The sequence below is a fragment of the Schistocerca americana genome, chromosome 5 (genome assembly GCF_021461395.2).
Source record: "Schistocerca americana isolate TAMUIC-IGC-003095 chromosome 5, iqSchAmer2.1, whole genome shotgun sequence".
In the NCBI taxonomy this organism is placed as follows: Eukaryota; Metazoa; Arthropoda; class Insecta; order Orthoptera; family Acrididae; genus Schistocerca; species Schistocerca americana.
In genome coordinates, this window is record NC_060123.1 from 677861212 (window position 1) to 677933300 (window position 72089).

Consider the following 72089-nt stretch of genomic DNA (forward strand, 5'->3'; position numbering starts at 1 on the left):
TCATCCTTTAAACAACTGGCCGAAGAAAAGCATTTCTTTTGCTTGGTTGATGTGTACTGTGACAAGGCGTTCACTCACGTCAATTTGTTGTTAATATCTTCCCCGTCTCTTGGTAAATTGCTGTTTCTTGCCACAGATGCATCCCAGTAAGGACTTGGAGCAGTTTTGTCTCACAGGCAATCTGGTGGATCTGAACAACTGCTGCCATATGCCTCAAAGGCATTGACAGTTGCTCAACACAGTTATTCACAATTAGAAAAGGAAGCCTTGACAATCGTCTGTGCAGTCGGAAAGTTTCACACTTTCTTTCATGGAAACAAATTCCATCTTATCACCAACCATAACATGCTTGTGGTGCTTTTTGGCTCCCATTTCGGCTTCCTGGCGGGACCACACAAAGACTTCAGTGGTGGACTTTATTTTTGAGTGTGAATCAGTACGAGATTCATCATCATCCCACTGCTTGTCTGCCAACGCACACATACTGTCGCATTTACCCACTGATCCTGACCAAGAATTTGGTAAAACATAACTGTGTTTCCAAATCAATGATTATGTGCAGTATGCATTAGATAGGCTCCCAGTCACAGCAAAGTCCATAGGGAAAGCCAGTTGGCACTATCCAGAGCTCTGTCAGGTGTCTCACTTCTGTGTTGAAAGGTTGACCTGAACAGCTCCCACTAAGGAGTCACACCTACCCCATAATTTACGTAATTTATTCCTTCTTCGTAATCAGCTGGCAGAAGCTGATGGACCATTCCTCCTTAGTACAGATTTGGATGAAGTCCATGTTGTCATTCTGCTGGTCATGCAGTCCCGGGTTCTTCCACTTCTCCACTATGACCACTGGAGCATAACCAACATGAAAATGCTAACGAGGTGTTTTGTCTACTGACTCAGCACTGATTCCATGATTGAGAAGCTAGCCCAAAGGTGCAAACAGTGTGCTGAGCATCAGGCAGGTCTCCTATGTCATGTGTATGCACACCACCTCGGTGGGCTTTAAAGCAGATTTTTGTGATTGAAGGACTGCCGTGGACAAGTGTCTCCAATAACAGCCCACAGTTTGCCTCAGTTTTTTTCCATGATTTCTGCATCCGGAATTATATTACTCACTTCACGTCTGCACCATTTCACACCCAATCAAATGGCGTGGTGGAATGTATGATGTGTACATTTAAAACACAACTGGCAAAGCGCTTGACAGGCTTGCCTGCTGATATAGTGGAGCCTCTGATTCTAAGAACCTACAGGACCACCATGCTGAACGGCCAGCAGAGGTTCCCCATGGCAGACGATCCCATATGCTACCACACCTACTCCAACCTGTGCCACGGCTTGTGGCGTGGCCACACCCTTCACGATATGCTGTGAGTGATCCAGTCTGGGTGTGCATCTTCGGTCAGCAGATGGGATCGGCACCAGCTGTGTTTCAGCAGATGCGTGGCCAGTGAATGTTCGCCACAGATGCCAGTGGGGTGACACTCTCCCACCACCGGAATCACCTACAACCACAGTGAGACAAAAACCCACTGCAGTGGACACCATTGGAGGGACCTTCTCCAGGTGCCACCCCCCCCCCCCCTCCCCCCACCTGCCAGGGCCAGGCACCACATGAGTCTCCTTTCCTGGGTGTGCTAGTGGGCATCAACGACATTGAGATGGAGCCTCTGCCTGCCCGAGACCAACAACTGGTACTTGATTGCAGCTACCCAAACACTGCCCACTCACTGGAGCACCAGACAGATGTTACCTTGTTGTCGATGCCTCCATTTCTTGCTGCTGCAAGGTCCACAGAGCTCCCACATGCAGGGTTGGCTCCACAGACAGTACCCCACTGTCCAGGCCACTTCTGCCCATATACAGCACTGGGCCAGAGACAGCTTACAGCCAATCCTTGTTAGGGCAATGCCTCTTCGAATGCTGATGAGCCGATGGACACCAACCTTGTTACTGTGCAGCTGCCATTGCACCACTGCCATCACCACCACCGTAATCATCATCGAGTCATCTGAGTAGTCAGGTGGCTTCCTCACCCATGTTGGCTTTCTGCCAGCAGTGATCCAGTCAGCATGCTCCTCTGTTTTCGAGGGCTGCTGCCTGTGGCATCAGCTCTGCAGGAGGAGGGAGGGATTTGGTGCCCTGCCCATACAATCCACCACTATAGGGTTTTTGTCCAGCATCAGCAATGGGTAGATGGAACAAGCACAGCATAATCACCCACAGCCAGAGCCCCAGCCAGCAAATACGAACACACTGGGCCACAGCCAGTGGGGCCTCATCCATTTGCATCTTCACTACCATATGCAAACATTTTCTACTCAGATTAGTTCTGCGCCAGTGAACATTCTATTGTCAGTTATAGCACTCTGCACTTGGACAGTTAATGTTTCTCCAATCTTGTCGTTATTCAGCGTCCAGTTATCAGCCGATGTAATTTTTGTATACGTTGTTATTGTCAATAAAGAGTATAGATTTACTGTCCACTTTTAGACACCTAACATAAAAAAATCAGTATACAGGGAACAAATACGCATGTTTGGCTAATTGTGATAAGAGACCTATAAAGAAGTGATGATTTAGGAAAACCATGAATAGTAAGTTGCAGAAGCTACTTGTGGCATCTCTACAATACCTGATCTACACGAGTTACACCTATTTCATACCAGGCAAGAAAAGCAATTATTTCTTTCTCCTGATAATGCATGTGTTGTAATAAATTCTAACTATCAGAAAGTAATGGAAAAAACAGTAACTACATTGATTTCTTAATTCAATTGAGATGACACCTGAATCTCACTCAGGCACTGGCATTCCAGATCCATCTGCAGTGTCTTAAAATAATATTAACCCTTGCCTGTAAATGGCTGTCACTAAATTTTGGTACATCACAGGATACTCCCCGCTCAAAAATATCCTGAAAAAATAATTTCAGAAGTAATAAATTTCAGAAAAATACACTATTCACTGTCAAACTTTTGCTACAAAATTATATTCTATCTGGAAACACAAAGTTTACCTAAAACATCTGATGAATGAACCAATATTTAAATGATAATGTGTGTTAGAAATTCATGCATGTGCAATTACCTGTAAAGATGTGCCCAAACAATATCATACAGTGTTTAACACACCAAAATGAAGGACTTGTGTCGAAGGTATTTGTCTGGAGTGAAGCCTTGTATGGATTTGAAAGTAGGATAATAAGTAGTTCAGGCAAGAAGCAATAGAAATCTTTGAAAGGTCATGCTACAGAAGAATGCTGGAGATTGGTGGGTAGAGCTAACTACTGAGGAAGTAATGTATAGAAATTGGGAGAAAACATATTTGTGGCATAACTTGACTTGAAAGATGAGTGTTGTGGTGGAAGCACTTCTTGTGATTTGTTGATGTCATTCTGATATTTGGAGTGTCTATTTAATCTTATAGACTGAAACCTGAGAAGTGCTTTTCATATATTTGATGTGCAATTGCATTAACTGTAGTCTGTAAGTTTTGGTCACTTACAATCATTGCAGTCTCTCTACCTTTACTGATGTTATGTTACCATAGTTATTCAGAGGTGAAGAGGCAAACAAAGGATAGAGTAGCATGAAGAGCTGCATGAAACCAGTCTTCAGACTGAAGACCACAAAAACATGTCGGCATTGGTCAGTAAAAAGCACCAAAAGTAGAAACATTTATTCTAACAATGACGCAAGATAAACATAAGTTTTGTAGTACACTGGAAAATGAGCAACACAGACACACAACAATGTTGACAGAAATCTATGGAACACGTATCATAAGCACAAACGATGTTGATGGATTGTTCAGGCTATGTCCAGACAGAAAGTAAACTAAATATTAACGAGTGTAGTGTTAACATACCAGGAATGTTATTTGTGATGACTACAAGTCTACATTGGCTGCACAGAAGCCAAGCCAACTTTTACTCATAAAAAATGATGATTCTGAGTTGCGTGTGAAGTGCAGCGTGCCAGGTGTATAAAACATGTGAACATGACACATCCAAATATTTTGCAATCTTTTCATAGTAGGGATTAAGAGTTTATATTGCCAAATTATTCTAAAGTGGAAGCAACCATCACTGTTGCAGCACACAGCTGCCCGTGTCATATTTTGATGGATATCCAGAGATGTCTAAGAAAATGATAGTTTCCAATATCATTTCTAACTTTACAAAAAATCCCCTGGCCAGTTATATTAGTCTGGAGATAAATAAGTATATTTTGTTATTATCTTCCATTTTATTTGCTATTTGATACAAATCACCAAATGTTTGGAACACACATTGCATTACTAGCAAAGTACTGACCTAAGATTCTTAAGGAGGAGTCCAACTTAATACAAGACTTTTCAGATCATGTAAAGTGTTAAAAAAAAAGCTGAAAAACCTGAACTCTAAGAATGGAGGAGGGGAAACTCATATCTAGTGAAAAATTAAAAGTGAAATCTCAAGAGTTAGATAGAGAATTTTCATAACATTCAACACAAATCTATACATACATCCATCATATCTATTTCCCTGTTACTTCCTCTTCTGTTTGGTCTTTCCTATCTTACCTGTCATTATGATCTAGTGAAAGAGTCAGATTAAATTTAGACAACTAAAACATGTTATACTACTAAGTAGTCAGCACAACAGCAGTCTATCTGGGTATATAAAACACACGAAATTCAAAAACTAAGCACATCAATAAACCTGAGTGAGGCCTTTTAAAAGTAGAATTTATTTTTCACTCTGCGGCAAAGTGTCTGATGATATGAAAAAGTAGTTTTCAAGTCGTCATAAAATAGACTCGCAAATGTGTTCAGTTACATGTGGGAGACAATGTGAAGTTTAAAGAAAAGTTCAGAAAATTTCAAAATATATATATTTTAATGATACAAAATGACAAGAGAATTAACTACAATATTTTCACAAAACAGTGCATGAGTACCTAAATAATTCATAGAAATCTCAAGCTTCTGTGATAAATATATATAAGTGACTAGAAAAGAAGCATCATGCATCCTTCTTAAAGTTCTGTCGTGTCTTTTGATTTGAGTTTCTTTTTATATGCCCTCTGGACTTTCTTCATTGTAGTTATTATATTCGAAATATCAGAATAGAAATACTTATATGCTTCACTGCCTCCCTCATTATAAAACTCTGGCCTCACTTCACCATCTGGACCTGGCAAAATAATAACAATAACTATACAACACTATTTATGTTAAAACCAGTCAAAAATTACAAATTTAAGGATAATTTGCAGTACAGTTTTGTGGACAAATATCAATGTTATCACAACATATACATCAATTTCAGTCAGAGAGATGCAAGATATTTAATAAACTCACTCATGAAAATGATGCGTGGAATATATTCTCCATCTGGGGCAAATGAACTGCCTACCACTTTATCATCATCACCAACATTTACCATCACAAAATTGCTGCTCAATTCTTCTATTTCTTTGGACTCTGCAAACTGAGGTTTCAAAGCTGAAAACATAAAATATTGCTCACAAATGGACTTTGATTGCTTACATCAAAGCTAATACAATATTCAATACATTATTTACAACGTTAATTAATTGTTCATTTACTCACATATTATTTTACAATGACATTAGACTTATCAACTTTATACACTACTAGCAAACCAAACAATGCTTCGCAACTGCTAAATATGTATGGGACTGGGTATGCATCCTACTCTCCTTCTCCTTCTCTCCTCTCTTGCTGTCCATCACCTTCTCCACCCTCTCTCTGTCCAGCTCTTCCTCATCAACTACCCCCCACCACCACCTCATCCTCTCTCTGTCTATTCCCCCCCCCCCCCCTCCTCCTCTTTCCATCTCCTCTTCCCACCCCTCACAGACCTTGAGCCTTGTTTATCGTTATTCCCAACAAAGCCTTGACTAGGAACTGAAATAATTTACAATACATGGGTAAATCAGTTGGGAACATTGGTATATGGGGTACGAGAGACCTCTCCCGCAGCTGAGCTTGTGAGGCTAGAAGCTTCGATGAGTGTATTTCGCATAATTTTAATCTACAAATGGGCTGGATAACAAAGTTTTGGACTATTCAGACTCCATAGTAGTATTCTAATCATAAGTTGATAATCCAGAGATACAACTTTCCCATTCTCTATTAAAACTGACAGCAAGAAAGAAAACAAAACAGCACTTAGTTGTGTATTCAGTTTTTATTTATATGTAAGGAGAAAGTGTGTGTGTGTGTGTGTGTGTGTGTGTATGTGTACTTATACATATTTTAAATTAACTACTGTGCAAGAAAGAACACAAAAATGCACATTTTCAAAGCATAGTATGGCACAGCATTTTCTTTCTCATAATTGGTTTTAACAGAAAACCTGTACATTGTTGTTTAAAAATATATAGCCTAACGTTTTCCCTTTACACAATATACTGATATTTATATACCATACATATTTAAAACATATGTAGCCTCTGAAGCTATATCCAAATGAACGTAAAAATGTTAAGCAACAACTTGTCTTTATATAGTAGTATAGACTGAAACTTAATTAATAGTTAAACATGCACATGATCAACTAAAGGTCTGGATAATTCCAAAACTAATGTTATACTATTTATTCACATCTCATCATAACATGTTTATTCGCATCTCATAACATGTCACTGCACACACTGAACAAACAAAGCTGTTCAACTAACATTAGGACCGTTATTATACCCCTGCCTCATTTTAACAGAACCTTCCATCAGTTCTTGGTAGAACAACATTATAATAAATTAAAAGCACCAGTTTGCTTTTGTTCCTGCCTCATTCTTAGCACATTCATTTGTCTGTCTGCAATTCTGAGTCAGCATGCCTACACATTATAGGAGATACCAAGTTCATGACCATCACAGATCTAGGATACACAATTTTCCAATAACAGAGATTATACTCTAAAAGAGTGTTGCAGAATGACAGACACACATCATTTTTAAATTTTTATCAATCCTTATTATTTTTATTAATCACATATTTGTGACACTTAAGCAGTACTTTACAGTACGGTATCTCTTATTTAAAAGGCATGCATTTTTTAAAACACTGATGTTAGTTTTCTCTTTAAGCAATTTATTGTATAGTTTGATTACTTGGTAGAATTTATTGTTTTAATTTTTAAGTTTCATCAAAACACATTCATGAAAAAAGCTGTTAATATGATAAGTGCTAATGTTTTCTTACTGTGAATAACACTGGTTGTGTAGATGTACTCAGGATTTGCTGGTATAATCCCCAACTCTTTAAAGAGATTTTTACGAGTTCAATTATTGTTTTTATTTGACTGAGTAGCAATGAAAATTTAGATCCACAAGAAGAATAAAATACAGCTGTTCCACAAAATTTTGGGAGAACTGCCGGATGTTTGTAACTTCCTGCCACAATATTTCGGCGCAGTCTTCTGGGCATCTTCACATGACACTGGCAAAAACTCCCTGAGCTCTGGTATTTAAGGCCCCGCCAGCACATGCGTGGTGGATTCACTTGGCATTGCGCATGCGCTACTTTAGTGCATTCAATTCTGCTGCTCTGCGCGCCCTCCGTTGTGAAAACTCACTGCACCGATATCAATTCGATTATCTTCCTGCAGTTCCATCACAGAACTACGCCGCCTACAGAGGCCATGAAGTGTTTTGATGATTGGATTCCAGGCCAAATTCATTTGGAAACCACCGTCACGATTAATAAGAGACTGACTGTCAGACAGCCATATTTTCAAGGACTCATTAATAATAGAGCTCCAAAAGTTAGACATATGGGCAACAATTTTTCTCTCATTGTAATTCATGACACGACCAATGGAAATACAGTTTCGGCGATGGAAGACTTACAAGGCTGAAGAAGGTGAGTATGCCACTGATGTTCCACAATGCGATCCTGCACAGTACGCGTCGTTTGCATTATGTAAGATCTGCAGCATTCAAACAGAATCCTGTAAAAACCTGCCTTGCGCAGCTCTAGGTCATCTTTGACAGGTCTCAACAGTGACAAAATTTTTGCAAGAGGGCAAAAGATTGCTTTCACTTTATATTTTCTTAGTATTCTGCCTATTTGCGCTGAAATATTACCAATATATGGTAAATAGGCAGTCATTTTAGAGGCCTCTTTCTCTTCTTTGCTCCGTCATTTACAGGTCTGCAGTGCTCTCTCCACTTGCTGGGATGGAAATCCATTCTTCAGAAATACAGTCTGTAGGTGCTCCAGTTCTGTTTGGTGTCAGAGATGACGTGGCTCGGTGAAGCAATATCCTCAAAACACCCATTGTTTGTGCTGGATGGTGGAAACTAGCTGCTTGTAAGTAAAGGTCTGTGTGAGTGGGCTTTCTATATACCGAATGACCAAGTGTGCCATCGCTCTTACATCGCACCAAGACATCTAAAAATGGCAGGCAATCTTCCTTCTCCAACTCCATAGTAAATTTTATGTTTTTGTGTTTGGAGTTCAGATGTTGTAGACACTCTCGCAGACGATCCAAATCATGAGGCCAAACTATAAAAGTATCATCAACATATCGCCAAAATACTGTTGGTTTAAAGGGGTTGAGGCGAGTGCTTGCTCCTCAAAATCTTACATAAAAAGATTGGCCACCAGGGGAGGCAAATGACTCTCCATGGCGACATCGTCTGATTGCTCATAAAATTCGTTGTTAAATAAAAAATATGTAGAGGAGAGGGTGTGCTCAAATAGTGCTGTAATGCCAGTTGCAAATCTATTGCCTATGAGATGTAGTGAGTTCACAAGAGGTACATTTGTAAAAGTGAAACTATGTCAAAACTTATCAACAAGTCATAACTTTGCAGCTGCAATAACTTAAGTCTGCTGGTAAAATCACTAGAATTCTTTATGTGATGTGGACACTGCTCTACCATTGATTTGAGCAAAGACGCCAAATACTTTGCTAAGTCGTAAGTGGCTGCTCCAATATTACTCACAATTGGACGTAATGGCACATTATCCTTGTGGATCTTCGGCAATCCATATAGCCTAGGTGGAACTGAACTATTTGGTTTCAGTGTCTTAATTACCTCCTTTGGTAAGGAACTGTTAGTTAGAAGTTCTGCTGTTTTCCGCACAATGTGGGTAGTAGGATCCTTATCTATTTTGCAGTATGTTGAGTTGCTTAATAAAACATTGATCTTATTAATATATCCCTCCTGTAGCATTAAAACAGTAGCATTATCTTTGTCTGATTTAAGTACCACTGTATCCGGGGCTGCTCACAAGTTCCGGAGGGCTGCCCTCTTCATAGGCGAGGATAGATAAGGATCCTGCTACCCAAGTGGTGCAGAAAACAGAACTTCTAACTAACAGTTCCTTACCAAAGGAGGTAATTAAGACACTGAAACCAAATAGTTCAGTTCCACCTAGGCTATATGGATTGCTGAAGATCCACAAGGATAACGTGCCATTGCGTCCAATTGTGAGTAATACTGGAGCAGCCACTTACGACTTAGCAAAGTATTTGGCATCTTTGTTCAAACCAATGGTAGGAAAGTGTCCACATCACATAAAGAATTCTAGTGATTTTACCAGCAGACTTAAGTTATTGCAGCTGCAAAGTTATGACTTGTTGATCAGTTTTGACATAGTTTCACTTTTTACAAATGTACCTCTTGTGGACTCACTACATCTCATAGGCAATAGATTTGGAACTGACATTACAGCACTATTTGAGCACACCATCTCCTCTACATATTTTTTATTTAACAATGAGTTTTACGAGCAATCGGACAGTGATGCCAAGGGGAGTCCTTTGTCCCCACTGGTGGCCAATCTTTTGATGGAAGATTTTGAGGAGCAAGCACTCGCTTCAGCCGCTTTTAAACCAACAGTATTTTGGCGATATGTTGATGATAATTTAATAGTCTGGCCTCATGGTTTGGATAGTCTGCTAGAGTTCCTACAACATCTGAACTCCATACACGAAAACATAAAATTTACTTTGGAGATGGAGAATGAGGGTTGCCTGCCGTTTTTAGATGTCTTGGAGCGACGTAAGAGAAATAGCACACTTGGTCAACCAGTATACAGAAAGCCCACTCACACAGACCTTTACTTACAAGCAGCTAGTTTCCACCATCCAGCACAAACGAAGGGTGTTTTGAAGATATTGCTTCACCGAGCCCACATCATCTCTGACACCGATAGTTTGCAAACAGAACTGGAGCACCTGCAGACTGTATTTCTGAAGAATGGGTATTCATTCCAGGAAGTGGAGAGAGTGCTGCAGACCTGTAAATGACGGAGCAAAGAAGAGGAAGAGGCTTTTAAAACGATTGCCTATTTACCATACATTGGTAATATTTCAGTGCAAATAGGCAGAATACTAAGAAAATATAAAGTGAAAGCAATCTTTCATCCTCCTGCAAAAATGTTGTCACTGTTGGGATCTGTCAAAGATGACCTAGAGCTGTGCAAGGCTGATGTTTACAGGATTCTGTGTGAATGTGGCAAATCTTAGGTAGGGCAAATGATGCATACCTTGCAGGATCACATTGTGGAACATCAGCGGCATACTCACCTTCTTCAGCCTTGTAAGACTGTCATCGCCGAACACTGTATTTCCACTGGTCATGTCATGAATTACAATGAGACAAAAATTGTGGCCCATATGTCTAACTTTTGGAGTTCTATTATTAATGAGTCCTTGGAAATATGGCTGTCTGACAGTCTCTTATTAATCGTGACGGTGGTTTCCAAATGAATTTGGCCTGGAATCCAATCATCGAAAACTTCATGGCCTCTGTAGCCGGCGTAGTTCTGTGACGGAACTGCAGGAAGATAATCGAATTGATATCAGAACAGTGAGTTTTCACAACGGAGGGCGCGCAGCGCAGCAGAATTGAATGCGCTCAAGTAGCGCATGTGCATCGCCATGTGAATCCACCAAGCATGTGCCGGCGGGGCCTTAAATACCAGAGCTCAGGGAGTTTTTGCCAGTATCATCTGAAGATGGCCAGAAGATACTGCACCGAAATATTGTGGCAGGAAGTTACAAACATCCAGTAGTTCTTCCAAAATTTTGTGGAACAATATGTATGCTGTGAAAGTTTTAAATCTCACATAAAATACAGATGTTTACAAAGGTAGACACAATTCAATAAGTTTAATCATCTTCACTACTAACACTTATAAGATCAAATATCTACTGCATAAAAACTGATACCATAATAAATAAAATTATGAGCAGATACTCAAAGACTTTTTAGTCACTACTTGACTTAACATTGAGGTTAACTGAAATACGAGAGCCACTTATATGAAAACTTGAAATCTGCAATAACAATGCAATATATTACAACAGTACGATGACAGAAATTATGTGAATAATCCTACATGAGGCACCAAAATGAAAATGTACTGCCATAACAGTTGTACTGTAAAGTTGTACGTCTAACTGGGATTCGTGTGAAACAAGACCAATAACATTATTCCAAATATATATGGATGAAAGGACTTATTTGTGAGAATTATCACATGTGATGAAACCAGAGGCCACAATTAGGAAATGGAAGTAAAGTCAGTGCAAGCAATGAACGGCATCAACCATATTCACCAAAGTCAAGGAAGTTTAAGAGACAACTTGCAGCCAGGACTATAATCACTCTCCTTTACAATAATGAAAGCTTCACATTGGAGCAACACATGCACAGAGAGCTCACAGTCTCTGTGCATCATTTGCATATACCTGGAAAACAATCTTCATCCTCAAATCAAATAAAAGTGATTTGGATTACTGTCCAGTAGGGTCATCATATAGAAAAAAAACATTCAGGGCCTAGTATACTCATGCAGCAGTTGCAACAAAATATGATTCCAGCTTAAAGTAATTTCCTCACATACCTACCAAATTTTAAACAAATCAAATGTCTGGGGCCCTATAAGGGGTAGGTTCAGCACTACTTCTCGATGAAGGCATACTGTACAGTGAATGAGTGGTTCCACATATATCAAAATATTAATGCAGAATTCACGTACCTTTTAAATATCTGAGAATTTGATTTGTGTGTGTGTGTTGTGGTAAAGGGTGGGGAGGGGTCATTGAGAAATCTACCTCATCCCACACGACTCCATACACCTGCAACAGCCCTGCACGACACACAAGACAATGAAGATCTGGGACTCACTGCCAGCACCCACAAGAGTTAAGTTTCCCAGATGACTCCACTCCCAGTGGCCTTAGAGATCCAGCTGATTCTGGACATCTATCACCACTCCAATACCCTGACAGGGATGGCACAACATGTTACTTTCTGCCCTTGTGTTCTGCTACAGAATGCATCCCAATTAGAATATAATTTACACAAAGTAATGGGTAACAAGAAACTGCCCCATACCATAAGTTGTATATCTGTAACATACCAGTGGTAACATTCTCACATCTGAAGAATCATGTAAGTTAATTCTTTAGCCTATAGAGTGCCTTAAGGCAACAGCCAACTATCTCTGAACTTCACTTGTAGCTAAGCTGCACCAACGTCTACATTTTTCCACATGTATGCATGTTATTGGAAACTGGATATTATGTGGCTAAATGATAATTTCTTTTGCACATATTGGGACACTTTTGGGACTAGTTTTTGTTAACTGGCATCTAGCTTTCAGCCATTATATATTTTGTACATGTAATAAAGTGTATTTACACTGCAGATAACTGCTTTTCTCTTCTTTCCCTACTCCTGAGAAATTAACCCCATTTAGGAGCTAATGTTCAATATCCAACAGAAGCTCTTTCTGTTGTTAATAGCGATTCTGTTAAGTCACACCTCTATATTTCATTACAAAATTAAATAAAAACTAATGTAATTAAAAATACTGCACCAAGTCACAGTGCTATGAGAAAAAATAAAAATAGATATAACTGTCAGCATAGCATATACAGGGTGTGACAAAAAGGTACGGCCAAACTTTCAGGAAACATTCCTCACACACAAAGAATGAAAATATGTTATGTGGACATATGTCCGGAAATGCTTACTTTCCATGTTATAGCTCATTTTGTTACTTCTCTTCAAATCACATTAATCATGAAATGGAAACACACAGCAACAGAACGTACCAGCGTGACTTCAAACACTTTGTTACAGGAAATGTTCAAAGTGTCCTCCATTAGCGAGGATACTTGCATCCACCCTCCGTCGCATGGAATCCCTGATCCGCTGATGCAGCCCTGGAGAATGGCATATTGTATCACAGCCGTCCACAATACGAGCACGAAGAGTCTCTACATTTGGTACCGGGGTTGAGTAGACAAGAGCTTTCAAATGCCCCCATAAATGAAAGTCAAGAGGGTTGAGGTCAGGAGAGTGTGGAGGCCATGGAATTGGTCCACCTCTACCAACCCATCGGTCACCGAAGCGTACGAACACTTTGACTGAAATGTGCAGGAGCTCCATCGTGCATGAACCACATGTTGTGTTGTACTTGTAAAGGCACATGTTCTAGCACCACAGGTAGAGTATCCCGTACGAAATCACGATAACATGCTCCATTGAGCATAGGTGGACGAAACTAAAATGAGCTCTAACATGGAAATTAAGCATTTCCGGACACATGTCCACATAACATCTTTTCTTTATTTGTGTGTGAGGAATGTTTCCTGAAAGTTTGGCCATACCTTTTTGTAACACCCTGTATAATGACACACAAAAAATACTGTAACCATAAAGTTAACAACATTAACTTACAAACTGAACCCTTGCAATACGTATTATGCAACAAAAATAGTGTGCACAAAAAATTAATGTTATTAAAAGTTACATATACACGGTGTGCCATTTATCTTGCTCACCCAAAATAACTTTTTCTAATGTGTTGAATGAAAAATTGTTTCAACCAATGTTTTTTAGCAACACTGGGTAGTTCTTGCTGAGTTTTTATGTTTTATGCCTCTCCACAGGTGTAGAAGATTTAGGGTAGAGGTTAAATTTTTTAAATGGAACCATGTACATTTTATTCAAGAATACACTTATCCCCTCCAAGAGCTACTCAGAAATGTATCACATTGTATCATTTCTGTCAATAAAAGGTAATATGCAAACTATACAGAGCACACAGGTTGTGAAGAAACTGAGCTGTCTACTGCCTTGGTTGTACACATTACATACCTGTTGTAGTGCTGCAGTAGAGGTGTGGGTTCATGTCAGCACAGGTACTCTTCTCTCCCCCACGCACCTCATTTGTTGTTGGTTTAGTGTATAGTACACTGCAAACCAGTGTTGTCATGCATCAGAGTAACTTAGTAGCTGCTCTGGCGGTAGTACACATTGTGAATACAGTTTTTGTTGTGTAAAGGTGTATGATGCACACGCATACTGATAAGGTAGAAATGCTGCTCATCTACGGAGGAAATACGTTCATAAGAAATGATTTAGTAACTTGCATTTTTACGTTCACTACTGTTACAGAACATTGTGATTATTATGTTATTACGTCTATGTTGCACACTACTGTACATACCTGAACTGTAATTTGCTGTGGGCAGGCAAAATTCTTTTCAGGCACAAATACTATACAGCAGATGACTCCCTGACAACCCATCGCCTTCTTGCTGAACGTTCAATGATCTCATTTATCATCTACGTAAAACAGGAAGCTTAAATACAAGTTCTAAAAACTGTTTTAGAACTTGAACAGACAAAGCTGTTAAGTCGCTGTGCTCGCTGCTGCAGATGTGAATCCTCAAGTCAGCACATGATGAATTCAACATGAAGTAGTTGTTTTGAAAATAAGTGCACATCACATTCTTCAATGCCATAAGTTTCATCCTTACTATGTTCATTTACACCAAGAACTTCATGGAAATGACTTCAACAATAGGGATCAATTTTGTCAGTGGGCTCACAACAACTTCTGACTGATCCTACTTTCTTCTCAGATGTTCTTTTTAGTGACAAGGCATCATTCTCCATCACCACCCCGATAGCTGAATGGTCAGCATGACGAATTGCCGTCCTAAGGGCCTGGGTTCAATTCCTGGCTGGGTCGGGGATTTTCTCTACTCAGGGACTGAGTGTTGTGTAGTCTTCATCATCGTTTCACCCCATCCGGCGAGCAGGTCACCCATTGTGGCATTTAACGTAATAAGACCTGCACCAAGGCGGCCGGACCTGCACCGCAAGGGGCCTCCCGGCCAAACGCTCATTTCCATTTTCCATTCTCCAACAAAGGAATTTCCAATATGAGGATTTCCAATATGAGGAATTCCAACAAAGGAATTTCCAATATGAGGAATTCCAACAAAGGAATTGCCAACATGAGAAATGTGCATTATTGCTCCATCAAGAATCCATGACAGCTCTGACAGGTAGAGCTTCAATGTCCATGGAACATTAATGTTTGGTGCAGAATTAGTGGGTATACTGTTATTGGAACTTTCTTTGTGAATGACAACTAATATGGCAGACAATATGCCTGATTTTTTAAGACACATTTTTCCTGCTCTTTTAGACACCAAACCTCTAAATCAGAGTATGATCATGTGGTATCAGCACAATGGATGCCCTGCACATAATGCCTTATGAGCACAACAAATTCTGGACTGTACACACCCTCGTACGTGGATTGGACATATTGGGCCAATTAAATGGTTGCCCCATCTCTGGACCTTAAACCACTGGATTTTTTTTTCTGTGATTGGCAGTTAAGGATGCTGTCTACCTAAATGTTCCAACAACACCAGAAGACATGCAGCAACATAATACTGATGATTGTACAGCCACCACAGAAGAAGCAGTAGCACAATGTAGGGCATCCTTCATCTACAGAGTGACCCTGTGTATGAATGCCAATGGTCACTATTTTGAGCATGCACTGTAAACGCTGTTTTACATGTAATGATAGTATCACAGTAAAAGTTACTGAAAGGGCAATGTTACTTCCACATTGTTGTAAGTACTGTAATACAGTAATGTACAATATCAAGACCCAATTACTCTACAGTGCAGTACTGTTGCATTCATTGTTTATTGGTAATTTGTAAAATGTTCAAATGTCCCTTGAAAAGGTTAAGTGATTTAGTTAATGAAATGCACTGAAGTGATACTTAAATTAGAGAAGTTATGTATTGTTTACCATTTCCTTAATACTAGTTTTTTGGATAAAATGGTACAGTGTGATACATTTTTGAATAGCCTTGGAGAGGGAGAGTCGATTGTGAAATAAAATGTTCATGGTTGTACTAAAAAATTTAACCTCTACCCCATATCGCCTATATCTGTGGAGTTACATAAAATATATACCCTCAGCAAGAACTACCCAATGATGTTAAAAAACATTGGTTGAAACAATTTTTCATTCAACATATTAGAAAAAAGTTATTTTGGGTGAGCAAGATATATGTGATATTGCATAAGAATACATAACTTGCTCTGCACTATACACAACAATTAGATATGGGTGAGCAAGATATATGACACACCCCATATATGAATACAGAACACACAGTACACTTGGTCTGTGCTATACACAAAATTAGATCCAAATTTTTTTACAAGTCATATTCCTCATCTTCATTTATAATTTCAATCATCCATAATGAATACAGAATTTGTGAGGAGATGCGACCTATCTTGTATGCCTAAATGCCCACCTACCCCAGTTTGCACTAAAGGGATAGTCAACCATTTGGTTGACACTTAAATATTATACTAAAGAAAACTCTGTCCGAACAGGCCATGAAGGCCCAACAGTACCAACCAGCCACCGATTCATCGTTAGCCCACAAGCATCACTGGATGCATATATGGAAGGGCATATGGTCAGCACATCACTCTCCTGGCAATATGGCAGTTTACAAGATCAGAGCCGCTACTTCTTAATCAAGTAGCTCCTCAGTTTTCCTCACAAGAGATGAGTGCACCCTGCTTGCCAACAGTAGTCAGCAAACTGGATGGTCACCTATCCAAGTGCTAGCCCACCCCAACAGCACTTAACTTCACTGATCAGATGGGAACCGGTGTTACCACTGTGGCTAGACCGTTGCAAATATTATACTAGTATGGGGTAATTATTAGACTAGCATGTACGTGATGAATCAGATTGCAGTACTGCGACATTAAAAAGGAAGGGAAGGTTGGAGTTAGACATACTTTTCAAAATGAAGTCATGAGAACTGGAGCACTACCTAATTTGGCTAAAACCACAGAAAAATGGAATAAAGATGGTAGCATAGGAATAAGGGCAGTAATCGCATTGGGAATGATGTAGTTACTGTCACAATCAGTTCACTACAGATCTAGTAGATTAATAAATTTAAAAAAAGAGCAAGAAAAAAGCATAGAAAGTATCACATGAAAATATAAAAGGAAGGAAGCGGTTTTTTTTAATGTGTTTGTACAGAGAAGTGTGGCTCAGTGATTAAGTGAGACTCTGGATCCAAAATCTGTTGCTCAATACCCAGTTAGTTCAATGATTTTTATCAGTCATTAGTGTGAAAAGTACCAAACTGCACTGTGGTTCAGAATCCACATCAAACTGTACACCCCCCCCCATACTGGCTGGATAAGTCAGTTCAGAGATTGCAAGAAGGTAAGAAAAAGAGCATTGTCTAGTAACACACTGCAACACCTTCAGGTTTGTGATTTTAGATTGTCCTGGCATATAATTATTTTGTACCCCTCACTGCTATTCAACCATATGGCATCATTCAGATGGCGCAAAATTTCGACAAACTGACTTGTTCCACTCCCCGATTAATTCTGTTGAGCACCTTCTTAACATCCCCTCCTCCTTGCTGTCAATCATGGGCTGGCATTGTGTGGGCACAGCTCAAATGTAAGATTGAGGAGGGAAGTACATGGCGGGATTTGAACTGCATTCCTGAGTCCCTGTGTCGCTACTACCATGCCAGTGTGGGAAAATGTATGTAGGGCAGATGAACCATACTGCATAAGAAAGACGCACAGAGTATAAGCATCACAAGGATAAAGAACAATCAACAAAGTCAACTGTTACAGAATACTGTATCTCTAAAAGACATAGTGTGACTTATGATGACATCAACCTGTTACAACAAGCTACCACATTCTGTGATTACATCTAACAATAATCTTTATAGATTCAGGTAAACAATGAATTTGTAAACAAAGACAGTGATTCCCAACTATGTAAGGCTTTGGATCCAGCCTTGAGTATACTCAAAGCACAATTGCAATATATGGGAAAATCAATGCAAGTCCTGATAACTGAAGAGCTGATAATGCACCATCCAGTGAAAAGTATGCACCAAAGGTAAAATATAAAATGGAATGCTCAATCACCCTGTTATTCTCTCTCTCACTCATAATGACACTTCAGAAAATGAATCCCTCAAGGCAATTTGTGATTAAAGTACACAAACAACAACTATTAAATAATTTAAATAACATAATTACAAACTACGTAGGAAAATTAATCCAACAGCAATAGAGTGTTTTTTTAAAACTGTCAAGGGACAAGAGTGGCAGGATGTTTATAGTGCCAATAACATAGATGATAAATACAATGCTTTCTCATGGTCTTTGAGAGTTGTTTTCCATTAGAACATTCTAAATGGGGTACTAGCAGTAATGGGCAGCACGGGTAGCTGACTAGTGGGATAAGGGTATCATGTAGAACAAAGTGGGAATTATATCAAAATGTTAGAAGTAGTCACAATCAAGCTACAGTAGCCCATTACAAAAAGTATGTAACATGCTTAAAAATGTTATTAGGAAGGCAAAGAGTATGTGGTATGCAAATAGAATAGCTAATTCACAGGATAAAATTAAAACCATATAGTCAGTTGTGAAGGAAGTGTCTGGTCAGCAGCACAAGGTCGACGATATAAAGTTAGTTCGCAGTAAAAATATTTCTGTTACTGATAAATCAGATATATGTACAGTATTTAACAATCATTTTCTGAACATTGCTGGTGAATTAAATAAAAATTTGGCTTCTACAGGAAATCATACAAATTACTTGGCAAATGCCTTTCCGAAATTGATGTCTGAAATACTTCTCTGTGATACAGATGAGGGAGATTGAGTCAATACTTAAATCACTGAAGACTAAGGACTCTCATGGTTATGTACAGTATTTAACAATCACGATTATGATGGAGTGTCTAGCAGAATATTAAAGTCCTGTGCTGCACATGTTAGCCCTGTATTTAGGCATATTTGTAATTTTTCCTTTAGGAATGGTCAGTTTCCTGAGTGATTAAAGTACTCAGTAGTAAAGCCACATTATAAAAAGGGAGAAAGGGATAATGTAGATAATTTTAGACCTATTTCTATGCCATCAGCGTTTGCAAAAGTTATTGAAAATGCTGTGTATGTAAGGATAATTGATCATTTTATATCATACGATTTCCTATCAAATGTACAGTTCAGCTTTAGAAGTCGTTTCACAACTGAAAATGCTATATTCTCTTTTCTCTGTGAGGTACTGGATGTGCTAAACAAAAAGTTTCGAACTCTTGCCATATTTTTTGATTTAACTAAGGCATTTGATTGTGTTGATCACAAAATATTGCTACAGAAGTTGGACCATTATGGAATACGGGGAGTAGCTCACAATTGGTTCACCTCTTACTTTAGTAACAGGCAGCAAAAGGTCATTATTCGCAATGTTGATAACGGCTGTGATGTGGGATCTGAGTGGGGTACTGTCAAGTGAGCGGTTCCCCAGGGATCAGTGTTGGGGCCACTCCCGTTCCTTATTTATATAAATGATATGCCTTCTAGTATTACAGGTAACTGTAAAATATTTATGTTTGCTGATGACACTAACTTGGTAGTAAAGGATGTTGTGTGCAACATTGGCACGGTTTTAAATAGTGCAGCACATGGCCTCAGTTCATGGTTTGTAAAAAATAAACTAATGTTACATCACAGTAAGACTCAGTTTTTGCAGTTTCTAACACGCAATTCAACAAAACCTGACATTTTAGTTTCACAGAACGAGCATATGATTAGTGAAACTGAACAGTTCAAATTTCTAGGTGTTCAGATAGATAGTATGCTGTTGTGGAAAGCCCATGTTCAAGATTTTGTTCAAAGACTTAATACTGCCATTTTTACTATTCGAACAGTATCAGAAGTGAGTGATACTTTGACACAAAAATTAGTCTACTTTGCTTATTTTCATTTGCTTATGTCGTATGTTATTATATTTTGGGGTAACTCTTCCCATTCTTCAGGGATATTTACGGCTTAGAAATGGGCGGTTTGGGCAATAAGTGGCTTGAGTTCACGAACCTCTTGTCGACCTCTGTTCATGAGTCTAGGTATTTTGACATTTGCCTCTCAATATGTATATTCCTTATTGTCATTTCTTGTTACCAATATTAGTTTATTCCCAAGAATAAGCAGCTCGGTTAATACTCGGCAGGAATCAAACCTGCATTTGGATCGGACTTCCTTAACTCTAGTGCAAAAAGGTGTGCAGTATACTGCTGCATCCACTTTCAAGAAGCTGCCACTGGAATTCAAAAATATTAGCAGTAATCCACGCGCTTTCAAATCGAAACTGAAGAGTTTCCTCATGGGTCACTCCTATTCTGTCGTGGAGTTCCTGATTCTTATTGTATCGCTGATAGTGTTTACTTAAACTTATGGACTGACTTTTTTCAGGTTCATGAACATTTATTTTTATACTTTTATGTTGTAATTTCATGTTCCATGACCTTGGAGATTTACACTTGACATGTAAATAAAAAAAATAAAAAACAACATCTAAAATAATGTAACAGAGAACAGGACTTGGCACATAAATTGGAAAATGAAATGTGACTCAATTATCCTGGAAACATAATGAAATCTTCAACCTAAGAAATTATTGAGAATGTTGGACATCACACAGAATCTTCATCTATTTAAAAAAACAAACCTTCACATTTGATTCACCATTCACTGTCTCCTAAAATGGAGGGAAGAGGACAGATCAGTTTTCCACAGCCCTCGCAGCTTGGCACAAAACACATTCAGTTAAAATGGAGTGTACAGATATCTGTACACCATATGCACTGCATACTGGTGGATTCTCCAGTGAGAGAAGGAATCCATGTGTCTGAGGACAGCTCCCCACCCGAATGTGCGTTATGAGTACTTCCTCTCACCCCAGTGCCAGGAGGAGGAACTCCATTGCTATTGTCATTGGTTTCACTGACTGCAGGTTATTGTTTCTCAGTCATAAACTTAGACGCATTATCTTATGCTTCAACAGTGAGGTACTTGCATGTACACATGCAGTGCATTCGGAAACTGAGTTTTCTGAGCAGGCATTCTAAGCTCCTTCATTACCCTGAATTCCAAAATGCCCTGGTACTCAACAGAATAATTCCTTGTCCTGTCTCTGTAAGTGGAAAAAGGTGTTGTGGATCAGCTGAATATGCTTTTATGCTGTGTACATGTGATGTATAGCCTGAAGTGAACTTAGGGAGCCTATGCAGATGAGGAATTTTGTACCAGGAAGACACAGCATCTGCTTCTGCACCCTCAAGGTCACATGTAATTCAGCATCACACACTGTGAATGTATCAGGTAACCAAATCTTGAGAATGGAAATAATACAGTACAGCCAATGGAATTCCACTGTTTATACCATCAGAGTAAACTACAACACAGTCATTGTGCTCAGATAAAATTCTGTAAAACACTGATTAAGAATTATTATGTACACTGATAAATCTAAAATAATTGCAGATATCAGATATCATTAAACAGGACAGCAAATGATTCCAATCTCAATGAAGCACAGAAATACCGGACTAAGAGCCACTAGGTCTCCTACTCATGAATTCCAAATGGCCTCATTGCTCTCAGTCTACTTCCAAGTAGTCGCTCCATTGGAGGATGATGTCGATAACTGTGGGGTTGGGAGGAGGATGTGTACATGGTGCATCATGAGACTCTGCATCAGGTGAGGAGAGGTGGCTCACCAGCCTCAACAAAGAGACTAGGAATCAGACTTGTCCTGCATACTCCTGTTGCCAATCCAGTCCCCTCTGGGGAACAGCTTCGATGATTTTCAGTTAAGATGGCCTATCTGAGCCACAAACTGTGCATTCATAGTCACGGCAGTATCACACAAACACCCTGTAAAACTGGAGCAGATGTGTTCAGTCTAATCCCCATGACCTGTGGCTGAGTCATTTTAAAATATTCAATGCCTTTAGGCCTTTCGCCTTTATATGCTTCAGACATGGTAACCATGTCACCCACTCTTCAAATGTGTGAAACAGAAACCTCACAGAACTTGAGAACATTGTCCCTCATTTTAAGAACAGGCATGTTAAAAGGACAGGTATGTTAAAAGAACAAGACAATTAAAATAAACAAAACTACATTTCTCTGAGAAAAATTTAAAACTTGTGCTATCTGTCCACTGCTCAAAGTGTCTTATCATTAGCTGCACCTGGCGAGTGGTTGTTACAAGGTTGGAGAAGGAACAGAATATGGTAACACCACCCACAAACAATGAACACTGAACAGGAGACTTAACTGTGGATGTAATACTGCTGATGGCAATAGCAAACCGGATTACACTCCCTGAAGGACATCATTCTCTCACTCGAATCACTTGGAAAGAGCATCATCAATGTCATATCTAAAATATCGCCTTGAAAGGAAGAACTATATGAATATATGTAATCACCTAAGAATTTGATGTGTTTCCAAGTAGTGTCATAGGCACTCTCACGACTAAAGAAGATGATATCTATCAAGTGCTGTATGCATAGAAAAGACTGTTGTATTTCCACGTCCATCAGGGTGAGGTTGTCGAGGGTTGAATGATACCTCGCAAACCAAACTCAGATTGACCAAGTAGTTCCGACAATCCTATGATGTAAATCAGACAATGGTTGACCACCCATTCTATCACCTTTCCTATTCAGGTCATGAGGGCAATGGTATGATAACTACTGGGCAACGTGTGGTCCTCCCCTGGTTTCAGAAGGACACTTGCCTCTTTCCGAGAATCAGGAAAATCCTCCATCAACAAAATTTTATTTAAAATGGATAGGAGGATTTCCTTTGAATAATGTTTGAGGTACTGTAACATGCTGTACAGGATTTGATTGTTACCTAGTACAGGCTCCTTGATTGGAGACAATGCACACTCAAGCTCCCACACAGAAATGGGGCAATTTTAGTCCTTGGTGGTGTTGGAATGGAAATTCCAACCACCCCTCTACATTAGTGCCAGATGGCAGTGGAAAGCTGGATCCTGGTCTACAGTGGCAGTGATACTGAGTTACTCTGCCATTGCCTGTGTGATGTTCCCATGTGTACAATGGAGACAACAGTACAACAGTTATAAGTATCTGAAACATTTGTAAGATACGTTCCTTGCAGCATCCCATTTCTTTGAAAAGCTAGTGCCATGTCCTCTTCTTGCTCTCTTTAATTTCCCTTTGTTCCGTTGCCCTTGTGACCTGAAAGGCTGTGAGGATCGTAGCAGATGTTTGGTATTTGAACTGCTGCAAAGCCACATATCTAACCTCATCATTTCCACATGGGACATGTCGCCTCTACAGTTGGTTTGCAGACTTTGGGATACATGCACCTGCAGCAAGGTGGATCATGCTGGTAATGTGATCGACCCAGTACTGCCTGCTATCTCAGCGTTCAAGCACAGCTAGTTGGCTGTGCAGTATCAAGTTTGCTCTGCTGAGCATCCACTGTGGTGGCTACCTTTCAGGGATAGCTCTGTATGAAAGGTGGGATTGGAAAGTGGTCACTTGAATGAAAGACACCAGACTACCTGAGTTAACAAGACATAGCTCTTCTGACACAATGAGGCTTTTGGCAACTCATCCCCTGGGGCAGGCTGATTTAGATCCCTCTAGCACATTGTGTGCATTAAAATCTCCTTCTTGTAGGAATGGTTGGGGGAGCTGTGAAATCATGTAAAAGAAAAGCCACTCTAACAAAAATTTCATTGGTGACAGATACACATTATAAACTGTAATATCGAATGGGATGTGCATGTCAGTAGCAACTGAATTAATAGCTGTTCTGAAAGGGGCAGATGTTGAGGACAAGTGTCAGTGTACAAAGACAGCTACTACTTCTTTAACCCTGTCCTCACTCAGGTCGTCTTTTTGGTGCAGGCCACATCCTGAGCAAGGTGTATCACTATGTTTAAAGTGTGTTTCCTGTAGACAGTTTCACCTCCTCCACATGTGTTCTGAACCCACTCATGTTTATTGTGGGGTACACCTCCTTCAATTCAGCATGTGGTTTGCATTTAGTCACCTACAATTTGTGGATTTTTTTTTAACATCTTGCACTCCCTGCTCCACACTGGATGTTGACATGAGCAATTGAAATTGAAGTCAGGGGAGGTACATGTAGTTCCTTCAACAAGGGCAGCCAGGAGTTGGAAAGTATGGTCTGGCTTTTAGCCTTAAATATCCACCTTTAATATCATCTGGCAGAATTGGCAAACTGAATATCATGCAAGCGATCCCAATTTTTCCAGTGTTTCATTCACACAATGCATTACATTTTACACTTCAATGACCCATTCTTCAGCCCAGTCCTCCTCAAGCTCTGCAGTATCCACATGCATGACGTCAATGCAAGTTACTAGTCCTCGATTGTAGTTAAAGGTATGGTGCAGTTCAATGCAATAGCTTACTTACCCACATGTTTTGACTTCAGGAGCTGGGTGCCTTGCTGTGATGTTGCTGTTTTAACCAGTAATGTTCCAATAAGTAGTCGGTTAACAGTTTGTTGGATTCCACTCAATGCACGGAGCCCTTTCTGTATATACCCCCCTCTCTTAGCATCACAAGAAAGACATTTTGAGATGATGGGCATGCCCTGTTATGAATTATTGACTTAACCTTAGATGAAACCCACTCAGGAGGACTACCCTTCCACACTCTGTAGAATGGGTGTTGTTACTGCCCAATGGACTATCCAAGCCATCAGAATCTAGTGTTTAAGAAGTTGTAGTTGCTAGGGTGTTCCCATGACCAGCTAAGGAAACAAACAATCCACCCAAATAAAGCCACACTTGCTTTATACAACTGCGGCATAGCAGGATCCCAAAAGTCGCCCACTAGTGACTGTTCTGCCTCAACAGTAATCCAGAACATCCTAGCACATCTTGAGGTTGCCTTAAAAAAACAGAGGCTTGTACCACCATCATGATCTGGGTGGTTAAGACAAGATCCTTGTTCCATGTGACACTCAATATTCCATTGCCATGTGGTGGTCACTGAAGCATGTCAAGATCTTATGGTGACACACAACTGGCAACACTAGTCAGTCCACAGCTCAGGAAAGCCGGGTTCACCAAGCCCATAACCAGCAAACAAACACTGTGCTCCCTCATGTGCTCGCAATTTAGAATGGCCCTGGGGGGCACATGTGGCTTTATGAAACGTACCACAGACTTAATGAGTACTAACTAACTTGTGGGCAGCACTCTTGTTTCAATATGTTAGATGAAACAGGCATCAGTTTCTTTAGAACATACAAGTACAGTCACTTCATATCAGCAGAACATGAATCCTAATTTTGATGACAGTTCGTGGCAACCCAAACTGTTAATATATAGATTACTTTTGTAATAAGCTATTTGACATGTCGATCTGGAAAGGATAGAGGCTTTTCTAAATCAAAAGAACAGGCATACTAGGAGCTATTATAAGCAGACTTTTCAGTGGACTACCAAGTTTTTTTAGCCTTACATACATGTGATTCATGGTATCGTTGAAGTTGTGTCTTTTCTTTTCCATCTGTTGAATGCTTGAGTTTATTAGCAAAAATATAAAGTTGACTGAAATGCCAAATAGATTGTACAAAAGTAATCTATATGCCTACAAGTTGGGTTGCCAGAAACTGTCATCAGTGTTAAGATTCATGTTCTGTTGAGATGTAGTGACTGGATCTATAGGTTCTAAAGAAACTGGTGCCTGTTTTGTCAAACACATAGAAACAAGACTGTTGCCCACAAACATGCTGTAATGTACAGTGCTATTTGTACACTACAGAACAGAAATCTGTGGTTAATGCTTATTGAACCTGTGGTATTTTTAATAAAGCCACATGTGACCCCAACACGCCTGGAGTGCAGTCCGGACCTACCAGTCGGGGAGTTGCAATGTGGCACTAGTGCAGTCAGGTTGGAGCAGCAGTGAGGTCTGCGTTGACATGGTTCACCCGATCATTGCCGCCACGCATCATTTGCCCCTCACCCACCCCAGCCACTTACCGTATTTACTCGAATCTAAGCCGCACTCGAATCTAAGACTCGACATCAAGGAAAAAAAAATTTCCCGATCTAAGCCGCACGTGAAATTTGAGACTCGAAATTCAAGGGGAGAGAAAAGTTTTAGGCCGCACCTCCAAATCGAAACAATGTTGGTCCATTGTAATATGAGACACAATTTAGGTCGAATGAATTACGATACAGCTACAGTAGTTTGGTTTGAGTCGTAAGCTTAGCAGTTAAGCTGTACTAGGTAGCCATTGCTATGTGTCAGGCACTCCGTCCGTATTTATACGGGTACCCTTCCTTTTTCACGTGCTTTGTCTGGTTTGCATTGATTGCTTATTTTTCTTTGATATGATAAGTGCCATTCTCTTTGTTATAGGTGTTTACGTCACTCTAAGAAAAAAATGTATTACTATACTGTGTCATGCATTGTTTGTTGCATTCTGTGTTTACGGCCTGTTGCCGCTCGTGGCATGGCTTGCTTTTGTGACCGCCGCTTACAATTAAAAGAAACAAAAGAGAGAGGAATCATCTCATTAGCAAAACAATGGCAAGAGACTGCTATTTATTGTTACTTACACTGCTGCTTTGTTTGATAATGATCAACAAGAACCAAATAATAGAATGCGTATGATAGAAGATGTTCTGAACGAGAGTTTAGCGAAAATTTTTCTCCGTTTGAAAATCTTTGCAGACGCCTCTTTAGTACATTACATTCTGCACAGAAATTAGAGTCATCTTAGATTTAAAAATCTAGTCAATTGCCGTGCATCATTTCTGACTGTATCACTATTAGGCACAAGAATAATACGAGTATAAACATGACATGATATGTATATTCTTTCGCGTTTGCTGTTGTCTCATTCTAAGGCAGACAGGTTTTAAATGAGAAAGCAGCAAACACGAAAGAATACATGGCAAAATGTTTATATACGTATTATTCTTATGGTGAAGATAATATTGTATGTGATTCACAATTCATAAAAGTTCCTATTAGCAACCATCTCTTCTCACAGGTAAGAAAAAATTCAGAACATAGAGTTGGCCATATTGACAAACATCCCAAACAGTCTTGCCAGTCGGATTTTCGTAGTACATTGAAATGCTGCTAAATTCGAAGATGAACTATACTTAATTTGTATTTACTTCGTTGGATAATGTATGAAAATGCAGTGGTCGAAACTCGGAGCGGAGAAAAAAAGCTCGTCTTGCACCCTTTTTTTAATTTATTTACTGACGCAGACGTTTTGGCGCCAGTATTTCTCTTTGTGCCTGCAAAGCATGCCTGTGTAGCACTACATATATTCGATGGCAGAAGTTAGTTGTGGCGGCACCTACCAACATTTTTCAGAACTTCCACTTACTTTGCACTTGATTCTAAGCCGCAGGCGGTTTTTCGGATTACAAAAACCAGAAAAAAAGTGCGGCTTAGATTCGAGTTAATACGGTAAGCCCCAGGGCCATTCTAAATAGCGAGCACACCAGGAAGCTCAGTTTTTTTTGCTGGGTATGGGCTTTGCGAACCCGAGTTTCCTGGGCTGGGCCTGGTTAGTGCCATCCGTTCTCTGTCACCATAAGCTTTGGGCATGCTACAGCGAGCACCACATGGTGGTGGAACAATGTGTGTCACAGGGAACAAGGATCTTTTCTTAACCACTCTTATTACGACACTGTAACAAATCTCCGGAAAGAAAAAAAAAATCATCATAAAGAAACTGTGTGTTTAAAAACTTTGTTTTGCTTCTTATAGTCTCACTTTACAGCACGATAATGAAGTGGTTATTTTTCCTTTATTGGTCACAGTTATTATGATGTTTAAAAATTAAGAAACCTACAGCACTTCACTCAGAGAATTTGCAGTGAAAAACATGGTTGTTTGATCAATGGACTTTAGGTCATGTGTTACTATACAATAAATGACAGTCTGGGCAGAAACTGTGGGGGTATACTGCGAGGCAAATTAGGTAAAAAATTCAGTGTGCAAAGTATTATAAAACCTGGTGCACCAATTAAGGGAATTGTGAAATACATGGACAAATTAACTGATAACTTGTCCATTAACAATACATTAATCGTTATTGGTGGCACAAATGACACTGAAAAGCCTCTGGAAGAATTTCAGAAGAACATGATAAATTCTTTGGAATATATACTTAAACTCACATACAAAACGAATGTAATAAGTCATCCAATAAAGCTTAGACATGAAGCACAAGGTCTGAATGAAAAAATCAGATCTTTAAATCGTATTATGTTAGAAAAAATCGACACTGCCATAGGCACATGTAGGAAAAGGTTATCTGTGAAAGAAATGAATATACAAGAAGAAATGAATATACAAATCATGGCTTACATCTAAACAAACAAGGAAAGATTTGTAACAGGCTTGTTTCTTTCATACACGTGGCAAAAATTGAAAAAACCAAGTACCGGTACAGGGAAAAAGCATATGCAAATGGACAATCAGATAAAAAGTGCCAGTATCAAAGTTCTTGAAATTAAAGTGCAACCCACAAAAAACAGACAGTTATGGACAAGTATATAACAGAAAATAAGCTCAAAGAAAGTCACACTTACTAGGTTAAATTTCAAGCCATCAAATGTAGCAACAAGGCAGTCGTTAATGGACAGATGGGTGAAAAAGGATGAAAAAAAAGTGGAAATTGGGAATATTTCAACAGAAGGAAGGTGGGAACCCACATATGGTGCACCAGCAAGCCATACGTCAAGCACCATGAATACCGTCTCTGGAAAACATGAGATTTTTTCCCTACTAAATACACTAGGTCAAATAGTGAGGTAAATCAAATAAACTAAATGAAATATAAATAGTGTTAGATGGCATAAATGATATTTCTGTACTACGGTTTACAGAACACTGGCTCAAAACAAGATATGTTAAAGCAAACATACATTCCTCAGTTCAAACTTGCAAGCAAGTTTTGTAGGAAAATATTCGAGTCATGGGGGTACCTGCGTATATGTTAGAGAAAATATTGAATTCACCATAAACTGCCCTGCGAAAAAGATATGGTTGAACTACCAAGGCAAAATACAGTTATTATTTGGGTATACAGGTCACCAGTTGGAGACAAAAAAGTGTTTTACAATCGCATGGAGGAACTCTTGCAAGAAATTCACTCTCCCGAGAAAAATATAATTATATGTGGTGACTTTATCATTGATTTCTTGAAACCCAATAAATTCAAAGATGACATTATAAATCTACTACAATCGTTCAACATCAGTGCAACGGTAACTGAACCAACTCGAGAAACACCAACCTCTGCATCTATTTTGATCAGATCTTGATAAATATGTGTAAATATGCCTATAACATACAAGTTGTAAACGTGGGTTTTAGTGATCACAATGCTCAAATACTTGCATCAAATATTCCCAGTAGAATACGACAAACTGTAAGGAATTTCAGTACAAAAAATGTGGAATATTTTTGTTCTCTCCTAAAGGGTGAAAGCTGGAAAGATGTATATGACTGTAATGATACCTATGAGAAATATGGTAAGTTTATGGCTACATTCTAACTTTTTTTGAAATGGGTTTTTCCAAGAAAATAACTATGTTTAACTCTACTCAAGAACCAAACAAGTGGGTTACAAAAGGGATAAGGATATCATGTCAAAATAAAAGGACGTTGTATGAGTACTCCAAGCAAAATACTAATCCTGACTTTATTACATATTTCCAAGACACAAAAGAATACTAACACGGGTTATTTCAAAAGCAAAAAAACTAGAAAATGACAAAATATTGTGTAATTCCACGAATAAAATTAAAGCAACCTGGCAAATTATAAGGAAGGAAATGGGCACCAGCCCAGTTAATCACAGTAATATAGAGCTGATTATGAATAAAAATACACTAACTGACCCCAAACATGTGGCTACTGCTTTCAATAATTATTTCTCTAATATAGCATGGCAGTTAATAAATATACACCTTGACAAATAGCCAGTCAGTCACTCAGATCAAAAAATTCATTCAAACACATTATTCTTGTATCCAGCAACACCTCAGGAACTGTCATCAATCCTAAAACAATTACCTAATAAATATTCAGTGGGTGTTGATGAAATACCAGGTGCTATTATCAAAGTTAGCGCAACATCTATTGTGAAACCACTAACAGAGATAGTAAATCCATCTTTTGAGAGTGGTGTGTTTCCAAACAATCTAAAAACTGCAAAAGAAACACCTATGCATAAGAAGGGTGCAAAAAGTGATATTGCTAATTATAGTCAGTTTGAGTATTGTCAGGCTCCAGCGAAAGTATGGAAAAAATGTTCCTTAGAAGATTAACAGTTTTCTTAAATACAGAGAGGCTGATAAGTGACACCCAACATGGATTCAGAGCTGGAAAGTCAACTCAGACAGCAAATATTGCCTTCTTAAATGAAGTATTAAAAACAGTGGATGATAAGCAACATGTATCTGGGATATTTCTGGAGCTAAGTAAAGCCTTCAATGTTATTGATCATGGCATTCTCTTGCATAAATTAAATAATTATGGAATTAGAGGCCAGCCTGAAAGGTGGCTCCAGTCGTACCTCAGCAATCGTCAGCAAATTACAGAAATAAAACACAAAGACAGTGAATCTCGCAAAATTTCTAGTTTTTACAGTGATGAGGAGAAAATCAAGTATGGAGTCCCACCACAAGGAGACCTGTCCAATTTCTGCTTTATATAAATGACTTGACTACTAAAGTACATGATGTAACCATTGTACTCTTTGCAGATGACACCAATATTCTAATTAAATCACAGAATGAGGAAAATCTGCAGGAGGCTGCAATATCAGTTATGCATACCTTCATGCACTGGTTCAGGACCAATAGACTCATCATAAATTCTGAAAAAAACTGTGGCAGTTAACTTCAATACCAAACAAAACCTCCATCCTGCAAAAACTGTTTTCACTGTCGAAAGAAAAAATGTGCCGAAGGTCAGTCATACAAAAGTTCTAGGCATTCATTTTCAGGCACGTCTGAAGTTGGAAGTGCACTTAAACAATTTACATAAGACACTGAATTCACTAGCATATGCTGTTACGATCCTCACTCAGAATACAAGCTGCACACCAGTGCTGACAATGTACCATTCTAGAGTACAGTTGCTACTTATGTACGGAATAATTTTGGGAGGAATTCTACAAATTGTACAAAAACATTTAAAATACAGAAAAAGATTATCAGGGTGATAAAAAAGGCTAAAGGCAAGGATTCCTGTAGACCCCTTTTGAAAACTCTAAAAAAATATTGGCACTGCCTTGCTTGTATATATACAAAATGCTGATTTTCACAGAAAGGAGCATTTTAAAAAAAGAAAATCTCTCCAGACACCACTACGATTTACACACATATGAAACTAGGCAGAAGATGAACCTACACATGAACACAGTAAATACAAACTTATGCAAAAGAGGAGTGTATCATACTGTAGCTACGTTATATAACCACTTGCCTTTTTACCTAAAATGCATACCAACATTGCATGCATTTAAAATAAAGTTAAAACAGTTCTTGCTTGACCAATGCTTCTATTCTTTGTCTGAATTTATGGAACATCATAATAAGTAAAGCTCATTCCCAAATTTTACTAACTGTCAATTCACAATATAGCTTACGTTGTGCTTATCCTGTCATCTCACTTAATAACTGCTATATCACATGTAGAAGCAATGTAGTACACCAACTTACATTATTATGCATTTTGATTATGTCAACAATGTAGTCAAAATGACTACTGTATTGTAAATTAATTAGGTTTACCATTGTTCTATATCACATGTACAAATAATGTAATAAAATGATTCTTGGACAGATAAATAAATAAATAAATAAATGCAGCCATTATACGCAAAAATTAAGGCTGAAAAATGTGGAATAAATATATTTCACACAGTCATGGTATGCAGCTGCATACCATAGTTGAAGCTGTTCCGCAAGTATTGCTTAATTCACTTGCGTTTTTTGTGTTCCTTTCATCGAGCAATTTATCAGATCAGTCATAGCCACAATCTAAGTTTGCATTCTTATTTTTCTCTAAGTAAATTATGTTCTTGATGACATATGGTCATAAAATGGATTGCTCTCATTCTAGTTAGTATTAAACTTTTATCAGTTAAACAATTACTTAAACTGAATGAACATACAAAAACTGATAGTTTACATAAATATTGCATTCCTTGGTTTTCAAACAATTGAAAATACAGGATGGAATAACAATTTTATAGAAAGAACAGATTACTACTCACCCCACAGAGGAAGCATTGAGTCACAGACTTCACCCCCCACCCCCAAGCAGAGCCTCCCAATGCTGCACCTAGCAGCCCTGTCCTGTCTCCAACACATCCCTGCAACTTCCACCACTCCTACCCAACTATCTCTCCCTCTCCTCACCCCGTATTGCTTCTATAACTCCCAATACTCCATTACTAAAGCAAACTAAAATAAAAAGGAAAAAAAAATTGGGACTTAGCTTCCGGAAACTATAGATGCCATGTGTGTGAGTTGGGTTTGTGTGAGAGTTTTCTTCATCTGATGAAGGAGATAGTCTGATAGTTGAATATATCTAGCATTCTTTGAGTTGGGGTTGTGTGAGAGTTTTCTTCATCTGATTAAGGATATAGTCTGATAGCGGAATACATCCAGCATTCTTTTTCATTCTGCCTGTCTAGAACTCAACACCACCTGTGTGTGGTGAGTAGCAACCTATCCTTTCAATATGATTCTTTTGTTTTAGTTATTGGTTGCTGCACTAAAATGAAACAGAGATTTGTCTTGATTAAAAGCAAACAGAATTTGGACAAGTCAATCGTTCTGTAGTTCTTACTGCTACCAAAGAAAATACATCTAATTTCAGAGTAATATCAACAATGTGGGGTACATGATTCAGCAAACAATACGGCCACAGGATCCTCAGACTGCTATCACATAACTGCCACTTTAATTGCATTGAACTAATATGAGTTCAAGTTAAGAGTTATGTGGCAAGGAACAATTAAACAATGCATGCTGAAAGAAATGTGAAGACTGGCAAGTGGTGCTGTGAACCAAATTTGCACTGGTATAATGTTGTAAGCAACACAAAGGAAGTAATGATGGAAGCATAGAAGAATTAATGTATAATGGAAAACAATAATTAAGAACTTATTATGCTATTATGTTTATTTAATTATTTACATTATATTTCATTAAATTCTGACATCAGTTCTAGTTGCACACAGACAATGTGAAAGTGATACAGACATAACAGGTGTGCTTCCATTTGTTGTACAGTGTCAACAAAAATTCAATTGCAACTGCATTCACTTTTCACAATTTTTTTCCACGTCTTTAGAGATCTTGTTACTGTGCAACACAGGTGTGACTTAATGCTCATTTTACAGTTGTTGTTCACCTTCAAACATGTGATTATGGCATCGTACTATGCTTTGCTGTTCCTAAAGCTGCTGTAGCCCCGACCACTGACCTAGTCATTAACAATGAAGATAATGACAACAGGGCGTAAATACTTGCTTTTTTTTCTGGTGCTAGTGCACATATTGACTACATGACCACACAGCATGTTGTGTGCTAGCTGGCAATTTGACTATCCATCACTGACATCTGTCACCACAAAATTATTTTAATCAGAGCATGATAGGCGCACACTTTTACTATTGTGGTGGTTTTTGGCTTTGTGTCCATCTTGGCAATAATAATGTGTTCACTATGCTGTCACTATAGTTCACCCGCATTCCCCTTTGCTTACTCATCATATTAGACCTATTCCTGCATTACCCCCATATAATTTCTTGTTGATAACCCTTTACTCAGCTCACCAGATATTTTGTTCTTCCTCCCATTGTGCTACACTAACTCATATTATAACTTAACTCAACATGTCCTCTTCTCTTTTCTGGTTGTCTAACCTAACTGCCCAGTTAATGGATCTATCATTTCATACTTCAATCAAGAATGAAAGATTTGTTTTTCTAATGACATCATTCTCCTGAGTAGTCCTGTCCGAACATCTGAATGGGAGACTTTTAGCTGTAGAATATTTTATCCGAGAGAATGTCACCATTATTAATCCAAACAGTGGAGATGCATGCACTTGGGAAATGTAATGGCTGTAAATCCCCTTGCTTTCAGCTGAGCAAGGCCAAGTTGCCTAATGTTTCAAAGTCAGATAAGTCATCCCTCAGATATGGCTGCAACTATCGTACAACCATCTGTATCACTGAGGTGCACCAACACCCCCCCCCCCCCTTTCACATTACAGTCCGTGGTTTGTGAGGAGAGTCACAATGATTATCATATCATACTGGGTAATGAAAGAGCATTATAATCCATTTGCTGCTGGAAGACATTTCACTAATGGGATGCCACATTGCGTACAGCACCTTCACGAAAATCAAAAAGGCAATTCAAAATAGTTTTCATTGGAAAATGTATACACTCACTTTCTATTATATTTTTATGCAGGTTTAAAAAATGGTCCAAATGGCTCTGAGCACTATGGGACTTAACATCTGAGGTCATCAGTCCCCTAGAACTTAGAACTACTTAAACCTAACTAACCTAAGGACATCACACACATCCATGCCCGAGGCAGGATTCGAACCTGCGGCCATAGCGGCCGCACTTTTCCAGGCTGAAGCGCCTAGAACTGCTCGGCCACAGTGACTGGCATGCAGGTCTAGAACATTATCAGTAGGTAATGTTTGCTTACTGATATCTTATGTGTAACGTGTTTTTCTCTTGCTTTATTTCAAACCTACTAAATTTCAGTATTAGTGATATGATTTATTAATGTGAATATACAAAATAATGATATTGTCCATGATTCTAAAGCTACTATGGGCAAACAAAGATTATTATTATTATTATTATTATTTCTTTTCTTTCTCAGACGTTATGTCTGGTTAAAAATGGAAAGTGACGCGGATCTTGATCCAGCGTGACTTCCTTTTAACTGTACGGTATATGTTACATTGCATTTAGGAACTTTCGGGTAATTGAACAAGTACCAATAATTACAGATTTCTGTAGTTGTATATATAAGTTTGGATGTAGCTGTATTGTGTTGATATACTGGTGGATATTGTGTGGTATGACTCCTGTAGTTGACAGTATAATTGGTATAATGTCAACTTTATCCTGATGCCACATGTCCTTGACTTCCTCCGCCAGTTGGATGTATTTTTCAATTTTTTCTCCTGTTTTCTTCTGTATATTTGTTGTATTGGGTATGGATATTTCGATTAGTTGTGTTAATTTCTTCTTTTTATTGGTGAGTATGATGTCAGGTTTGTTATGTGGTGTTGTTTTATCTGTTATAATGGTTCTGTTCCAGTATAATTTGTATTCATCATTCTCCAGTACATTTTGTGGTGCATACTTGTATGTGGGAACGTGTTGTTTTATTAGTTTATGTTGTATGGCAAGTTGTTGATGTATTATTTTTGCTACATTGTCATGTCTTCTGGGGTATTCTGTATTTGCTAGTATTGTAAATCCGCTTGTGATGTGATCTACTGTTTCTATTTGTTGTTTGCAAAGTCTACATTTATCTGTTGTGGTATTGGGATCTTTAATAATACGCTTGCTGTAATATCTGGTGTTTATTTTTTGATGCTGTATTGCAATCATGAATCCTTCCGTCTCACTGTATATATTGCCTTTTCTTAGCCATGTATTGGATGCGTCTTGATCTACGTGTGGCTGTGTTAGATGATACGGGTGCTTGCCATGTAGTGTTTTCTTTTTCCAATTTACTTTCTTCGTATCTGTTGATGTTATGTGATCTAAAGGGTTGTAGAGGTGGTTATGAAATTGTAGTGGTGTAGCTGATGTATTTATATGAGTGATTGCTTTGTGTATTTTGCTAGTTTCTGCTCATTCTATAAAGAATTTTCTTAAATTGCCTACCCGTCCATAATGTAGGTTTTTTATGTCGATAAATCCCCTTCCTCCTTCCTTTCTGCTTAATGTGAATCTTTCTGTTGCTGAATGTATATGATGTATTCTATATTTGTGGCATTGTGATTGTGTCAGTATATTGAGTGCTTCTAGGTCTGTGTTACTGCATTTTACTGCTCCAAATGAGTAGGTCAATATTGGTATAGCATAAGTATTTATAGCTTTTGTCTTGTTTCTTGCTGCCAATTCTGTTTTCAGTATTTTTGTTAGTCTTTGTCTATATTTTTCTTTTAGTTCTTCTTTAATATTTGGATTATCTATTCCTATTTTTTGTCTGTATCCTAGATATTTATAGGCATCTGTTTTTTCCATCGCTTCTATGCAGTCGCTGTGGTTATCCAATATGTAATCTTCTTGTTTAGTGTGTTTTCCCTTGACTATGCTATTTTTCTTACATTTGTCTGTTCCAAAAGCCATATTTATATCATTGCTGAATACTTCTGTTATCTTTAGTAATAGGCTGAGTTGTTGATTTGTTGCTGCCAGTCGTTTTAGATCATCCATGTATAGCAAATGTGTGATTTTGTGTTGGTATGTTCCAGTAATATTGTATCCATAATTTGTATTATTTAGCATGTTGGATAGTGGGTTCAGAGCAAGGCAGAACCAGAAAGGACTTAATGAGTCTCCTTGGTATATTCCACGCTTAATCTGTATTGGCTGTGATGCGATATTATTTGAATCTGTTTGGATATTAAGTGTGGTTTTCCAATTTTTCATTATTATGTTTAGGAACTGTATCGATTTAGGATCTACTTTGTATATTTCCAATATTTGTAGTAACCATGAGTGGGGTACACTATCAAAAGCTTTTTGTAATCAATGTATGCGTAGTGTAGCGACCTTTGTTTAGTTTTAGCTTGGTATGTCACCTCTGCATCTATTATCAGTTGCTCTTTACATCCTCGTGCTCCTTTGCAACAGTCTTTTTGTTCTTCATTTATAATTTTGTTCTGTGTTGGATGTGTCATTAATTTCTGTGTAATGACTGAAGTTAATATTTTGTATATTGTTGGTAGGCATGTTATGGGACAATATTTAGCTGGGTTTGCTGTGTCTGCTTGATCTTTAGCTTTCAGATAAGTTATCCCATGTGTAAGTGTATCAGGGAATGTGTATGGGTCTGCAATGTAACTGTTAAATAATTTAGGTAGATGTGAATGTGTTGAGGTGAACTTCTTTAGCCAGAAATTTGCTATTTTATCTTTTCCAGGGGCTTTCCAATAGTGAGTAGAATTAATTGCTTGGGTGACTTCATGTTGCAAAATTATCACGTCAGGCATTTGTGGTATCATCTTGTATGTGTCTGTTTCTGCTTGTATCCACCATGCATGCCTGTTATGTTGTACCGGGTTTGACCATATGTTGCTCCAGAAGTGTTCCATGTCTGTTATGTTTGGTGGATTGTCTATTTTAATGTGTGTGTTATCTATTGTCTGGTAAAATTTCTTTTGGTTTGTGTTGAATGTTTGGTTTTGTTTCCTTCTATTTTCACTTTTTTTGTATCTTCTAAGTCGTTTGGCCAATACTTGTAATTTATGCTTCTTTTCATCTAACTGCTCTATAGCTTCTTGTTGTGAGATTTTACCTAACCTTTTTCGTTTTTTGTCTGATATTTCATTTCTTATAAATTGTGTTAGCTGTCCGATGTCTTCTCTCAGTTTTTCTATTCTGATCTGTAGCCTGTGTTGCCATGCTGGTTTTGTGGGTTTCTTCTGTGTGTTGGTTGGTTCTGATCTCTGCCTAGTGTGTATTATTATTATTATTATTATTACTATTATTTGAAACATCCAACTTGAACCTGAAATTTGTGAATTCAGTTTAAAGACATAGCTGAAAATCATACAAAACTTCAAGATCCATTGGTAATTAACAGTAAATTTATTTTTCTATAATCTAACAATGTGAATTAAACACTGACTACAATTAAGTACCTTAAACCAAAATTCTCCTTTCGCATTGACAACATTCCATGATATATATAGCTTAAAGTAACATGCTATCTTTGTAGCAAAGACCCTTTAGACCTCCAACTATTTGCTGTCAGATGACGCAGTGCAAGAAAATCGAAACATAACATTTACATCTCTTAGAAATAGATTAAGGACAGGCAAACCTATGTTTATAGCATTTGTAAACTTAGAGAAAGTCTTTGACAATATTGACTGGAATACTCTCTTTGAAATTCTGAAGGTAGCAGGGGTAAAATACACGGGGGGATACGCTATTCACAATTCATACAGAAACCAAATGGCAGTTATAAGTGTTGATGAACATGAAAGAGGAGCAATGGTTGAGATATAAGTGAGCAAGGGTTGTAGCCTATCCCCGATGTTATTCACTGTGTACACTGAACAAACAGTATACAAAACAAAAGAAAAATTTGGAGTAAGAATTAAAGTTCAGGGAGAAGAAATAAAAACTTTGAGGCTGCCAGTGGCATTGTAATTCTGTAAGACACTACAAAAAAACCTAGAAGAGCAGTTGAACAGAACGAACAGCATTTTGAAAGGAGGATATAAGATGAGCAACAACAAAAGCAAAACAAGGATATGTTGGGAGAATCGGGTCAGGAAATGAGGCACTAAAAGTAATAGATGAGGATTGCTATTAGGAAATCAAAATAACCAATGATGGCCGAAGTAGAGAGGATATAAAACATAGGCTTGCAATGGCAAGAAAAGCATATCTGAAGAAGAGAAATTTGTAAACATTGAATATGGATTTAAATGTTTAGAAATCTTTCCTGAAGGTATCTGTCTAGAATATAGCCATGTATGTACAACAAACACCTTAAACAAGAACGAAAAAAAAGAGGCTTTTAAAATTTGATGTTACAGAAGAATGCTGAAGATTAGATAGGTAGATTATGTAACTAATGATGACACATCCTAAGATATCAAGGGGTCATCAGTCTAGTATTGGAGGGAAACGTGGGGCATAAAAATCATAGAGGGAAACCAATAGATGAATACAGTAAGTAGATTCAAAAGGATGTAGATTGCAGCAGTTTCGGATATGAAGAGGCTTGCACAGGATAGAGCAGCATGGAGAGCTGCATCAAACCAGTCTACCGACTGAAGACCACAACAATGACTTCAAACCACGCTGTTTCTACAAAACCTTTCACACAATAGTTAGGCCTATTGATATTAATAGGTCTACTATGCTGTCATGGTAGGAGGAGAGGTGATACTCCTACGTTGCGCATCCCAGGTGGCGGATAGGGAAGTCCTCACCGGTTTACTGGTGGACTTGAGTGAAATAAAATAGCTCTCGTGGACCAAACACACCCTCTGCGGTTAACAACCGGAGTTGTAAATCGGAGCTTGCTCCAACTAAGGTTGACAACCTTCGACAGTCAAAAATGGAAAGGTCTTTTAGGAAAAAAATTCCACCGTCCTGCTCAAAAAGGCAGGAAAAGGCTACATCGGATTCGGTGGGTAGTCAACTAGAAGACAGCAACGAATCGGAGCGTTTGCAACCATTCAAATGCACACTAAAACACAAAAAGAAGATTAAACATGAGCAAATAAATTATATAGCAACACACAACATAAACTCACTACTTCAGACTGGAAAACTCAAGGAGCTCACAGATGAACTAAATAAACAAAAAATTTTAATAACAGGTATCTAAGAAATGAGAAACACCACAGAGGACCCATTTGAATCACAAGGATACAGAATTTATAATGGGAAACCAGGACCGAGGGCAATGAAACAATGTCCCCAGTTTGGAACAGGGTTTTTAGTAAACATAAAAATAATAGATTCAGTAGCGGATTTCCAAGCAGTATCACCAAGAATTGCGACTCTAAGCTTTAAAACAATGAATCAAACCTATACAATAATAAATGCTCATGCCCCAACAAATGAAAAAACTTGTCTAACAAAAACAAAGGAAGAGGTAGATAAATTTTGGGACCTTCTAGAACAAACTGTGAACAGAGTAAATAAAAAGAATGTAAAAATCTTATTGGGAGATTTCAATGCTCAGTTGGGAAAAGAAAGGAAATATAAAGATATAATTGGTAAATGGAGTCCACATAAATTTACAAACAAAAACGGTCAAAGACTTGTAGAACTCTGCAGAGAACACAACCTTATATCTAAATCAACATACTTTAAGAGGAAGCCAAGGAAACTTAAAACATGGAAGCATCCAGACTGGAGGAAGGGCTAGTGGTAGCTAGACCATGTCAGTATGGACAAAAATTTTCATAAGGAGATCCACAATGTTAAAGTACTGAGAGGAGTAGACACAGGCTCAGATCATTATATGGTTAAAATTAAAATCAAATTCACACCGTTAAAGAAGAGGACCGGAAAAACTAATAAAATAAAAAGGAGGTTTGACCCACATCAGCTAATTAAAAATAATAAGTACCAACAAATAACACAAACCATCAAATTAACAGATGATCTAGAACAACTAGTGCCTAATCTTAAAAAAGAAGCAGAAAATCTAGCTCCCTTGAACCCACGAAGGAAACATGCATGGTGGACATCAGAATGTGACAAATTCCGTGAAGATAGACACCAAGCATGGTTAAAGTTTCAAACACATAAAACTGAAGAAAATGCCATCAACCTAAAAAATGAAAGAAAAAAATTCACTCAAAATATTAGAAGAATCAAGAGAGGATTTCATAAAGATATTATAAAGTCTATAGAAGGTAATTATCATAAAACCAACTCCAGGAACTACTACAAAATCTTTGGGAAACAACTACAACAATATGAGGCCCCTACGCTAATACTGAAAGATGAAGATGGAAGAATGACACACAGTAACAAGGAGAATGCAGAAATCATGGCAAAAGCATTTTACAAACTTCTGAATTGCGAGGAACCCAAAGAACCCTTACAAATCAACATAAATACCCCAATAAAAACCAAACCTAACAAACTAGACCCTCCAACTTTCCAAGAAGTAGAAGAAATTCTTAAAGAACAAAAAAATAAGGCATGTGGAGAAGATCAGGTTTTTGTTGAAATGTGGAAATATGAAAGTGACACAGTCAAGACCCTCTTACACATGGCTCTAACAAAAATTTGGGTAACAGAACAATTTCCCGAACATTGGACCACAGCTATCATCCACCCACCACACAAAAAGGGAGATAAGAGCAACCCAGACAACTACAGAGGAATCTCTTTCCTAGATTGCACATATAAAATTCTATCCAAGATCCTTTATGAAAGAATCAAGGAGCAATTAGAACAGGAGTTAGGGGAATATCAGGGAGGTTTCAGACCATGGAGAAGCTGTTCAGAGCAGATAATTAGTTTAAAATTGATTATGGCATACTACAAGAAACAGAACAAACCTCTGGCAATAACATTTGTAGATTTTAAGAAGGCATATGACTGTCTCCACAGACCTTCAGTATTAAAAATTTTAAGAAATCTAGGACTCCATCCAAAACTAATTAAAATAATACAACTCACCCTAACCAACACCAAATCAAAAGTGAAGTTTAGAGGAGAAATTTCGGAACCATTCCTCATAAAAACAGGCTTAAGACAAGGTGACTGCCTATCACCATTACTTTTCAACTGTGCACTGGAATACATAATGAGAGAATGGTACAAGGACAATCCAAAGAGGATAAGAGTTGGAAGTGCAAAAGATGATATTAGCTTAAACTGCTTGGGATTCGCTGATGATCTTGCTCTCCTAGCCAACACCGTTCAAGAAGCCAGGCAACAAGTGAAATCACTACAAGAAATAGCAGAGAAAGTAGGCCTTAGAATATCATTTGGAAAAACGGAAATTATGCTAACTGATCCACCACTTGCAAACAAAATTACAATAGGAGAACAGGAAATCAAAATTGTTGATAAATTTAAATATTTAGGCGAAATAATAACATACAATCTAAATGAGAAGCCATCATGGCAAAATAGAATAAAAAAACTGAACTATGCAAATTACATTACCAAAACTACATACAACAAAAAAGCCTATCTATAGATGCAAAATTAAAACACTATAAAACAGTTACACAACCAGAAATAACGTATGCAGCTGAAACTATCTTCAAAACAACTAATACAGCAGAAATTGACAGAATACTAAAAATAGAAAGAAGAATAATTAGGACATGTATAAATAAACAGTATAAAATAAATGGACATTGGAGAATAGCATCAAATGAAACAGTATATAACAAAATAGAACCAGTCATGAGCACAATCAGGAAGAAACACATCTCATTCTTTGGACATCTGGCGAGAACTCCAGAAAACAGAATTAGTAAAAAAATAATACAAAAATTGTGGAATAGCAATAGCGACATTAAATGGATCACAGAAATTAAGGAAGATATAAAAGAACTTCAAATTACAGTAGATGACCTAAAAAACAAGACAGAGAAAACCAGAATACTGCAAGACCCGCAAACCAGACTACAAATGAAAATCAGTAAAAGGAGTACAGGAAGAGTTGTCTCAGATGAAGAAAGAAAGAAAATATCTGAAAGAATGAAGAAATATTGGGCAGACAGAAGAGCAAAACACCTTTCATATAAGAATAGCCTCTAATAATTATATTACCTAAATATATCAAGTTATTGTCGAACCAAATTGTATCCATGTGTAACAACTTGTTTAGAACTTTGTATTTTTGACTACAATGGTCCAATGAAGGCCATAGAATAAATAAAAAATAAAAAAATAGGTCTAGTTACTTCTGTAACTCAATGTAACTTCCATACATCAAAATTTACCAAGAGAGCCATTTTTTGTTTGTGAATGAAAATTTAAAGGTAACTGACAATTAAGAGCAGAATTAAAATTAATTTTTATACCTTTCATAGGCATTTGACTTCTCAGGCTACACTATCTTTGTATCAAACTATAATATGTTATCAGTGAGAGAACAGGCAACAAATTCATATCTGCAAAACAGAGAATAGATAGCTGAACTCCTCCAAGAAGAAAAAAACATTCCAACTACACAGAAAAGTAGGTGACCAAGAACCTGCCATGCCACATGTACACCAAATTCATAAAAGACCGAAATTTCTAAGAAAATACCCAAGAGTTACTGAATGGAATTAAAAAGTGAATCTGACACATCGGTTTTCTGGAGACAATCTGATTACAAACACACAAAAACCAGTTACAATGTACTAACATATTAGCTAATAATGTAAAACAACCCTCCATTACAGAAGAACAAAGATCTAAATATTAGATTTACAACTGTAAACATGAACTGCAAGCAAAAATGTTATGTACAAAAATTGAAATAACATGATGAATATCTGAATCTTTTGCTATTAAAATATTGTCAGTGTCAACGATGCACATTCTGTAAATGGAGCTGGCTGCACCAATAATATATTGTTTACATGCCAGAAATGATGGGTAATGTTAATAAAAAGCCATCCATTGAGGCAAACATTAGCAATATGTGTTTCACGGCAAAAGTGTTGACAGCCCATCAATTTTTTACTGAAATGATTAAAAGGTTCAGTAAAGCACAACACAATACTTTCTGCTGGTAGTATGGTGTCAGATGAACCTACGATACCAGATGTCTACTTTGCCCTGTGAACAATGATATTGTCGTGCGCAACATCATACATGAAAAGAGACAGAACATAATAATGAAAATGTACATTTTGATTCTACATTATTTTTTGAAATATGTAGGTTGTGATGACAAAGACCTGAAGTGTAACACAAGGTCTAGTTATTTTGGTAGCAATTGCAACCTATGTCCTCAATTATTTGCTGCATGTATTCCAATCTCTGTCTTTCTCTACAGTTTATTCTTATGAGCAGTTTACGTCTGCTATTTTGATTATCTCATGAGTGGTATTGGCAGGTTCAATATTTCTGTAATGTCAGTTATTTAAAACTGATTTCATATGTTCTACAGAATTTACTATGTGAATTTGAGAAATCCAAGAGTGCATGTAGATTGAAGTAATTAGCAAAACCAAAGAATCAATTTTTTTGCAACTTATACAGAAATTATGTTACTACAAATACCTGAGCATGCTGTACACCATGATTTATGAATAATAACCATAATTGGTTTCTGGGTCAATCTTGAAACTTCTATTGCCTTTTCCAAATCTAGCCACTGATATTGAGGCCCAAATCCTGAAACGACCAAAAGACAATTATTTGTATTATTTGTTCAAATGAGATTTGCAGCCAGTAAGAAAACATACTTAATGATTTCTGCACTTCAAACTTTGTTTCCTTAATGTTGTGTTTCTGGGATTGATATATATTCTCTTACACAGTTTACATATTTTATTAGTTCCGTAAATCATTTTTAGGTAGATGCAGATATTTGATGGCTTTTACAAACTCATCTTTTATAACTGGTCATTAGGCACACTATACCTGTACTTCGTATATTAGAAAAATTATCAGTATTCTAGACCTGCAATTTGCATGGGTGACGAATATGGCTAAAACTGCAAAAGAGATAGAAAAAGAGAACTAAAAATTTACTTGTCTTAAACGATCATTGTCCACGTCACTGAATATTTCATTAATGAATTTTCACTCTGCACGACAGTATGTGCTGATTGTAAATGTCATAGCAGATCAAAACTGTGCCAAACCAAAACTTGAACACTGATGTTTGAATAGTTCAGTGAGCAGAATATTTGCATGCGAAAGGCAAGGGACCCAGAATCAAGTCTCAGTCTAGTGCACAGTTTTAATCTGTCAGAAAGTATCGAGTCATCACACACTCCACTGCAGAGTGGAAATCATCTAGGCAGTGGCTAGGTCAATTCTCCATTATAATGTTGCTTCCAGGAGTGCTAGTTTCAAAGGTATGCAGGAGAACTTATATGAAGTTTGGAAGCTGTGAAGGTAGATCAGGCTTCAATAGCTCAGTCAGTAGAGCACTTGCACGTGAAAAGCAAAAATTACAGTCTTTAGTTCTAGTCCAGACAACTGTTTTAATCTGCGAGACAGTTTCTACTGAATATCATTTTTACAGATCTATAACCAATGTGATGCTGTGAGCAGGTTAAAATGCATATAGACTCTTTGTTATGCAGAGATGATGAGACTTGCACAGGTCAAGTTACATAAAACCAGTCTTTGGACTGAAAACAACAACAAAAAAGTAATTGACACCTGCTGCCAATAAATGTCCAATGACAACTGTTGTGTTCCATTCTTCAATTTTTACTTTTCATATTTCCTTAGTCTTAAAAACCAACTGCTATTCTGGTATGGCCTGATACAAAATGTATATTAGAGTGATTGTACCACAAGTATGAATGTTAGCATAGGCATTAGCTGAAAAGTAATACCTCCAAATTTATGCGAACACTCTTTTTTTTATAATAATAATCACCATCTGTGTTCTTCCCTGGGGCAGGTCTTCACATGTAACTCTGGATACAGATCTATCGTTTGCTAACCTCTTTTGTTTTCTCATAATTGTTAAATATCTTTATACTATCCAAGATCTGGCACCTTCTTCTTCTTCTCCTTCTTCCATTCACCATTCCTTCCATAGCACCCATCAGTAAACAATCTTCTTATCCATGTCCAACCCAATTCTGTTTCCACTTCCGGATTACCTTTAAAATTTTTCTCTCTTCCCCAACTCTTCTCAACACCACCTCATTTCTCACTTTGTCTACCCATTTTATCCCTTTCATCCTCCTCTAAATCCACATCTCAAATGCTTCTGCTCTTCTTTTAAATAAAAAAAATATTACACTATAAATCTTATTTTTTATGCCTACATATCTATAATCCTGTGTCGATAGAGCACCAAATTGTAGCACATAACATGCCAGAATGTAAGGTAAATGCATGAGAAACAGTGTGCTGTAATCAAGTTTCGAATTTGAAGAGTTCATCCACAAATAGAGCACCCTCTTTTCCAGCTTGACAATGCCACACGAGCACCGCTACATCTGCAACAATCCAACGCCTTGGGTTCACTGTCGCCGATCATCATCCATACATTTCCGACTTGGCCTCATCCTCCCCCCCCCCTCCCCCCATCCAATTTTCATCTGTTACAAAAGTTAAGGGACACCTTTGAGGACTTCACTTTCATAGTAGTGAAGCGGTGCAAGCAGAAGGAGACTGTGGCTCCATCAATGAAGTCAAGTCTTCTACAATGACAGTAACAACAAACTGGTCTCTTGGGAGAAATATGTTCATTGTGACAGTGCAAAATAAAGACACAGACATGAAGAATAAAGATATAGATGTTAATAATGTTTGTTCTGTTTCAAAGCTTTAAGAATTTTCACATAAAAAATTTGGAGGCATTACTTTTCAGCACACCCTTGTATATACATTAAACAGGGCCAAAGAACATTTAATACATCCTACCCAACAACACTGGTGCATCCTGAATTAGATCAGAACAGAGTCAGGCAGATGTGCAGCACTGCTGCACCAATGGGGATGGAAGTCCTCCATGGAATATCACTGCAGTGAAGAGCACCAAACAGAAAGTTACGTAACATTTTAATGTTCCTTAAGAGCATTCAAAGGAACAATGAAACACCTTTACAATTTGTCTGCAGGAGCTTATGACCCAATTTCCAGCCTCGACTTAAGAGCTATGAACCCATACTGAACTCAAGATTGTGTGTATCTGTGCAGAAATGTATATATTTGTAGTAAATAGTTGTCTGTATTTCTCAGTCATCAAACAATAAATAAATAAAATATACTACTATACAGTAAAAGTGTCTTCTGAAAAATTCTAGCATGAGTCTTCAAAAATCTTTTCACTCACACCTATGTTCATGTTCATGTTCATGTTCTACACTGAGCACATGGATTCTTAATTTGATAAAGAAGTAGAGGAAAGAAACAAAAAGTGAATAGAAGTTGTGATACCAATGGAAACCTCCACCATCCTCCAATATAACACGAAAATGGAGCTATGGGACTGTGTCACACATTACAGCCAGCTCTAGTGCGATAAAGTACTGCACCTTAAAGTCTTAGCTGTGATGACAGACTGATCTGCAGTGTAGCCTGGTGTCTACATAAGGTCGGAGGTCACAATTTAATCAGTTACTGTAACCAACAGATGTGAATACAAAATAAAGATTTTGTTAGCCTTGATCTATAGCATAGCCTGAGCACTATATTTGCGCACTTTTCAGTAAAAAGAACTAAAACTACAAGGTACATTGAGAAAAGCTGGATCTCATAATAAACAAACCCAATGAATCTTTAGGTGCATATTCTGTACGTATGTTGTGCATAAACTATAACATTAATGCAACATAATAAATTTCAGATTTGGATGAAATGTGGAACAGTGGATTGTAACAAACAAAGTACACACAATTTCCACACAATGTAGCTCTCAATAAGTCAAAGACAATTTCTGCACTACAGTCCACCTTTTTTTCTTCAGTAGCATGCAAGAAATTGGGAATTCTTGGAGAAACAGAAGTGTTGCTCTATCAAAAACTTTCTCTGCAACTGACCATAAAAACACTTCAGTTTGGCTGAGAGTTTGAGAATTGGTATGTAATACCTCAACCAACCTCCTTTTATACTTTAAACCACAGAATCTTGCTTGTAACATGAGGGATTCCGAGTTACTCTCACGGATTCTTTTCATAAACGGTAATTGATCATAATGATGTGAAACGAGTCATTTTACATTCACATTACACAATCTTTTTAAATATATGGCTACAGCTGATCACCTACAACTTACTTATTTTTTTAGTAGTGTTATGAAGTAATAATTCCTAACGTCACCTTTTACACATCACAAAATTAGAAATTCTTCCATGAAATAGGAGCTGTCAAGGAGAAACTTTTTAGTTTATAAATTTACCTTTGCAGTCTGTCTAAATTTACCTTTACAGTCAGACATTTTGTATCATTGGATAAGTTATCAAAAAGTTTGCTGGCAAAACTGTGCACCCCTTATCTGTCCGTGGATCATTTCTTACAATGATATTGGACACTTCATGTTTACATAAATCTTGCATAAACATAGCTAGTTACAAAAAGATAGTACATACACATATATTTAATAGAATTTTCACAGAAAATGTCATTAAACTACACTGCAAAAAATGTATACTGACACACTATTTAATTCTTCAATAAAATTCTTCAGGGTATCAGACCGCATCGTCATAATTTTAAAATGCGCCAACGTTTCGGCCAGCGTTGCAGCTAGCCTTCATCAGGGCCTTACGTTAACTGCTAAATGAACACACTTGGTTCCTTAAATAGCTGCACGAGAAAACCGTGTCGTTACTTGATTGGCTGTAAAAGGAGGAGGAGGAGGGGTGAAAGGTATGCTTTATTGGTGTTTCCTTTATTATCTGTCATTGGCTGAAATAGCTGTTTTCTATTGGTCTTTATATTAATCCACCCCATTGGAGGAGACGGACGAATAGCGAAAAGGTGATGGCTGTGACGTCACACTGTTTCCATGCTGTCCAGAAGCCAGCTGCGGCGTGCCATTGCTTTGTGTGCTCGCGACCACTATTGCGGCTCTCCGCGTGTCTGCATGGGCCGCCACGGCTCTGCCGCCGCTCCGTAGCCCTGCTATTGCAGGCAGCCAAGACCTTGGAAGCTTGTACCCGTCCTCTCTATTCATGTTGGCGGGTCTTTTGGCTATTTCTATCGCTTCTCTAATCTTTCATTAGAAAGTGAGAGGCTGTTTCGCCAGGACGCGGGCTTCTTGAAAAAATATTTGTTTCCCGCACTCGTCTCGGTGTTCCGCCACTGCTGACTTAGTGTGTTGTTTCAGGCGGATATATCTTTCATGTTCCGAGAGCCTTGTGCTAATCGGACGTTCCGTCTCACCTATGTAGACTAATCCACACGCACAACCAATTTCATATACGCCAGCTGTGTGTAGTTTGTCAACTGCATCCTTGGTAGAACCGAGCATGTCTGATATTTTGTTTCTGCTTCGGAAAATTGGTTTGATGTCGGCTTTTCGTAGAATTTTGCCAATACGTTCGGTGACCCCTTGTACATATGGTAACACAGCAATGCTCTGTGCCTCCTTCTCCTCTTCCCTATTAGTCTTCTCCCTTGTCGACATGGTGCTGTCTATCATCTGCTTCCTATAGCCATTAGTTCCGAAGATGGACCTGAGGCGTTCAAGTTCTGTCTTCAGATGTTCTTCGTCGCTTATCCTGTACGCTCTCTTCGTTAGCGTGTGCAGGGCGGACTTCTTCTGCGTGGGGTGATGGTGGGAGGAGGCGTGAAGGTACCTGTCCGTATTGGTTGGTTTCCTGTACACTTTGTAGCCAAGTTTACCATCAGGTTTTCGATAAACTTCCACGTCGAGAAAAGGCAGCACCCCATTCTTCTCTGTTTCCATTGTAAACTGAATTTTCCTATGCTGTTGGTTAAGGTGCTTGTGGAAGTTCTGTAACTCCTCTTCTCCGTGGGGCCAGATGACGAAAGTATCATCGACATAGCGAAGCCAACAATTTGGACGTAATGGTGCGAACTGGAGGGCTGTTTCCTCAAATGCCTCCATGAAAATTTCTGCTGCGATAGGCGATAGGGGTGAGCCCATAGCTACACCGTCAGTTTGTTCATAAAATTGACCTCTCCACTTGAAATTTTCATGGAGGCATTTGAGGAAACAGCCCTCCAGTGTGCACCATTATGTCCAAATTGTTGGCTTCGCTATGTCGATGATACTTTCGTCATCTGGCCCCACGGAGAAGAGGAGTTACAGAACTTCCACAAGCACCTTAACCAACAGCATAGGAAAATTCAGTTTACAATGGAAACAGAGAAGAATGGGGTGCTGCCTTTTCTCGACGTGGAAGTTTATCGAAAACCTGATGGTAAACTTGGCCACAAAGTGTACAGGAAACCAACCAATACGGACAGGTACCTTCACGCCTCCTCCCACCATCACCCCACGCAGAAGACGTCCGCCCTGCACACGCTAACGAAGAGAGCATACAGGATAAGCAACAAAGAACATCTGAAGACAGAACTTGAACGCCTCAGGTCCATCTTCGGAACTAATGGCTATGGGAAGCAGATGATAGACAGCACCATGTCGACAAGGGAGAAGACTAATAGGGAAGAGGAGAAGGAGGCACAGAGCATTGCTGTGTTACCATATGTACAAGGGGTCACCGAACGTATTGGCAAAATTCTACGAAAAGCCGACATCAAACCAATTTTCCGAAGCAGAAACAAATAATCAGACATGCTGGGTTCTACCAAGGATGCAGTTGACAAACTACACACAGCTGGCGTATATGAAATTGGTTGTGCGTGTGGATTAGTCTACATAGGTGAGACGGGACGTCCGATTAGCACAAGGCTCTCGGAACATGAAAGATATATCCGCCTGAAACAACACACTAAGTCAGCAGTGGTGGAACACCGAGACGAGTGCGGGAAACCAATATTTTTTCAAGAAGCCCGCGTCCTGGTGAAACAGCCTCTCACTTTCAAAAGAAAGATTAGAGAGGCGATAGAAATAGCCAAAAGACCCGCCAACATGAATAGAGAGGACGGGTACAAGCTTCCAAGGTCTTGGCTGCCTGCAATAGCAGGGCTACAGAGCGGCGGCAGAGCCGTGGCGGCCCATGCAGACACGCGGAGAGCCGCAGTAGTGGTCGCGAGCACACAAAGCAATGGCACGCCGCAGCCGGCTTCTGGACAGCATGGAAACAGTGTGACGTCACAGCCATCACCTTTTCGCTATTCATCCGTCTCCTCCAATGGGGTGGATTAATATAAAGACCAATAGAAAACAGCTATTTCAGCCAATGACAGATAATAAAGGAAACACCAATAAAGCATACCTTTCACCCCTCCTCCTCCTCCTTTTACAGCCAATCAAGTAACGACACGGTTTTCTTGTGCAGCTATTTAAGGAACCAAGTGTGTTCATTTAGCAGTTAACGTAAGGCCCTGATGAAGGCTAGCTGCAACACTGGCCGAAACGTTGGCGCATTTTAAAATTATGACGATGCGGTCTGATACCCTGAAGAATTTTATTGAAGAAGACAACGGCCGCGGAAGCCTACGCTTACACACTATTTAATTGTTTATTTCAAGATATTCTTTAACACTGTAAGGGCAAATATTGATTAGATGTCCTTTTAATTTTCTTTTTAAAAGATAGTTAATTTCTATCATCTTTATACATTGTGGTAATCCATTGTACAGTATGCACCCAGCATTTACAGTTTCTTTGATAATTTTAGCCTACTTCCTTCAATATGATAATTATTTTTTATTCTTGTATTGTGTTCGTGATATTTTTCATTTAGCAATGCAGTGCAGTTAATTTATAAGTAGATAATTGTTTTATATATATACTGATGCTACTGTTAAAATTTTTAGCTACCTGAATTTATTTCTGCAGGATTCTCTAGGTGATACTTTCGCGATGAACCATATGGTTCTTTTTTGTAATCTTAATACCCTCTGTGTGTGCACATTTGCATTTCCCCAAGCCAGGGTGCCATATGAGAGGTGTGGATGGACTAGCCCATAGTACATTGTTTTTTGTGTGTGTCTGTTTACTGACTTTGACATTTTTCTCATCAGGAATATGCTTGCAACTATGTGCCCGACTGTGATGTTGTCCAAAGTGTGTTTTTGTTTGCATGTATCTGCATATATGTTGTTTTATTTCCATTTATAAAGAGATTGTTTTCCCTGAAATAATTGTTTCCACTTTTTCATATTTAGCGAAGCCTTCTCTTGCAGGCCATCTGTTGTAGGACTGGTAACAACAAATGAAGTGTCATCTGCATACATGACTATACTCTTAGATACTGATTTGGTCATATCATTGACATACAAAATGAATAGTAGTGGACCAAGATAAGATCCTTGAGGAACTCCATATTTCACAATTTCAAAATTTGAAAAGGCACCTGTAATATTATTTTTCACTTTTGCTTTATTTCTACACACCGCCTCCTATTTTCCGAAAAAGATTTAATGATATCTACTGCCTTCCCACTTATACCATGACAATGAAGCTTTTCTAATAGGATATCATGATGTACACAATCAGATGCTTTAGATAAGTCCAGGAATATACCACAATTCTGTAAGTAGGCCTTGGGTTACAAAAGGTATAAAACAGTCATGTAAAACAAAAAGGGAAACTTATGCTGCAGTAAGATTATCTAAAGATGTAGAAAAATGGGAACACTATAGATTATACTGTAAAATTTTAAAGGAACTAATACAGAAATCAAAAGCCCTTTATTATGAGGAGAAAATAGATAATTCTAACAATAAAATAAAAACAATTTGGAGCATTGTAAAAAAAGAAACAGGAAGAGATACAAAAAGCAAAGAAGACGTAAATAAAATCAGATATGAAGGTACCATAGTAGATAAACCCGAAAATGTGACAGGTTTTTAATAAACATTTCCTAACAGTAACTCAATAGACTGGTTGCAAGCCCAATGTTGATGAAGCTGTAACTCTTTGTCAATCTGTATATCAAACACAATTTCAGAAATGTACCTTAATCCTGTCACTGTAGATGAAATTCAAAAAATCATCATGTCTCTAAAAAGTAAGAACTCTGCAGCGGTTGATAATATTTCTAGTAATTTATTGAAATGTTCTTGTGTGTGGATAAGGGACATTCTCTGTCATATTTTCAATGCTTCCCTTCAGAAAGGTGTTGTTCCCAGTAGACTTAAGTATGCCATTGTGAAGCCCCTGTACAAAGAGGGCGATAATACTGAACTAACTAACTATCAACCTATCTCTTTGCCGATAGCTTTCTCTAAAATTCTAGAAAAGCTAATACATGTAAGAATTACTGATCATCTCATGAAGAATGGAGTTATCAGCAAGGGCCAATTTGGGTTTCAAAAGGGCTGTTCAACAGAAGATGCAATCTACGCACTTGCAAAAGTAGTCCTACAAATCCTTAATGAAAAAAAGCTATCACTTTGTGTCTTCTGTGAATTGTTCTGTGTTGATCACCAGATTCTCTTGCAAGAAGCAAAATTAGTAGAAATAAGTGGTGTTGCAGGCAACTGGCTACAGTCTTATCTCCAAGACAGGAAACAAAAGTTGTCTTGAATAGCTCAGGTGGAGTATGTGATGTTTCCTCACTTTCTGAATGGAGTTCCATTACATGTGGAGTGTGTCAGGGCTCAATTCTTGGGCCACTATTATTCCTGATTTTTATAAATGATCTACCACCATGTACAAGCCTGCTGCGTACATTTACTTTCTTTGCTCATGATACCACAATTTTTATGAGCAGTGTAACAGATAGTAATCTTGAGGAATCCATTAATCACATATCTCAGATGTGGTCAATTGGTTCAAGGTGAATGGTCTCTCATTTATTCAGTTCTGTACAAAAACAGAAAAAGAGAGAGAGATAAGTGTGACATGTGGTAATCAGCCAATAGAAAGAATGGAAACAACAAAATTTCTTAGAGTGCACATTGACAAGAAAATAAGCTGGTCTTCGCATATTATAGATCTTGTAAGAGGCTTAGCTCTGCTACATATGCTTTACGAGCTGTCGCTACATGTGTTGAACCTAACACGGCAAAAGTGGCATACTATGGCTATTTTCACTCACTTCTTGAATATGGCATTATTTTTCAGGGCAACCAGCCATTAGCAAGGAAATTGTAAGTGTTCATTGCTCAGAAGCGAGCTTCAAGAGTTATGTGTGGACTGCGCCCAAGAGACTCATGTAGAAATAGCTTTCGAAAACTTAAAATACACACGACTACGTGCCAATATATTTTTTCTCTCATGTATTTTGTCTGTAAAAATATACAGATATTTCAACCAAACAGTAATTATCACAAGCATAACACACGGAGGGAGGATGACGTACACAGCGAGCATAGAAATTTGAGCTTGGCACAAAAGGGTGTCCACTACACTGGAACAAAACTCTTCAATGCTCTTCCTCCTAAATAAAGACAGAGATTCATAACGAGAGTAAATTTAAGAAAGCACTAAAAATATTTCTGCCAGAAAAAGCTTTTTACAGTCTAGATGAATTTTTAAATAAATAAATTGTAAAATTTTAATATTATATAATACAAGTAGACATAATGCCACTAAGAATGTTATTTAACTTGAGCTCTGTATCTGTTTTTCCATAGTGCTTTAATGATTCTAAGAAAATATGTATCGTCTTTTTTTCTGTATCGCTGCTCAAAGAATGTACTGTGTAAATTTTTATATAATTATCTACTCAAACGTCTGTATACGCTGTAAGATTATCATATGGTACTTGTTAAAAAACTGACTCATTCCACGTCCTTGTGAACCCAACACAGTTGGACCTATGTAACACAAAATCAGATCAAACCACAGACTTTCTTCTGTTCATCAAGTGCTTTAGTTACAAGTGTTACGAATTCAGCTATTGCTGTTTTGGTAGATTTGCCCTTTCTGAATCCATGTTGATCATTATTAAGAATATTGCATGTTTGTATAAAATTTAATATTCTGTCTATTATTATGGTTTCTATTATTTTCGAGAGTACAGATGTAATAGTTACATGTCTGTAATTTCCTGGGCCTTTTTTACAGCCTCCTTTATGTATAGGGATTACTTTACTCTTTTTCAGGCACATTGGAAATATTCCTTTTTCTATAGATAAGTTTATCAGACAGGCTATTATCGCAACAAGTTAGGGACAAGACACTTTTCCCAAAATAAGTCATTTTATCTTATGGTATTGTAATTATGTACATCATTCTCTTATGAACTGCAGTGGATTTTTCACAATAAACATCATGAGGGACTAAATAGACTGCAAAGTAGTACTCAAAATACTGATGTCTACAAGATGATTGTGGGTTAACACCACATATTATTCTTAGAACGAGTTTTTGGGCAGTGAAGACTTCCTTTCTTTCTTAAAGATGAGTCACCCCAGAACAATATTCCATACGACATTACTGAATGAAAATGTGCAAAATAAGTCAGCTTACTGAGTTTTCTCCCCAAATTTGTAATGATTCAAAGTGCGAATGTGGCTGAACTAAGCTTCTTTAGAAGTTACAAAATATTATTTTTTTTATGTTTTTACAGCAGAACATAATCAAACTGGCGCTTTTCATTTATTATAATGTTGTTCTACCAAGAACTGATGGAAGATTCTATTAATATGGTTTTTTTTTTTTTTCGTTTAAATTCGCATCAATATGGACATCATTCTATAGCTTGCTGTCAACATTCTGTTTCAGACACTCCTGATCATCAGTTTACACTTAAAATTCGTCAGGAAACACTACACTTAAGAATTATCGCAACAAGTTAGGGACAAGACACTTTTCCCAAAATAATATGGAACACTATTATACCATACTTTTACATCTTGAATATGCAGCACTTAATGCAAGAACATCACCATATTGTCAAAATCTTTTGACAGTAAAGGATGATGAAACTATAAATTATATACTAGTGTCACACTGCACAGAATAAATATCATATCCCCACCATCAAATCATCTGAGTTCCATAACTGCTTTGCCTGACGTGTGTTTAATTACTAGTATATAAAATTACAAGGAAACTGAATTTCTGTCCATAACTTACCTTCAGGAGTCGAAATTCCCATATGGTCAATAGTACTTTGAAATCTAAGTCAGCCATACAGTCTCCTTGTATTTTTACATTTTTCTCCAATAATGTCAACAATACTGACACTAGTGAATTTATGCTTAAATAGTATTATGAAAAAAATAATAATTTATGTAATGACAAATGCAAATTAATTTTCTTGTTTCTTTAATTATGTTCCATATGTTACTCACACTAATCACTTAGAAAGTAGGATGTGTTAGTTTTCATGCAAGCAAGAAAATGGTGACAGCATTATGAGTAACAAAAGAATATAGCCCTAGGAAAGAATCTAAGTGGTGAGGTCATGTACAAGCTTGGATTTGACAAAGATAAGGAATGAAACTCTTCATTTCTTTTAAAAGGAACTATTCTCTCAGGCATTTTAATCGCTAAGCAAACCAGGAAAAACCTAAATCTGGATGCCTAGACAGGGATACGAACAACACTCCTCCCAAATGCAAGTCTACTGCCCTAACAATTACATCACCTTAACTGATAAAGGATATTACACCACTTTAGTTTAATTTTACCATTAATGAAAACAACAATGAGTGGCATTTTTTAACTGCTTCACCCATAGATAAATTATTAAGTTTTCAACCATGAACTTACAATACTAAGGAACATTCCCGTGTCTATAAAATTAATCACTGCAAAATTCTCTCACATTTCTACAGACTGAACTGATTACTAACCAATATGCAAGCAATAGAAAATTATGGTGCAATTATGTACCAATCTCTTACAACTCAGAATGCTGATGTGTGTCTCAAATCCAAGTATTCAGTATTCACTATTCACTTAGGCCTAAGACAAATGAAATACATTTAACAATTTTGATCAAAATGGGTTATAATTGCATTTCACTCATGGTGATAAACCAATAAATATATTACCATAATAGTGCTGCTTCCCACCTAAGAAAATGAATATGAACACACAGATAACAATACAATTCTAGCACACTGCTGTTACCATTTGATGGTTGAAATGTTTTGAAGTATTTGTCTGGAATGTATCCTAGCTTTTGAAATAGGGTGCTACAAGAGATTAGATGAGCAGATTGTATAATTAATGAGATGTTACTGAACAGAATCGAGGTGAAATGAAATTTGTGGCACAACTTGACTAATACAGGTTGATAGGGCTGATTCTCCCGAGACATCTAGAATTCGTTAGTTTAATACTGGAGCAAAGTCTGGGGCTAACAATTGTATATGAAGGCAAAAAAAGAGCTGAACACAGTGTCACCGGTAGGCAGGTTCAAATGAATGTAGGTTGCAGTAGCTTTTCAGAGATGAAAGGGGTTGGACAGGTTAAACTCATGTGACGAGCTGTACCAAACCAATCTTCAGGCAGAAGACAACAATATCCAGTAACGACTTTCAGTCTGTAGGGATTGCACTACGGCATTACGAATGTTCGAAAATCAACTTTTTTTTTCGTTGAATGCAAATTCTTTTTCGTGTGAATGCCCACTACTAAAAGAAAGGAGTACGCGAACTATGCAGTTATGTACAGACAAGCCCTGTTAACATGGTGTTAATGATATAATTACATTCATCTCACATCTAATTTGCACGTCACTGTACTCCAAATTATTATTTATGTGTAATTCAATAGGAATCTATAATTCATCGTTTATATATTCTCCAATATCCAACTGAAGCAATCTGTGAAACGATTCTCTGCTGTCATTATTTGCACCCGAGGAAAGCATATGACAACGGTCATGATACAATCGCAATTTTTAAAATGAAAACAACAGATAACTTTTTTGTGCCGTATGTGATATTACAACTCCTTTTGCTGAAGCTCTCCTTTGTATCGTATATGGTCAGGAGAAGGACGCGATCTTAATTCGCCGCGACCAATGGTGTACCAAACAAAATTTGAGAGACGTCAAACTTTACTCTCGGTGGGTGCAGCCAGGAGTTGTACTCTTGGTGTTATTATTGTATACCTAATTTATAATCTTTGACAGCTTGACAGAAATCCTAACAGAATTTAATAACCTATCCCTGTCAATATATGAGCGTACGAGTAAAAACTGAGATGATATCTATTTACCTCTTCCATCATTCGCTTGCGGAAATACTATAGGAGGAGGGTGTTTTTGTTCTTTCTTCGCTTCGACGTATTTAATTCCAAGAAGAAAAAAACAGTTAGCAATGACTACAAATTTTGAACTACACGCCGTCATTGCCGCCGCAGTGACGTAAACGTCAATACAATCAAAGATGTTACATTATGTTACAGAAATCTGCGTTTTCACAAGCATTGAAAACTTGCACATGGATCCCCTGCAAACTGTATAGCATTGATAGTGTTTCCAAATACCGCTCAGCTTTTTTACTGTTAAAGAATTTTTGCATTAACGTCAAAGTAACTCTTGCGGGCGTTATTGTGACTGAGCAGATTTATATCAAGAACTTAGAAACCTGAATCAGCACTAACAGCTTTCCCTTGCTGCTAATCTGGCCTCACTTCCTTAAAAGACATCATTGAGTTTAGCATATCGTACGCTTCTACATACGAGAAAATACGTGACGCTGAGTGAATGGCACGAGACCCAAACCTCGGCACGACGAAAACAACACAAAATGTCCACAACAATGCCAATCCTACCCCGCATGTTCATCGTCATAGTAAGCCAACTACAAGACACTTTTGGATGCTACAATGAGTTTTATTAACTCATAACTTACGAACTTATACCAACTGTCAAACGGCAAAAATACAAAGTGCAATCTCTACCTCCAGAGAGTAAACGTAATGTCAAACTAAGTCTGTCGCGCAGCTACTCCATCCCCCCCCCCCCTCTTCACCCTCCCCGCATCACAACCCCAGCGCTAGAGCTGAGCACTGGGTATGTACAGGTACTTGTACTGCAGTTTCTGTTGCTGTTCTGTTCCTTCATTCCATTCCACTACTGAAGGAACAGTGTCCCCTTCTTTTCATAAACCATTTCTTCATCCATATGACGGACTTAACTCGTTCTATGAAAAATGTCTATTGCTTGCCATTACATTGTATTTGTATCATGCACTCATCACGTTTTAGTACTTTGTTGGGTCTGGCACATGGTGGTTGCAGACAGGGACATACCACATCTGTCCTCAACATTCCGTTAGACTGGTAATGGATGTAGCTTGCATGCTTAGGTTTGTACTTGGTGTAGCAATTACGGCAGACTGGTCAGTTTTGGTTTGGTCTACATGGAAAAAGAATGGTAGGCATAACTTCTCTGTTTGGACCATCTATGCTGTTGAAGCTCCTATACCTTATTTATATGCGTTGTCTAGACCTAGCAGTGCGGAGACCCAACTGTGTTTGTGACTTATGACTGTGGATTTCACAGTCCTGACCCAGTGTTCCACCAATCTGTTACTCGCCAGATGGTAGCTGATTGCATGATGATGTCAGAAACCACACAGATTACCCAGTTATAGGAACAGTGCTGGTCTGAAGAAACGTGTGTCGGGCAGCCGAAAAATGGAATCCACGTTGTTAAAGAAAACTTTGCCACAGTCTGCACCAAGATGTCTTTGGTTGGGACTGCCTCTGCCCAACAAGTAAATCAGTCAATGGCTGTTAGCAAGTATTGGTACCCTTCCAACAGGGAAATGGTCGTACAATGACCAAATATATATGAGAGAAATGGTCTATCATTTTTGGAAATTCTCCCACTTGCTTGTGGATGTTTCTGCCCACGTTACATATTTGGCACATCACATACTTTTTTTCCCATCTGTGAGAATCCTTCCTTATACCGTGCTATACCAATTGTTCTGTCATAAGCCTAATGACTATGTTTGTGGTAGGGTGGGATAGTTATAAATTACCTCAAAAACTGCTTTCCTTCAGATACAAAAGATATGGGTTTGCCTTATGATATATCATGATTCACTTTGTAAATCCCCGTAGATGAGCATCGGGCTGCCAGCTGTCTGTAGTCCACCATGTATGAGATAGATCCAACTCATGAAAAAAAAAATCAGCCACTACATTTTTGGCTCATTTAATATGTCTAATATTTGTAGTAAACTAACAAACTTGAGTTGTTGGAATTGTCTTAGGGACCAGTTGTTCTTGTATTTGATGAAGATGAAGGTTACAGGCTTGTGGTCCACATACACTGAAGAGCCAAAGAAACTGGTACACCTGCCTAATATCATGGAGGACCCCCACAAGCATGCAGAAGTACAGCAACACAATGTGGTATGGACTCAACTAAAGTCTGAAGTAGTACTGAAGGGAATTAGCACCATGAATCCTGCAGGGCTGTCTATAAATCTGCAAGAGTATGAAGGGGTGGAGATCTCTTCTGAACAGCATGTTGCAAGGCATCCCAATTATGTTCAATAATGTTCATGTCTGGGGAGTTTGGTGGCTAGCAGAAGTGTTTAAACTCAGAAGAGTGTCCTGCAGCCACTCTGTAGCAATTCTGGACATGTGGGGTGTCACATTGTCCTGCTGGAATTGCCCAAGTCCATCAGAATGCACAATGGACATGAATGGATGCAGGTGATCAGACAGAATGCTTATGTACCTGTCACCTGTCAGAGTCGCATCTAGACGTATTAGGGGTCCCATCTCACTCCAACTGCACATACACCAGACCATTACAGAGCCTCCACCAGCTTGAACAGTCCCCTGCTAGCATGCACAATCCACAGATTCATGAGATTGTCTCCATACCTGCGAACGCTCATCTGCTCGATACAATTTGAAATGAGACTCGCCCGACGAGGCAACATGTTTCTGATCATCAACAGTCCAATGTTGGTGTTGACGGGTCCAGGCGAGGCATAAGGCTTTGTGTCGTGGAGTCATCAATGGCACACAAGCAAGCCTTCAGTTCAGAAAACCCATATTAATTATGTTTCATTGATGGTTCACACACCGACACTTGTTGATGGCCCAGCATAGAAATCTGCAGCAATTTGCAAAAGGGTTGCACTTCTGTCATGTTGAACTATTGTCTTCAGTTGTCATTGGTTTCATTCTTGCAGGATCTTTTTCCAGCTCAGTGATGTCAGAGATTTGATGTTTTACCGGATTCCTGATATTCACGGTACACTCATGAAATGTTTGTACAAAAAACCCCACTTCATCACTACTCAGAGATCTTGTGTCCCACCGCTTGTGTACCAACGATAATACCACGTTCAAACTCACTTAAATGTTAATAACCTGTCATTGTAGCATCAGTAACCAATCTAACAGATGCACCAGACACTTGTTGTCTTATATAGGCGTTGCTGACCGCAGCGTCATATTCTGCCTGACATATCTCTGTATTTGAATATGCATGCCTATATCAGTTTCTTTGGCACTTCAGTGTATATTATGGATGGCCTGGCCTCTACATATCAGCAAAAGTGCTACATTGTTTCACACACAGCTAGTAGTTTGCAATCAAATGTGACACATTTAACCTCAGATGCCGTGAGCTTGCAAGGAAAAGCTGAAGGGTTACCAATAACCTTCCACACACTGGCAGAGTGCAGCTCAGCTTCAATTGCCTGTTGGTTGAGACTATGACAACTGTTAACAAAGCATCATGTGTGGGACAGGCTAAAAGAATTGCTTTCTACAAGCTGGCTTTTACCTGGTTGAAGGCTTGTTACATCTGACATCTCCACTGCAGTGGCTGTCGACCTGTGGCATCTTTACCCCCTAACACTGTCATCATTGGCACTTGTACCTCAGCTGCTCTTGGTAGGTGCTGATGGTAGAAGTTTATGACTCCTAGGAATCGTTTTAACTAATGAAAGTCTCTTGGATGAGGTAGATTCTTTATGACTAATTTTGCTCTTTGAGGGTTGGATACCGTCCACTGCACTTGCATAGCTGAGAAAATTCACTTGCTTCTGCCTCAGAGTATGCCTCACTTAGTTGACCACTATGCTGTACTTGTGAATCCAGCCAAACATTGTGTTGAGGTGTTCAATGTGCACTACAGCAATCCTGGAAAATAGCAGAAGTCATCCAGATGCACAAAGCAGAAATCTAGCACTCGTAGGGCTTTGTCCACGAAATGCTCCCATGTCTGCACGGCATTATTCAACCCAAATGGCATTTGTAAAAACTTGAACGACCTGAATAGAGTTATCACAGTACTCTTCAGTATGTCTTCTTCTGCCACTGGTCTCACCTGTGAATAATGGCCATATTTCCACAAATTCTGCCTTTGCCACTGGAAGCAATTGGACAGTAATCCTCTCTGCCATTGTGAGACTGATTTGCCTGGTCTTGTCTTGATATTGTGCACTGTGTTATGCAACACTCATTTTATCTGCTCCTTGGTACCCATGATGCTCACACCACTTTGGCCTAAAGGTGCTGTTACGACCTCTCCATCCATCTTTGTCTGTTTCACTCTTACATTTATCTCAATCTTCTGCTGCCAAATAAAATCTGCTCCCAGAATGGGCTCTGCTACACCTGCTAATACTAAATTCCATATGGATTTCCTATTAAATCCCAAATCCTCCTCAACAGCATGATTTCTGTATGTTGCTATGGGCAAATTGTTTATTGCCATGACATAAGTGTGCTTGGCAGGTGTTGCACTTCTTTTTTTACCAACCAGTAATGTCACATCAGATCCTTAGTTGATGGGATAGTAACAATCTGCCTTAACATTTCTCATATATAATCTTCGTGACAATGTTAGGAGGCTTGCTTGGTTTTTTTGGATCCACTTCGTCTTCAGCTTCCTTATCAAGACACTTTTGTTGAATTCTGCAGTCTGCCATGTCTACTGCCAGCCACTGGCACTGTCTGGGTGTGTCCATGGAGAGGTACACCTTGTGCCCTGCTCTCCAAAGTGCTGATGTACCAACACATGGAATATTGCTGATTCTTATCATATCATCTACTCATACTTCGAGCATCTTGTCTGAGTCTATTCTTTTTACCTTCTACCAGCATGGCTACTTGCCTCTGTAACACTTCTATGTGCTCTTCAGGTAGCCTAAGTGTTTACCATTGTCCGTATGTTGCTCTTTTCAGACAGCTGCAGTCTCTTGTGTGTTGTTTTTGTCAGCCACTATTATTACACTTGACACATTTGCTTTGCCCAATGCTGCATACACCTCATTTTCAATAATGATTACCGAGTTGATGTCGGTTCTTTTATATGTAATTTCAGCTGATTTTACCATTTCTGGCAGCTGCACCATCCATACATGTTGTAGCACCATTCCCAATAATTCTTCTTCTTCAAAGATGCTTTGCAAATGTTTGCAGAATTCTGAAGGCATTCTACCAGCTATGTGTTTGCTATGCAGCACTTCAATCTACAGTCCATGACTATAGCAGCTACCCTACCATCCAAACTGTTTACCATTCATCACAAATTTTGTGTGATTGTCAGTCATATTGTTCTGTACAAATGCTATTCCTAACATTGCAAACCACAATAACAGATTTTCTGGCAAGAACTTTCGAGTTTGCACTTTTACACTTGGCTTCACTCTTACCTCGTGTTTGTTGGCTTGCCTGCTTATTGAATTTCTGTCACCTTTCAACAATTGTGCACAAATATCTCTGTTATCCTGCAATGCTATTGCAGCCTGATGATCTTTAATCTGCTTCCATGAGTCTTCTTGTAGTTTTAACAACTGCAACTCTGCCTGAGCTTGACTAGCTTCTTGACATGACAATACATGTGACTCTGCATAGTCTTTGCTGTCTGTGAATTTTTCTGCGTTTTTGGGATCACGAGTTTGTAACAATCCTGCATGTTCATCATCTACCTAAAATACATTTTTGGATGTTACAATGAGTTTTATTAATATATAACCTACAAACTTACATAAACTGTCAAATGACAAAAATACAAAGAGTAATATCTAGCTTGAATGCTAAATGCAATGTCAAACTAATTCTCTGTTCCAAGGTACACAAAAATACAATGTGCAGTTTACTCTGCCAGTGGTGATTACCACATACGCTGTAATGTCTGCTGAGCTAAGATTGGTAGTGACCAACAATAAGATGTGAGTACTGGTCCAAAGTAGTCTTTTATATAAACTAATGATATCAATATAATGGAAGGAAACATTCCACGTGGGAAAAATTATATATAAAAACAAAGATGAGGTGACTTACCGAACAAAAGCGCTGGCAGGTCGATAGACACACAAACAAACACAAACATACACACAAAATTCAAGCTTTCGCAACAAACTGTTGCCTCATCAGGAAAGAGGGAAGGAGAGGGGAAGACGAAAGGAAGTGGGTTTTAAAGGAGAGGGTAAGGAGTCATTCCAATCCCGGGAGCGGAAAGACTTACCTTAGGGGGAAAAAAGGACAGGTATACACTCACACACACGCACATATCCATCCACACATACAGACACAAGCAGACATCAAAGTGTAACATCATGTCTGCTTGTGTCTGTATATGTGTGGATGGATATGTGTGTGTGTGTGAGTGTATACCTGTCCTTTTTTCCCCCTAAGGTAAGTCTTTCCGCTCCCGGGATTGGAATGACTCCTTACCCTCTCCTTTAAAACCCACTTCCTTTCGTCTTCCCCTCTCCTTCCCTCTTTCCTGATGAGGCAACAGTTTGTTGCGAAAGCTTGAATTTTGTGTGTATGTTTGTGTTTGTTTGTGTGTCTATCGACCTGCCAGCGCTTTTGTTCGGTAAGTCACCTCATCTTTGTTTTTATATATAATTTATATAAACTAAAATATTTATTATCTACAGATGAAAATCCATCAAACTACAGGGTGGCCAATGGGGTGTAGTACATTTTCATTTGGTTAGTATGAAGTTTAGCATTATCTGCAGCAATATACCATGTAAACAACTGTTCTACACACACTGCCTTCACTGAAAAGCCCAACACAAGTTCATTTCTTAAAATGTAAAACACACAAATTTCTTCCATAACTGACTATGCATTGCTGAAAATGTTTGCAGGAGCTCCACATTACAGTCTCAATAATTTCTTCAGAAATGGACTCTATCTCTTCTTGGCTTGCAGCCATCTCGGTATTATGGTGTCACTGAGAGGGGGGAGGTGGGGGAGGGGGGGGGGAGCCTTTGACCTTGAAATAATTCCACAGGAAAATCGGGGAATGAAAGATTGGAATATCCCACCAGCCATGCTTTGTGTCTGAAAAATATAGGACAGACCCATTCAGAGTAAATTTTGCTCTTAAGGTATCATGAGATTTGTCTGAAATGCATCATCCCAGTCAATTCTGTACAAAAATGTTCTGCAGAAATTGTGCCTACTCATTTTATTTCCCAGCTTTGACTGTTGAATCATTTGCAGCTTACAAGGCTGAAACTTTAATCCTGTTACACAGTCCTCTGCAAAGACCTGCGAGAGTTTTGTAACACAAAATATTTGATCAGGTGAACATCTGCACTTCAGTTGCTAGTAATTTTTCAAAATTTATTCCATGACTGGTTTCAAAGCGTACGGCTTCATCTTCAAGTGCCACCAAGTAAAAAACAATTGTTTTTTTTGTTACCTGGGCACTTCAACTGTTACATGTTGTTGTTCTCCCCTCCCCCCTCCCATTCACAAACACTACAATACTACATATTCTTTTTGTGGGATCCTTGATAAATTAATAACCAGGTAATTCTTTTCATACACTTCATACTAAAACTGTTTATTTTTCTTTCTTATAGTGCTCTTGGACATGTGAACCATCAACTGAAACCTTCTTTCCTATAATCTAGGCTTGGTTTTCAACACCAAAAAGAAATAAAAATAACTGTGTGCTACCAAAACTTAATGTAACTAAAAAATGTTTAACCACATAAAGTGTAGATTACTCACTAAAAAAACTTCCAAGCCTATATTACACAATTAATTGATAGTTCCACAAGCCAGCAATTAAGGACAACAAAGTTGTTGTTCAAGCCTTCCTTATCTAAAACTCATCTTCTGTCAATTAAAAATCATATCACATTTTAAACCACAGATGCAGAAGCAACCAACTGTAAATTGTCTGTCAGTTAATGAAACCATTACACTATTCAGGTTCTGTTAAATAGGCCAGGTGTCCACTACACACAGGAGGTCACTACATGGGTAGCAGGGGCTGTGTGGCATAGACTGGGCAGTTTTTTAGGTTAGACAGTCTTGGGAAAGGTCAAAAGGGGCTCCAGTCTCAAAGGGTACAGGGCAAAGAAACGACGAGAATCGACCAAGAAACAGTCAGTATTGTAGTTGTAAATTGTTGTAGCTGTGTTGGAAAAGTACCAGAGATTCAAGCGCTGATAGAAAGCATTGAAGCTGAAATCGTTATACGAACAGAAAGCTGGCTAAAGCCAGAGATAAATTCTGCCGAAATTTTTACAGAGGTAAAAACTGTGTTCAGAAAGGATAGATTAAATAAAGTAGGTGGTAGTGTGTTTGTGTCTGTTGGTAGTAGTTTATCGTGTACTGAAGTTGAACTAGATAGTTCCTGTGAATTACTATGGGTAGAGGTTATACTCAACAGCCGTACCAAAATAATAATTGGCTCCTTCTACCGACCCCCTGACTCAGATGATATAATAGCTGAATGGTTCAAAGAAAACTTGAATCTCATTACAAATAGGTACCCTATGCATACAGTTGTATTTGGTGCAGACTTCAATCTACCCTCGATTTGTTGGTGAAAATACATGTTCAAAGCCAGTGGTAGACAGAAAACATCTTCTGAAATTGTACTAAATGCTTTCTCTGATAATTACTTTGAACAATTAGTTCATGAGCCCGCACAAATTGTAAATGGTTGCGAAAACACACTTGACCTCTTAGCCACAAATAATCCTGATCTAATAGAGAGCATCATGGCAGATACAGAGATTAGTGAACATAAGGCCATAGCAAGACCCAAAACCATATTAACCAAAACTACTAAAAATAAACACAAATTATATCTATTTAAAACAGCAGATAAAAATTTGCTTGATGCCTTCCTAAGAGAGAGTCTCCATTCCTTCCAAGCTAATTATGTAAGTGTAGACTAGATATGGCTCAAATTCAAAGATACGGTATCAACAGCAATAGATAGATTCATACTGCGTAAGTTAATAAGAGATGGGACTGATCCACCATGGTACACAAAATACGTCTGAACACTGTTGCAGAAGCAATGAAAAAAGCATGCCAAATTCAGAAGAATCCAAAATCCCCAAGACTGGCTAAGTATCACAGAAGCTCGAAATTTAGTGTGGACATCAATGAGAGACGCCTTTAAAAGTTTCCATGATGAAACATTGTCTCAAAATATGGTAGAAAACCCAAAGAGATTCTGATCATAAGTAAAGTACACCAGTGGCAAAAAACAGTCAATCACTATGTGATAGCAATGGAAATGTTACCAATGATGGTGCAACTAAAGTGGAGTTACTAAATACAGTTTTCTGTAATTCCTTCACGAAAGAAGATGAAGTAAATATTCTAGAATTTGAAACCAGAACAGTTGTTAGCATGAGTGACATAAAAGTAGATATCTTAGGAGTTGTGAAACAACTCAGATCACTTAAGAAAGGCAAGTCTTCCGGTCCAGATGGTATACCAAGCAGGTTTCTTTCAGAGCATGCAGACACAATAGCACCTTTCTTAGCAATCATATACAACCACTCACTTTCGAAAGGTGTGTTCCTAAAGACTGGAAAGTAGCACAGGTCACACCAATATTCAAGAAAGGAAATAGGAGTAACCCATTGAATTACAGACCCATATCACTGACCTCAATTTGCAGTAGGATTTTGGAGCATACACTGTACTCGAACATTATGAATCATCTTGAAGAAAATGACTTACATAACCAACACGGATTCAGAAAATGTCATTCTTGTGCAACACAGCTAGCTCTTTATTCCCATGAAGTAATGAGTGCTGTCGACAAGGGATCTCAGATCGATTCCATATTCCTAGATTTCCAGAGGGTTTTTGATACCATTCTTCACAAGCGACTATTAATCAAATTGCATGCATATGGAGTATTGTCTCAGTTGTGTGACTGGATTTGTTATTTCCTCTCAGAGACGTCACAGTTCGTAGTGATCGACGGCAAATCACTGAGTAGAACAGAAGTGAGATCTGGTGTTCTGCAAGGTAGTGTCATAGGCCCTCTGCTGTTCCTGATTTACATAAATGATCTAGGTGATAATCTGAGCAGCCCCCTTAGATTGTTTGCAGATGACGCTGTAATTTACCGTCGTAAAATCTTCAGATGATCAATTCCAATTACAAAATCATCTAGAGAGAATTTCTGTATGGTGTGAAAAGTGGCAATTGGCAATAAACAAAGAAAAGTGCAAGGTCATCCACACGGGTACTAAAAGAACTCTGATAAATTTTGGGTATACGATAAATTGCACAAATCTAAGGGGTGTCAATTCGACTAAACACCTAGGAATTACAATTATGAGCAACTTAGATTGGAAAGACTACATAGATAATATTGTGGGGAAGGCAAAACAAAGATTGTGCTTTGTTGTCAGAACTCTTAGAAGATGTGACAAACCCACTAAAGAGACAGCCTACATTACACTTGTACATCCTCTGCTGGAATATTGCTGCACAATGTGGGATCCTTATCAGGTAGGATTGATGGAGGACATCAAAAAAGTGCAAATAAGGGTAGCTTGTTTCGCGTTATCGTGCAATAGGGATGAGAGTGTCACTGGTATGATATGCGAGTTGGGGTGGCAGTCACTGAAACAAAGGCGGTTTTCTTTGCAGCAAGATCTATTTACAAACTTTCAATCACCAACTTTCTATTCTGAAAGCAAAAAATATTTTTTGATACCCACCTACATATGGAGAAATGATCATCATACTAAAATAAGAGAAATCAGAGCTCGAATGGAAAGATTTAGGTGTTGCTTTTTCCCACGTGCCATTCGAGAGTGGAATGGTAGAGAAGTAGTATGAAAATGGTTTGATAAACACTTTAAGTGTGAGTTGCAGAGTAACCATGTAGATGTAGGTGTAGAAAACTGTAATTATGTCAGCTCAACTTTCCTACACTTCCAAACTCAGCTGAAACTGTGCAAACATCTAATGAGAATCATTGAGTACTGATCTGCTCTGCAGCAGATACAGACTTCTCCACTGAAAAGATCACTTTGTCTTCCTAGACTTCAGACTGCCCCAGGCAGTCTCTGAATGTCAACTAGCTAAAAACCTATTACTCACAAAACAAACAGTACTTAGTGTTACAGCACAAGCAATGATTTATCAACAAACTTTGGGGCAGCCTCCACACTGCTTCACCAACATCACACAGAAATTAGAGCGCCTTCCTGTTCCCATCACTGGGTGCTTGTTATTTATGTTAATGTTCTTTGAGGTTTTGTAGGTCAAAATGTTGCTTGATAAAACAAAAACTTGGATTGTTAGAAGCACAAAAAATGTTCAGTACTACACTTTGAACTTCTTATCAGTTATCATGGCATTTACCTGTACATTTTTTAACACTTCTAACAATGAAGCAAGTATATTTTATGAATTAAAGTTCATCAGTTGCCTGTATTCCACATTTTAGATTTTTTCCAGTACATACAGAATAATATTTTGGGGCTCCACCATTTGCCGTCCAAACCAAATCTTTCTGTTACAGAAGAGAGCTATCTGAATAATAACACACAGTCATCCACAGACACAACGCAAACCCTTATTCAACAAGCTTTCAATATTCAGTGAACAAAAAGAACACACACACAAAGGCATGTTAGCCATATTGGTACAAAACTCTACAACATACTGTCAGCCAACATCAGAAAGTTAGAACATGAAAAGAGATTTAAAGTAGAATTAATAAATTTCTACTTGAACAATGTTTTTACTCAGTAAATGACTATTTAGGCCGATAAATAATTCTGATAATGTTTATATTAAGGCAAAACTAAAAACACTGTCTTTCATTCCCCAAAGTTACTGTTAATTTTGTATATTGATGGACAGCTGTAGAGTATGGTAAAGTATTTACTGAACTATATTAGTGAATATAAGGGCTTCCTGTTTAGGGAAGACAAAAGTAAAGGCTTAGGATAAACAGACTATGCAGTTACAATACTGTTAGTATACATGTATAAAAAGTTGTATTACCATGTCTTGTATGACCAAGTATTATTCTTTGTATATTTTTTGTACAATTTTGTATGTATTATTCTTTGTATGATTTAATGTAAAATTTTGTAAGTTCCTTTACCATAAATTGTTTCCCATAAATTTACATGTACTTTTGGACAAGATCCATACAATATTTATTGTCTATGGATGGATAAATAAAGAAATAAAATAAAATAAATATATGTTGGGAATAAAACTGAAAAAGAGACAGTCAGTCTATTGGAAATAAAGTCTAAAAATCAAAATACAGATTAGTCAACATATTTATATTCTTACTGCATTTGTGTTCCACATGAAAGCATTATGCATTTGTTAAAAAATGAAGTGAGTGCTTCATTTTTCGCAACTCTATTGCAATACTCCCCTCACCATTTGTCCCACAAACATTTTCAGTCTTTATACTTCTCTAGAAACTCAGTAATCAAAGTTTCATCTGCCTCACATTCTATCATTTTAGTTGCATTTGAGCAGTTTTTATTGTTGTGGGGACTCACAGAAGACAAACTTTTGATGGGGAGGGGCAGGGGATCAGCTTGAGATAACTACATATGGAACAGTTTCATTGGGTTACCTTCCATTAAGAACACAGGTGCACTCAATAATTGTGATGCAACTTTCAAATGATAGGGCACAGCAATCAGTCATCCTTTGCTTGCTGGTTTTATTTGGCAAATCTAGATTTCAAATAGTGCCAACCATTATCAATGCTAAAAAAAATACAAGAATTACATAATCAGGCAATATTATAAAAAATAACCACTCATTGCATAACCTATATGGCTTAGATGTTAGATTACATACCAACATTTCATAGTATCAATGCATATTCTATTACGTCTGTCCCCTGTTGTTCGGGCATCTGTCATAGTTCTTTCAGTTCTGCTGTATGATGAAGGTAGGCTTTGCAGAGAACATGTTGATTGGCTGTATGGTGCCCTCTGTATGAACTGCATAACATATAACACTCAAAGGAAAGCAACTACGGTCCCTAGTAAAAAACTTCAAATTTGCATAGGAATAACACAAAATAAAATACAAGTAAAATTATTTATGTAGCTGTCCAACTTATTTCCACATTTAACAGTAAACATAGGATATATAAAAAAATTCCAGATTCACTCCTTGTGAGTTGATTGTTTTGTTATTCTTTAAAACAAATATGTAATGCCAGATTGGTAAAACGTTTTTTAAATTGCCTGGATTGTGGGGCCTCTTGCGTTGGCCAAACAATAAGGAGGCTGGAAATTAGGTTTGGGGAACATGTCACGTTGGGCAGAAAAAATACCACGAAGAAATCGAGTATGGCTGCTCATGTACCTACAACAAAACATAAGTTGCTGCCTTTGACATCTAATGTGAGGTTGCTCCATAAGTGTGAGAAGAGCAGGTTTCTCAACCCCTTGCTGGGAAGCAGTGAAGGGTTTAACCAGGAGGAACAAAGTAGCTTTTGCCATCTTGCCAATACATAGCAGCCATTAACATAATACTGTACAAGTATTATGGTTATAACATTGAACCCACAGAACTTTTTCCATGGTATGTTATTTCAGATGCATGTACATTGTTAATAACAGCAATTCAGTATATTAGTTTTATTGTATTTATAATTTAAATCTGTTTGCAGTGGCACAGAGACAGTACTCTCTACGTCAGTAACAGAATGGCAAATCACACCAACTATCTATCTTTCTGACATTTGGCACTGTCTATGAACTATTCAGTAAATAAGAGGAACCACATAGCCTACAAAATGATTAAATAAAGAGAAAAATAGTACAAAAGATAAAAATATTTAAATCAAATCATTTCTAATAGTTTCAGCATATAGAATGTACCTCCTTGTATTTTGTAAATATTTTTTAAAAAGAGTTTAATCTGACATTACATTTGTGTTTTAAAGAATAACAAAACAATTGACTCACAAGGACTGAATCTGGAATTTTTTATATTTTCTGTGTTTACTGTTAAATGTGGAAATAAGTTGGACAGCAATGTAAATAATTTCACTTGTATTTTATTTTGTGTTATTCCTAAGCAAACACTGGAGACCATAGTTGCTTTCCTTTGAGTGTTATATATTACGTAGTTCATATAGAGGGCACCATACAGCTGATTGATGTGTTCTTCGCAAAGCCTACCTTCATTATACAGTACTCTTGAAAGAACTGTGATAAAAACCCTACCAACAGGGGACTGAGAT

General features: G+C 38.0%; 1 protein-coding gene across 3 annotated transcripts; it reads right to left on the bottom strand.

The window, feature by feature from the left end:
- Positions 1-4895: 4895 nt before the first annotated feature.
- Positions 4896-57998, bottom strand: LOC124615745 (thioredoxin domain-containing protein 12-like). 3 transcript variants are annotated; one of them, XM_047143828.1, is made up of 4 exons: positions 55754-55893; positions 44218-44331; positions 5347-5490; positions 4908-5179 (listed from the first exon to the last, which is right to left on the bottom strand). In XM_047143828.1, exons 1-4 carry the CDS (start codon positions 55773-55775, stop codon positions 5022-5024), a joined length of 438 nt encoding a protein of 145 aa, XP_046999784.1. In that variant the 5' UTR covers positions 55776-55893; the 3' UTR covers positions 4908-5021. The 3 variants fall into 3 exon arrangements, with proteins under 3 accessions (XP_046999785.1, XP_046999784.1, XP_046999783.1); XM_047143827.1 differs by lacking the exon at positions 55754-55893 and adding an exon at positions 57851-57998 and having other exon boundaries at positions 4913-5179; XM_047143829.1 differs by lacking the exons at positions 44218-44331; positions 55754-55893 and adding an exon at positions 14139-15027 and having other exon boundaries at positions 4896-5179.
- Between the last annotated feature and the right edge of the window lie 14091 nt (positions 57999-72089).

What these genes read in the sequence shown, in the direction of transcription:
- LOC124615745 (XM_047143827.1), bottom strand. Translation starts at nt 57,983, where the DNA reads ATGACGGCGTGTAGTTCAAAATTTGTAGTCATTGCTAACTGTTTTTTT. An exon ending in GCAAGCGAATGATGGAAGAG is followed by an intron (nt 44,332 to 57,850) that starts GTAAATAGATAT and finishes TGGTCGTTTCAG; the next exon opens with GATTTGGGCCTCAATATCAG. An exon ending in ATGGTGTACAGCATGCTCAG is followed by an intron (nt 5,491 to 44,217) that starts GTATTTGTAGTA and finishes TTATGTTTTCAG; the next exon opens with CTTTGAAACCTCAGTTTGCA.